General features: G+C 39.3%; 2 protein-coding genes, 2 long non-coding RNA genes and 2 other non-coding genes across 8 annotated transcripts in view; 2 read left to right on the forward strand and 4 right to left on the reverse strand.

Moving 5' to 3' along the window:
- Positions 1–15,451: 15,451 nt before the first annotated feature.
- LOC131349854 (polyadenylate-binding protein 1A-like) lies at positions 15,452–16,840 on the reverse strand. The gene is made up of 3 exons (XM_058385344.1): positions 16,071–16,840; positions 15,657–15,850; positions 15,452–15,547 (listed from the first exon to the last, which is right to left on the reverse strand). The coding sequence occupies exons 1-3, from the start codon at positions 16,234–16,236 to the stop codon at positions 15,452–15,454; spliced, it is 456 nt and encodes a 151-aa protein (XP_058241327.1). The 5' UTR covers positions 16,237–16,840.
- Positions 16,841–23,061: 6,221 nt separating this feature from the next.
- On the reverse strand, positions 23,062–27,698 carry LOC131349855 (uncharacterized). The gene is made up of 3 exons (XR_009204117.1): positions 27,619–27,698; positions 25,427–25,630; positions 23,062–23,145 (listed from the first exon to the last, which is right to left on the reverse strand). It is a non-coding gene; the product is annotated as an uncharacterized LOC131349855 (long non-coding RNA).
- Positions 25,060–25,132, reverse strand: trnaf-gaa (transfer RNA phenylalanine (anticodon GAA)). Its single transcript has one exon. It is a non-coding gene; the product is annotated as a tRNA-Phe (tRNA).
- Positions 27,699–53,795: 26,097 nt separating the features above from the next.
- trnaf-gaa (transfer RNA phenylalanine (anticodon GAA)) lies at positions 53,796–53,868 on the forward strand. Its single transcript has one exon. It is a non-coding gene; the product is annotated as a tRNA-Phe (tRNA).
- Positions 53,869–62,220: 8,352 nt separating this feature from the next.
- Positions 62,221–72,089, forward strand: part of LOC131349851 (NACHT, LRR and PYD domains-containing protein 3-like) — an 18,624-nt gene continuing 8,755 nt past the window's right edge. The window contains exons 1-6 of one of the 3 annotated variants that reach the window (XM_058385341.1): positions 62,221–62,576; positions 63,037–63,153; positions 63,572–63,626; positions 63,857–64,061; positions 64,348–66,124; positions 67,723–67,896. In XM_058385341.1, coding sequence (XP_058241324.1) covers positions 62,524–62,576; positions 63,037–63,153; positions 63,572–63,626; positions 63,857–64,061; positions 64,348–66,124; positions 67,723–67,896 — 2,381 coding nt within the window. In that variant the 5' untranslated portion in view covers positions 62,221–62,523. The remainder of the gene's footprint in view (positions 62,577–63,036; positions 63,154–63,571; positions 63,627–63,856; positions 64,062–64,347; positions 66,125–67,722; positions 67,897–72,089) is intronic. The other 2 variants (XM_058385339.1, XM_058385340.1) reach the window with 2 other exon arrangements.
- On the reverse strand, positions 63,161–63,889 carry LOC131349853 (uncharacterized). Its single transcript, XR_009204116.1, has 3 exons — positions 63,854–63,889; positions 63,672–63,742; positions 63,161–63,357 (listed from the first exon to the last, which is right to left on the reverse strand). It is a non-coding gene; the product is annotated as an uncharacterized LOC131349853 (long non-coding RNA).

Here is a 72,089-nt window from a genome sequence, read left to right on the forward strand (position 1 = left end):
AACAGTGCAGTGTGTGTTACAGTGTGATCATGTATAACAGTGCAGTGTGTGTTACAGTGTGATCATGTATAACAGTGCAGTGTGTGTTACAGTGTGATCATGTATAACAGTGCAGTGTGTGTTACAGTGTGATCATGTATAACAGTGCAGTGTGTGTTACAGTGTGATCATGTATAACAGTGCAGTGTGTGTTAGTGTGATCATGTATAACAGTGCAGTGTGTGTCACAGTGTGATCATGTATAACAGTGCAGTGTGTGTTACAGTGTGATCATGTATAACAGTGCAGTGTGTGTTAGTGTGATCATGTATAACAGAGCAGTGTGTGTTACAGTGTGATCATGTATAACAGTGCAGTGTGTGTTACAGTGTGATCATGTATAACAGTGCAGTGTGTGTTAGTGTGATCATGTATAACAGTGCAGTGTGTGTCACAGTGTGATCATGTATAACAGTACAGTGTGTGTTACAGTGTGATCATGTATAACAGTGCAGTGTGTTACAGTGTGATCATGTATAACAGTGCAGTGTGTGTTACAGTGTGATCATGTATAACAGTGCAGTGTGTGTTACAGTGTGATCATGTATAACAGTGCAGTGTGTGTTACAGTGTGATCATGTATAACAGTGCAGTGTGTGTTACAGTGTGATCATGTATAACAGTGCAGTGTGTGTTACAGTGTGATCATGTATAACAGTGCAGTGTGTTACAGTGTGATCATGTATAACAGTGCAGTGTGTTACAGTGTGATCATGTATAACAGTGCAGTGTGTGTTAGTTTGATCATGTATAACAGTGCAGTGTGTGTTAGTGTGATCATGTATAACAGTGCAGTGTGTGTTAGTGTGATCATGTATAACAGTGCAGTGTGTGTTAGTGTGATCATGTATAACAGTGCAGTGTGTGTTACAGTGTGATCATGTATAACAGTGCAGTGTGTGTTACAGTGTGATCATGTATAACAGTGCACAGGTATAAATGTGATTCACAGGATGAATGTCATGTCATATGCACAGACAGTGTACAATGCACAGTGTGTTCACAGCCTGTGCATATGATTGCAACAGAGCATAGAAATAGAAATCACATTCATTTAACTAACATTGTGTGTGTAATAATCGGGAGACTTCGCTGGAAGCAGGGACCAAACCCAGATCTCTGTGGTCGTCTCCAAAGTAGAAACATGCCCTAACACGCCCTCAGTCACATGACGTCAGTCACACGCCCTCAGTCACATGTCCTAACACGCCCTCAGTCACATGACGTCAGTCACACGCCCTCAGTCACATGTCCTAACACGCCCTCAGTCACATGTCCTAACACGCCCTCAGTCACATGACGTCAGTCACACGCCGTCAGTCACATGACCTCAGTCACAGCTGGTAAATAACACCTGAATAGCAGTGAATAAACCCCTAACTAGACACTAATAATCAATTAACTAATTATTAACTAATAATCGCTGCTATTAAAACTGATCAGAACTAAAGGTTGTGAAGTCTAAATGTACAAACTACAACAACATGACAGAAGTACACCCAATCAATACAGGAGCTTTCTGAACTAATAGATTTGATCAGATCATTAATCTCCAGCTTTTTTGGACAAACTCTTGCTAAATGTCATGCATGTGCACACCGGACACGGCACGTGCTTTTGCAGCTCACGGTCTCGTGCTCGTGCCGCTGTCCGGTCAGTAACCCCTCTGTCAGAAATACACCGTCTTTCTCATGGCATATGCAGGACTAAAACCCTACATGGGGAGCAGAAGCACGGTCTTGGTGCCGGACGAGAATCAGGGATCGATCCACTAACATTAGTGTCTGTCACAGTATCTTTAGGAAGCAGAAATCTGTACATTTCTAGTGCACAAGGCGCAGTCTCTGCTACTAGCTCGTGTGTAGCTAGCCTGAACTAGCTAATGTTAGCTAAATTAGTATTAGGGAGAAACTACGTGTTAAAAGGACGATAATAAAAAAGGAGAACTAGAACAAAAACCTTAACGTGTTTTCTCATCACCTTTGTTGCCATCATCTTCACTGAACTGCTACAAATCTACACAACAACAGCAGAACTTTATAGAACAGGACTCTCCAACCTGTTTTCCTTTAAGAGCTACTTTGACTAAATGGATAATGTTTTCGTTTAGATCATTAAATTAGAGTTTTAAACACTTGTCAGTTTGAAGACACAAAAAATCTCTCTTACCTCAGTCTGAAAGTGTGAACCGTCTCCAAAGTAGAAATGATCAACCCTTCAGCAGTCCCACGTCACTGTTCTGATTCTGTAATGTCAGAATATTTTCCATGGTAACCAGGGGCGTGGCTAGGGCTAATCCTTATCAATAGGTCTCGAGACCGGAAAGAGTTTAATCCAGCCCTGAATGTTTTATATAGCGTCAAATCCGCACCATAAATATCGTACTCGTAAAAATAAATAAAACACGTGAATCACAAGGATGCTAGTTTGTTCTTTCCAGCATGCTAGTGTTTGTTATTCCAAAAATCACGCGTAGAATTTTATGCAGATTAGGGGGCGGGATAAAAGTCCCCATTGGTCCACTGCTCAACCTACTGCCCTATCACAGCCTATCAGTAAAGTGACGTCACTGACGCGCTACTCTGCCGGTTAGTGTTTGAACCTGTCTTAATCAAGTGAGAAGATTTAATTAATCCGTTTCTTAAATGTGTGTCTATTGTAGTATCGTGTCAAACTTCCTGTTATTATGCTAAAGAGTATTTTAATGAACTGGACAAGTGTATCATTGTACAATCATTAGCATCATAGCATAACATTATTGTTGCTCAAACAGTAGAGTAGTGCGCTAACAGCACTAAGCTCATGTGTTCAGTTTCATCATGATGAAATGTAGAGCTTTAAAGTAATGTCATTCACTTTGTGTTTACTCTGATCTCTGTATTAACCCAGACTCTTAATCAGAGTCCTGTATCACCATGTCCACAGGTTCAGGTCAGCCAGATACAGGGTCAAATACAGGCTCAGGTCAGTCGGATACAGGGTCAGATACAGGCTCAGGTCAGTCAGATACAGGGTCAGATACAGGCTCAGGTCAGTCAGATACAGGGTCAGATACAGGCTCAGGTCAGTCAGATACAGGGTCAGATACAGGCTCAGGTCAATCAGATACAGGCTCAGGTCAATCAGATACAGGCTCAGGTCAATCAGATACAGGCTCAGATACAGGTTCAGGTCAGTCAGATACAGCGTCAGATACACGCTCAGGTCAGTCAGATACAGCGTCAGATACACGCTCAGGTCAGTTAGATACAGGGTCAGATACAGGCTCAGATCAGTCAGATACAGGATCAGGTCAGTCAGATACAGGGTCAGGGGCTGCAGGATCAGAGACGGACACATGCACTAATCAGGACATGGCCATTCCAGAAACCAGGAAAGATAAAAGCTTTAGTCTGAATGTTCAGGGCTGCCATTACAGCAGTGTTCTTGCTTATACAAGATCTACATGTTTGATATATAAAATACAGTTGTTGGTTTGTTTTTTTTGCATAATGTTTTTAAAGTATTTGACTCTGCACTTCTGTTTCTGCCCATTGCAGTAGTTTTATCATTTATAATAAGTTTTTTTAAGTTTTTGTAATTCTGTGTCAAGGGCTGTTACTGCTAGTTCTGTCCTATGTTGAAAAAAAGAAAGAAATAAAATAAAGTTTTATTAAAGAGGTGAGTGTTACTGTTTCATATTAAGGCCAGAGAGAGAGAGAGAGAGAGAGAGAGAGAGAGAGCTGTTTATTCATATTAACAATGGCTTCTTGTCAGAGTCAAGCTCAAAACAACTCTTTAAATTAGAAATGATTTCTAGACTCTTTATTTATGTCTGTGTGTTAGAGACAGATCAACATCATTATGGAGTTGCATGCCACCATAAAAGCTGCAGAAGGATTTAGGGTTAAATGCATTGCAAAATGATGCTATAAACGTAATTAAAACACATTTTTTCCACAATTTGCTGCACATAGTTTAAAACTAATAAATACAGATCTCTTCCAAAGTCTCAGGATGGGGAGTTTGGGTCAGTGTGTGTCCTAAACTGTGCCTGTGGTCACAGCATCCACTCAGTCTCTGTAAGCACAACCCCAGCACTCTGCTCCTCTAGAAAGCACCATGTCCTCCACACCTACACAAAACAACTGGGGTCATTTAACAACCATTTTAGACATATTATACCTGATTCCTTGGACAATAAGGGCATCTATCTAACGTATACATTGATATGGATTACATGTAGCTGTGTGGAATCGCCCATCTTCTCACTTGCTTAAGACTAGCGATGTGTCGTTCATTTTGAACGAATCTTTCCCATGACTCGAGAACATCGAGTCGTCTCGGGGAGTGATTTGTTCATTTTGTGTTCACCGCGCATGCGCAACATCGCATAAGATCAGTAAACAGAAAAGATTAGTTCACCTTTCGAGTCTTCGGGTTCGAGTCTTTCGTTTTTGTACCGTGACATGACCGCTTTATTGGATACAGAAATGAGTTCATTCTCAACCGTCCTTACAGTTTTTTTACTTTTACTTTCATGTGATGCATTATAGCTTTTTATTTCCTACAGACTATAAATGTGTGAATATCTGTCATTATGGTTCTTTTCCATAACACTAAATGTTTTAATAAAGAGTTGGTTAATGCTTTAAACTTCATTAGGGAAAATCATTCATTCTTTTCTTTCTTTCTTTCTTTCTTTCTTTCTTTCTTTCTTTCTTTCTTTCTTTCTTTCTCTTATTTATCTACTTACTTTTTATTTTATTTTATTCATCAACTTACTGTTTATTTATTCTTTGTATTATTTATCTGAATAAACATCAGCTAACCCTGCAGTGTAGAAAATAGAAATGTATAAATTCATGCATAAATCTGAGTGTTGTTTTTAATCCATATGCAGTTATTTAATAATATAGATTGCCTGTGTAACCTACACCTTTGTAACATAGCATATTATAACAATGTACAGACTCTTGAATTGTTGTTTATTGTTTATTTTTATTCATAAAGATTTATAGCAAAGGAAATAACTATCCCAAAATGAATTTAAATAAAATCAGTGAAAACTCAAGCAAACTATAACGCCACAGAGCCTAATAGTCATTACCATTTAACTTTTCGCAATATAAAGCCTAAAACAATATTGAACAACAAATTGGGCTTTTAAATTATTTAGAGATTGTCTGTGTAACATACACACTCTTGAATTATTACAAAACTGGAAGCTTGGAAAACTGGAAATTGAAGCTTTTCTGCTGCTGTCCCAGGTGGTAAATTCATGTCACAGCCAATTTAAATTTATTAAAACGTTTGTCAGGAACGGGGTTCGAATCCCACTCAGTGCAAATGAATGAAATTTTTTAACTGAGTGAAAATTGCTGCAATGCTACAAAAAAATGCTGCATACGGCTTTGTGAACTATAAGCACAAAGACAGCATGCAGTTCATGAAAGAGTTTATGTAAACACACATTTATGAATAATATATAATGAATTCTGTAAATAGAGACACAACAACAAAGAAATCAGTGTTTATCAATCAATTTATTTATTTGACATTTTTAACACTAAAGAGCAATCGAAACAAAAGACACAAAAAATGTGAAAAAACACACACCAGAGACTGCACACACACATATATACATATTATTGCAAACTTTAAACACTAATTAATTTAATACACATTAAAATAAAGACAAAATATATACAAAATATATCTAAAAATAAATACAAATTCTATCTGAAAATATATAGAAAAGTCTGTGTACACTACCAGTCAAAAGTTTGGACACACCTTTTAATTCAATGTTTTTTGTTTAGGGATTTATTTTCTACATCCTAGAACAATACTGGAGATTTCAAAACTATGAAATAACACACATGGACTTAAGTAATCCATATGTAACGACAACAAAAAACAGTTGTTATTTTAAGACACGAAGGTCAGGTGTTCTGGAATAGTTCTTGCAAGAACAGTATTGTCAAGTGCATTTGCAAAACCCGTCAAGCACCATGATGAAACTGGCTCACATGAAGACCATCCCAGTAAAGCAAGACCAAAACTTACCTCTGCTGCAGAGGAGAAGTTCATTTAGAGTGACCAGCCTCAGAAATCACCAATTAACAGCACCTCAGATTAGAGCCGTTATGAAGGCTTTACAGAGCATCAGTAGCAGACATGTCTCAATAGCAACTGTTCAAAGGACATTATTGTGGATTTCGGCCACCTTCAGCATTGTTTTACAATGTAGAAAGAAATAAACATCAGGAAAGACCATGGAATTAGAAGGAGTGTCCAAACTTTTGACTGGTAGTGTATATGTGGACTGTTCGGACCCTGCTTTAGTTCCATCTTACAAAACCTACACGGGCGTCCGACATGGTCAAAAGTCAAAGAAGCTTTATTACCATATATAGCTGATGCAGTACACGGTGAAATGAAACAACGTTCCTCCTGAACCAGAGGTCCTATACTACAAGTATACAACTATACTACAAGGTGCATTCTTTAGAAACTAAACATACAACATAAGTGCACAGGATGACAAGACAAGACAGTGCAGACAAACGAGACACATAACGCTGACACAAAAGAATAGTGTTTGACCGTGAGTGCAAAGAGATACAAATATTAAAGTGACGTGTACATGTGAACAAGAAATATGTGTGTGTGTGTGTTGTTCAACAGTCTGGTTGTGTGGGTCTGAATGCTTCAGTACCTCTTTCCGGATGGCAGAAGGGTGAAGAGTGTGTGTGAGGGGTGTGTGGGGTCGTCCACAATGCTGTTTGCTTCATGGATGCAGCATGTGGAGTACATGTCCATAATAGAGGGAAGAGAGACGCTGATGATCAGCTGATGGTGAGCTTCAGGGCTCTTACGTTTCTGCAGTCTTTTCTCCTCCACCTGTTGCTTGGTAGATGCAAGTTCTCTCTGAAAGAACTCAGGTGGTATGGAGAGGGCAGCAGAAGGCACTGCAAGATACGAAATCTTGTCAGGCATTTGTGTATAAGAATATAAAAGGTTTTAAATACTCCATTCTTACATTACCTTTTACTTTTAACTTTAGTGATTAATGCACAACAGATGAGATGAGATGAGATGAGATTATTTGTGTGTATTATGATGACAGGCTTTTCCCTTCAGGGGTCGCCACAGCCAATCATCTCTCTCCACCTACTGAAGGAGATTCCAATAACACTATGTAACTTTCATTCCTTTATTTCAGTCATTTTCTGTTTTTTTTTCTTTTGCGGAACCTGTTTATTGAACTTTTATAATAATAAAAGAATAATGATACAAGAGACTAGAAACACGATAGATAGATAGATAGATAGACTTTATTGATCCCATGAGTGATATACTGTATATATATATATATAAACAGTAACAATAATTTTTGGAAAGTTCTAGCAACCACAGCTACCAGTGTTTTTCACCACAGATGGACCAGTTTGTTTTTAATAATGCATAATCTAAAATGAAAATAACGCATAATGTAAAACAAAATCTGTGTGAAAGAAAAAAAGAAGTGTTGTGGATAATTATTAAGAGTGGTAAGGAAATGCAAACTTTCAAAAAAACAAAACAAAAAAAAATGGTGACCTGGTCAATTTGGCATGCGGAGAGAATAAGTTTATAATAAATGGGAGGTAAATACAAGGGTTAAGCCTTACCTTAAACATTTTAAATGTAGAAATAGAGGAGATCAGCCTGTATAGAGTAGACAATACTTCGATTTTATCTAAAGGTACTTCAAGAATTTGATCTAGATGGGATTTTTGTGGAAGATTCGAAAAGTTGGGAAATGACTTTTTTACAAAGTTTTGGAACTGAAAATATCTAAAAACATGAATGGAAGGGGGAATTTTTGTGTTAGAAAAGCTAGGAAAAATATTTTCAATGTAGATATCATTGACAACTGTAGAAATAATTGCTGGACAATGGAATTACTGTTAGGAAAACGTGAGATGGCAGTAAGAGGACCACACAGTAGTGCAGCTGGTCAGGATGGTGAGACTGGGGAGCAAGAACCCTCTTCAGTACTGACTCAATCTGGGACCCAATCACAGAGTCCAAAATGACTCTGAAACCAGAACAGTGTAGATTGTATATTTGTCACCCAGTTGTAAAATAAGAAATTTTGAAGGGCAATTTGGTTTTTAAAGTATTTCCCCGGGGATTCTGGCTGGTCATTTGTTCCAAATAAAAGATGAGATGTGTTGTTTTAAAGTCTTAAAGAAAGTTTTAGATATAAAAATTGGAACACACTGAAATAAATACAGAAATCTAGGCATAATGTTCATCTTTACTGAGTTTAAACAACCAGCCAGAGAAATGGGGAGAGCTGACCAGTGAGCAAAATCATTCTGAGATTTTGTGAACTGTACCAGCTCTCCCAATTGTTCAGTATGAATGGCAATTGCTAAGGGTTCAATTACCAATGCAAAAAGCAAAGGTGAAAGTGGGCAGCCCTGTCTTGTGCCGCGTTTCAAGGGGAAATAAGAGGAAGATACTCCATTTGTCCAAACTGAGGAGACTGGGAAGGAATATAAAATTTTAATCCATGAAATGAATGTGTTGCCAAAACCAAATTTCTGTAGCACATAAAAAAATGTAATCCCATTCTACATGATCTACATGATCATGTTTGTGTCAGTTTCTTCCTCCTCCCTGCTCCCCAAAACATGCAATCAGGTGAACTGGCTACATGCAATCATGTTCACTTCAAGAGAGAAAAGAGAGGTTTAAAATCATTTCTATAATCTACTATTTAAAACAGTCCAGGCTGGTGGAGGTGGTGCAACGGTGTGGGAAATGTTTTTATGGCACATTGGGCCTGCTGGGCTGCTTAAATGCCACAGCCTCCGAAAGTTAAAGTTGTCTCAAACTGGTTTCATGAGCATGGCAATGAGTTCAGGGTTCTTTATTGGTTTTTAGTCACCAGATCTGAATCCAGTAGAATGTGGACTTGGATGTAGTAGAACAGGAGATTCACAGCATGCACCTGAAGGACCTGCAGGAATTACATGATGCAGTCACATCAACATGGAACAGAATCTACCATGGAAGGCTGTTTTGAGAGCAAAGAGAAACCCTACCCATTTGTAGTATAGGGTACTACACACAACGAGTGTATTTTGACAGTTGATGTTCTTTGTGTATTTACAGTAGCACTGGGAGATCTACAGGCTGCACCTGCATAATGGCACCATGTCTCAACAGCAGACACATGTGCCAAACGTGACCCTGGGTGATGATGTCACTTTGGGCGGGTCTCAGCCTGGGAGCCTTGCAGTGTCCAATCAGCATCAGCAGATACAGTGGTAAAGTCTGAGGAATATGTAGGATGTGGTCAGAACGTATTTTTTAAAAAAAGTATAGTTAAAAAAAAAAGTTTAAAAAACTATAATTTAAAGTAGACTTTAAAAATTATAGTCAATGTGAAAATCTTTACTAAAAGAGGAATCCATCCAAAATGTACTCAAGTCTCAAATTAAAGTAAAAAAAACACTAAAAAAAGGTTTTAAAATTACACTGGGGGCAGTACGGTGGCCTAGTGGTTAGCACTGTTTTCTCACAACAAGAAGATCCAGGGGTCATTCTGTGTGGAGTTTGTATGTTCTCCCTGTGCTTGTGTGGGTTTACTCTGGTTTCCTCCCAATAATGTCCTGTTTGGTATTACTTCTGTGTTTTCTTTTGTTTGGGAAGTTGTTTGTGTCTTCTGTCTAGGAAGAAGCCTAATTGGTTCCCCCAGTGTCCATGCAACCTATAAGAAGTCTCCTTCATCACTTCCTGTCTTTAGCCTTGTGCTCACTTGCTGTGCTTGCTCTGTCCTGTGCTGCCTTTCTGTATTTGCCCTGCCTTGTCTAATAGCTATCTAGGTATATGCTAAGACAGCGTGTGTTTGTTTGAATGTTTGAGGGTAAGGAACCGACTGTTTGCTAATGTGATTAGCTCAACTCTTTATAGTACGGCCTGCTGCCTGTTTTCAGGCCTTGACTCTGGATTTCCCTGTTGTAAAATTGTTCTTAATACTGTACATAGTTCTACAAGGGATATTGGGAATGTAGGAAGACTTATGCCATTTTCTTTATTGGATCCTTCATTGATTGTTTTGGATAGGGAGTTAGGGAAGGAACTTGTCTTTTATATTTATTTTTGTTTTGTGAAGCAGGGTATTTAGATCCTGGACGGTTGTGGGGTTTTTGTTTGTTATTTTGGCCTTGCCGGCTTCCGAAGCTACACTCCCCCGTAGTACTCTAAACCCCTAGGTTTTCATTAAAATGCCACTTTAATGCCTTTTTTCCACACTGTCCTGTGTCATCGACTCTTTCTTGTTGCGCCTTTACCCTAGACGGGGTGTAACATGAAATTGGGGGCTCATCCGGGATCTGAGCCTGGGACCTCTCGCAATGAAGCGAGAATCATACTCCTAGACCAATGACAGTCTAAACACATGTACAATAGGCTGACTGGTAATTCTAAATAGGAGTAATTAGGCAATTCTTAAATCCTCATACAGTAGGTGTGAGTGTGTGTGGTTGTCTGTCTATATGTGGCCCTGCGATGGACTGGTGACCTGTCCAGGGTCTACCCCTGCCTTTCAATGTGTGCTAAGATAGGCTCCAGCAGATCCCCGTGACCCCAATTAAGAATAAAGCAGGTTTAGAAAATGGATGGATGGATGTTTACGATAGGTCTTAGTGACACGAGTTTTGAATATTGTGACACGAGATTATTGTGAGGAGAGAAGAGGGAGGTTTCAGATATTTTCATTTACATTTCTGGCATTTGGCAGATGCCCTTATCCAGAGCAACATTTTATCTCATTTTAGACAACTGAGAAATTGAAGGTTAAGGGCCTTCCTCAGGGGTTCATGAGTAGCAGCTTCATGGACCTGGGATTTGAACTCACAACCTTCCGATCAGTAGTCCAACTTCTTTTCAGTGATTTTTATCTCACTAGATGGACACACGCATGGCACTGTGCTGGACGACACCCAGGATGAGTAGGTGGAGGCAGCGGAGATGGCCATCAAGCAGCTAAATGAAAAACTGTTAAACAACTGCAAAGTGAGACAAGTGTAGAGGGGCAGACAAGTGTAGAGAGGCAGACTGGGCTCAGTCAGAAGACTGAGCAGGTAAACACATGTGTACACACACACAAAAGGAATGCTAACTCTGCCTCTTCTGCTCCAGGGTCTGAATCTCTACATTAAGAACGTGGATGAGAACCTGGGTTATGAGGGTCCGCGCTTGTTCTTTGTGCAATTTGGAATAATCAAAAACATAAAGGTGATGATAGAGAACGGCCGCTCTGGGGGGTTCGGCTCCGTGAATGAGGTTATGGTTTCCTTGCTTGTCAGAGAATGCAGAGGATGCAGTTTTATATTCCTCAGAAACTCTGCCAGCCCATGTTGCCTCCCTGCCTAATGAAGAACTTCGTTCCTGAGGTAGGCATTACACTTCTGCCCCAAATTTCCACAAGAGGCTATTGCTAGATAGACAGCAACACCACCTGTGATCAGGGAGAACAGATGAAATAACGTCTGTGATACAGACACCAAGCCAGAAGTTGGAGCCCCATCCGGATCTGATGTGGAAGTGCAACATCCAGCTGTGGACAGACGTCATTTTCTCCTGCACTTCTCTTTCAGGAAACCCTGAAGATGATATTTTGCAATCATGCAAAAACATCAGCAAGATTAAGAAAAAAAACAATAAAAAAGATCAGGAAAAAGGAATGAATAAGCCCCACACCCTCCAATAATAATTTCATATTATGATTGGCATTTTAATTAAAATTTAAAAAGAACCTTTTGTGTACATTTATTTATTTATGACTTAAGAGTGTTTGAATCTTATAATCTAATAAATCTAACATTCTAAAAAGTTAGATTAGAAAAAAATCTAAATAAAAATATTTAAGGTATTAATTATACCTTAAATATAGAATAGTAATAATAGGAATTAATGGGGGTTTATATTCATGAAAGAAAGTCTGTGAGGAAAATTTTCAAAAAGACAACAACAAATTAACACCACAGAGTGAAAACTTCTTTCTATTAAGAGGATCAAGATGTAAATGTAAGTTACATAAAGAACAAAGCTCCTGCTGTTGCAGGGATTCTAGCATTAACTGCTCTGCTTCATCCAGACACAATCTCACTGGCAATGTTTTACTTACCTGCTGCTCAGGATTGCTAAGGCTTCAGGAAATATTCTTCAAATCATGTCTTTAAAAATCTGAGAATAATTTCTCTAACTGACCAGTAGCATGCTAGTTTTGTCAGAAATCTAAAACAATCTTAATAACAAAAACTCGATCATCTTCAGCTTTAAATCTTAGCATAAACTCATTTGCTGAATAAATGAAATAAACAATTTGAAATTAAATATTGGTCATTATTGTTACTTTATTAAATAACACGTCTACTGAGGTCAGGCTTGTCCAAAATCTGACCCTATGGTCAAATGCATCCTGTTTACAGATGTCAACTTACATGTCACTTAAATATTCAGTTCTTTCAGGCCTTCACAAAGTTTTTTTGTGATTGTTGTGGCCAAAAATGTCAAATGTCAAAATTTGTGATGTTTTTCTGCTTTTTTGCAGAAAAAAGTTGAATTGAATTTTAAACTCCTACCAATGAAGACACAAAAATATGTAATTTCTTTCTATGGAATCTGCACCCATGTTTCGACATGAAAGCTTTGTCTGAACGTGTGGAAAACTGTGTCTATCTATCTAATTGTGATGAACTATCTATCTATCTAATTGTGATGAAGGTGTAGAATCCATAAGTGGTAGTTTATTAAATCCACATCAGTAGGCAAAAATCTGAGTCAAAATAAACAGGCAGAGTAATCAAAAAATTTAGCAAAGACAGTCAGTGCAGAAACGGTACAAGGACACAAAACCACAGAGCAGAATCGAGAACAAACTCAGCAAGGGTCATACTTGTGAATTAATAGTAAATACAATGGAAAGACTCGGTATGTCATGACTCTAAATAATACTTTGCGTAGAGCTTCTGAAAATGCTGGCTTAAGAAGTGCTAATGGCAGGAGATATTAGTCAAATCTGTGGTGTGGGGACATTTCGGATTTGTTGTTGACTATGATGCCGATAAAACAAAAACTTAAAGTCTTTCAGTTAACAACAAATTCATTACTTAATTTTGGATTTCCTCCGTAGGTGCAGAGAGTGTCTTCCTGATGAGTGGTTCTGTGGATACTGTGATGTCCTGCATCACAAAAAACAGCCTCTCCACAATAGGAATAGTGAGATTGATGGGTTTTTCAAAGCCATTTCTCCATCCACTCACAGCATCAGAAGTGAGGATGGCTATAGTACCCATGAACAAGGTATGATCTTATGAAACCCTGAGTGTTGCAGTTCATTTATACCTGCAGTTACAATAAATTTAGGTGATTTGTTGTCTTTGTTCTTGACAGCTTGCCTTTTGCCAACCATGAAAGTGTCAGACTGCTCCTGTGGAGGCACTAACTTCATTATGTCACCATCTATACTCACTAGTATCTGTCTGTCTGTCCGCCTTTGTAATGATCCATTTAAATATGAATCAATATCAGAAATTTTAATTAAAGATCCTCACCAACTTGACACCAGCTTCTCTTGCCCGCAGTAAGGTGTCCATTTTATCCACCTACAAACGTACACACACACACACACACACATGAGGACTGAGGGAGTAGTGGGTGGGGCTTTGTTTTCCAAATGACCAAAGCTAACATGTCAAAGATATTTACGAATCTGATATGAAACACTTGCCATGTTGCTTGAATGTATATTTCTTGACTGTGTGTGTGTGTGTGTGTGTGTGTGTGTGTGTGTGTGGACACTTACCTTGGCTTGCAAGTGCTCGGGATCACTAATCATGTTCATGATCTTGAAATTGTTTTCTCCTTGCACAAGCATCAGAGTGATTTGTTTTGCATCATCTGCTACCAGTGGAAGCAAGTAATCATCTGCAAAGAGAGAGAGAAAGTGTGTGAGGTGTGTGAAAGAATGAGAGAGAACAGAAACAGAGGCATCTGATCAGGTAGCATGGGTGGTGGGGCTCAGACTCTCTATGAACTGATATCAAGTACTAAAAACAAATGCAGTTGAAAGCAGGAGTTTGTAGATGTTTTCAGTGGACATGTGATGATAAAAGTGGAATAAAATGCTAAGCTGGAGAGCAGGAGTGTATACGAGCCGGATGTGTGTGTGTGTGTGTGTGTGTGTGTGTGTGTGTGTGTGAAATTCACAGGCCATCGTGATCTGGTCATCTAAATCTGCTAACTCTAACATATAGATCGTCAGCCTCTTCTGGGGTGGTGGAAATTTAGGTACATCCTGGGAACACAGGATATTACTATTATTATTATTATTATTATTATTATTATTATTATTATTATTATTATAATAATTAATAATAATAATAATAATAATAATAATATTACTACACAATATAATAATCACACAATTAGATTAGTACCATAATCATTCATACACTATCTTTAGCATGTAATATTAAGCATGCAGAATATTGTTATTGTTGTGTGAGGGTGCTTTTTGTTGTGTTTTGGACCTGAAGTGGAGCCGGAACTCTGATTTCTGAGACAGCTTCCAGAGTTTCCTCTGGGGCAGCTGTCTCAGTAGCTTCCACTGGTGCAGTTGCTTCTACTGCTTCCACCCTGTCATCTGAGGCCACTGTCTTCACTGCTTCCACATATCCCTCTGAGGCAGCTGTCTCAACAGATTCCTCAGAGTTCTCTGGGCCAGCAGTTTCAACAGCTTCCACATTGTTTACTGGGGCAGGGGATCCAGCGGCTTGGATCATCTGTGAGGCAGCAGTGTAGACAATCTGGCTGATGTCCTCTGAGGCAGATGCCTTGGTGCTTTGGACAGTGTCCTTTGTGCAAGGTGTCTTAAGGGTGCTCCTTTTGAACCAGGGAGGCAGCACTGGTTGGCGCAGTTTTGGTGGTACGTTGTACAGTAATGGTGGGGCTCTACGCAGGCACTTTCTGTGGATGGTGTGGTCAATCTTCTTGATAAATTTGCGTGCCTCGACCTTGGGCTCCTCAGCCTTGTGTGCCTCCACCTTGGGCTCCTCGGCCCTGCGCGCCTCCACCTTGGGCTCCTCGGCCCTGCACACCTCCACCTTGGGCTCCTCCCAAGACCTGAAGTACTCGATGGTGCTGTAACACAACAGAGAAGCTGCACTTAGAATCTAAACCCTGCTGTTAAAAGTTATGTCCTCGACAGCAAAATTACCACCAGATGTTGACTGAAATACCCTCATAACACCAAACAAATCTCTGTTTCGACAATATAAAGAGTTCAATGCAATTAGTTTAAAAAAGAATGTAAAAAATCCTGACATTTGAACCCTGGCTGGTAAAAAGACACTAATTTACATGTGACTTACACTTGGCGGTCGTTCAGGAGTTTTCCGTTCAGCCGTTCCGCCGCCTCCGCTGACTCGTACTGAACGTACCCATAACCTTTTGATTCCACAACCTTCAGGAGAGACACAGTGTGTCAACACACAACAACACACTAATCATGAAACACAGATATTCAGCTATTCAGATATATATATTCATATATAACAGCTCAAAGCTCGAACCTTGCATGACACGATCCTCCCGAACACAGAGAAAGTGTCAAACAGGGAGGTGCAGTCAATGGACCAATCAAGGTTCCTGATGAATATGTTCCCTCCCTTGATGGGCTTGGCGGTGGGTTCCCAGTTTGACCACATGACACGCATGGGTCTCCCCAGGAGGAGTTCAAAATTGAACATATCGATGGCTCTCTCAGCTGAGGGAACAGAAATAAACCATTCATTTTTAATTAAAGTCTATTATAGTCTATATATAACTCATCCAAATATCTTTTCATATCTTTTTAGTACCATTTAAAACATGACCATATCCATATAGTAAAACTATAAAATACTACAGAAGTTACACATGTAGCCTTAAATCTGCTGCAAAAACAGGTAAGAAACAGTGTAGAAAAAAGAAAAGGTTTGTTTTACCGTCATCTCGATAGCGAAAGTTGACGTACGCGTATCCGAGAGGAGAGCCGGTCTTCCTGTCCCTGCAAATGTGGACAGATTGGACGTGTCCTGCAGGTCTAAATCTATTAGAAAGTATCACCTCTGATACTTCAGGGTGAAGATCTTTCACAAACAGTGCAGCCATTGTATAAAACAGTTAAAAGTGGTGAAATGCTGCTAAACGCTGTAAAATGCTGCTAAATGGTGTAAAATCGCTGCTACACAAGGGGCACTGTTTCTCTGTCGATAGCTAAAGGTGGTCTGAGGATGGTTGCTATGTACGTCGTCAGGTGATGTTCTGAACAGAATTCAGAATTCTACATGATGCCAATTGGTCACATGACCTCATGACATCATGTAAGCAGTTAACATTAAACAGTTAAGTTCCAAACCCCAATAATGAATCCAATTCAAAATGGCTTTTAATATTAATATAGAAACACTGTATAGGCCTGGACAGGAAAGAGGCTGAGCTGCAATTAATCCCCAAAAAACATTCACTGACTATATTTTCAATGCATAGATATTAACCTAACGTAAACACTACTCTTTCAAGCTGCATTTAAACTGCATTTTGGAAGGTCAAACTCCAGGACACTATTGAAGGTCACTATATGGAGAAAAATCTGAAATGTTTTCTTAAAAAAACATCATTTCTTTAATGAAGAAAGAAAGACATGAACATCTTGGATGACCAGGGGGTGAGGAAATTATCAGTAGATTTTTGTTCTGGAAGTGAACTTCTCCTTTAAAGGATCTGCTGCTAACATCTTGGTGCCAGATACCACAGAACACCTTCAGGGATCTAGTAGAGTCCATGCCTTGACAGGTCAGGGCTGTTTTGGCAGCAAAAGGATGACCAAAACAATATTAGGCAGGTGGTCATGATGTTATGGGTAATTGGTGTAGAATGTTTTACTAATTAATGAACATCTTTTGTTGTTGAGTTGCATCCAATATCGTGGAACATCACTGAAGCAAATTATCCACATTATTCCAGTTATAAAGGATCATGATCTCACCAAACTCTTGATTTTTTGCTCTTAAAGTTTTAGACCAAAATCTAAAACGTATCCTGTTACTGAAAATAACACAAACAAACCTTATTAGAAAAACACTAAAACTGGAGACTCCTTCCAAATATATTACACATTTCCTCATGAAAAGCTTCAACATATCACCAGCCACACCCTTTTTATTAACGAATGAATCTGACCAATCAGAATCAAGCATTTACAACATTACTATAGGATACTGTAGCTCTGGAACAAAGCTGCACTTTTTATCCGTCACACACAGTTTACACAGATAGACTGTATTATTTGTAATGATGCTATAATTATCACATCAGCCAAATCAGGGTTCTCATACCCACCACATAAAGATCTTTTTCTCTGTCTCTCTCTCAGTATGTTTTAAGTACGTCAGGAGGAACAGTTTCAAATGCCAGTTGATCAATTTTATATTTGGTCAGGCAAAAATGGCGATATACCTGTGTTTGCACAAAACACAGACTGATGCAAAGAGAATTTTCCTCAGACTTGTTAAATCAAGAATTTTAATTGATTTTAATTTCTACAGAAAGATGAATGATGTGAAGATGTTTGAGACAGTGTGGTGTCATGATAATGCTCTGTGCTCTGTAGCAGAAGAGAAACCCTGCTTTGCACCAGAGCTAAACTAAATCCACTATTCACTGATGTGTCTTAACTTAATTTATTGAAATATTTTAAAATGTATTTATTGAATTACTGAGTCACCCTGATTTTACCACATATTATGTGACTTATGTGTAAATAAAAGGATTGTAAAAGTCAAAGTCTCTCTCTTTCTCTCTCTCTGTCTCTCATGGATAAGGACACCAGAAGAAGAAGAAACAGCAGCAACAAATAAATGACATTGTCCCCTATTCAGGGCTGACCACAGTTTAAAAACCCGTACTATGACGTCCTTCAGTTTTCGTGACACGGCTCAGTTCGATTCTGTGTATAATGACCCACAGGCATCGGGCAGTGATTATATATTTATACAAAAGCTGTACTTTTGTAATAAAAAGCATTTTTATTATTATATGTATGTTATATTTCTATAATGTATATTTTTAGCCTTTATATATTTTTATTTTACTCCTGCTTGGTCAAATCGTGGTCGTCATGGTTATGTTCAGAGTTGTCCACTAGAGGGCAGCAGCGATTTTGTCCCCCCCACCATATATACACAGGTGTATTTGAATAAATTAGAATATCATCGAAAAGTTGATTTATTTCAGTAATTCAATTCAACAAGTGAAACTCTATAGTATATAGATTCATTACACACAGACTGATATATTTTTTATATATTTTAAGTGTTTAATTTTTTTTTATTTTGATGATTATGGCTTGCATCTAATGAAAACCCAAAATTCAGAATACTAGAATATTACACCAATAAAAAGCTAATTAAAAAAATGATTTTCAACACAGAAATGTTGGACTACTGAAAAGTATGAACATGTACAGCACTCAATACTTGGTCGGAGTTCCCTTTGCATGAATTACTGCAGCAATGCTTCGTGGCATGGAGACGGTCAGTCTGTGGCACTGCTGAGGTGTTATGGAAGCCCAGGTTGCTCTGATAGCGTCCTTCAGCTCTTCTGCGTTGTTGGGTCTGGTGTCTCGCATCTTCCTCTTCACAGTACCCCACTGATTCTCTATGGGATTTCTATGGGATTTCACAGGGTTTGCTGGCCAATCAAGCACATGGACACCATGCTCCTTAAACCAGATATTAGTACTTTTGGCAGTGTGGGCAGGTGCCAAGTCCTGCTGGAAAATGAAATCAGCATCTCCATAAAGCTGGTCAGCAGAATGAAGCATGAAGTGCTCTAAAACCTCCTGGTAGATGACTGTGGACCTGATAAAACACAGTGGACCAACACCAGCAGATGATACGGCTCCCCAAACCACTCCCCAAACTTTATACTGGACCTCAAGCAACTTTGGATTTTTTGCCTCTCCTCTCTTCCTTTAAACTCTGGGATCTTGATTTCCAAATGAAATGGAAAATTTATTTTCATCTGAAAAGAGGACTTTGGCCCACAGAGCAACAGTCCAGTCCTTTTTGTCCTCAGCCCAGGTAAGACACCTCTGATATCGTCTCTGGTTCAGGACTGGCTTGACACAAGGAATGCGACTGACTCCAGCTGCAGTCCACTCCTTGTGAATCTCCCCCAGATTCTTGAAGGGGCTTCGTTTCACAATCCTCTCAAGGCTGCGGTTATCCCTGTTGTTTCTGCACCTTTTTCTATCACACTTTTTTTCCATTCAAATTTCATTAACGTGCTTGGACACAGCACTCTGTGAACATCCAGCTTCTTCAGCAATGACCTTTTGTGTCTTACCCTCCATGTGCAGGGTCTCAATGACCGTCTTCTGGATGTCTGTCAAGTCAGCAGTCTTCCCCATGACTGTGTAGCCTACTGGACCAGACTGAGAGACATTTAAAGGCTCAGGAAACCTTTGCAGGTATTTTAAGTTAATTAGCTGATTAGAGTGCGACACCATGAGTCTCCAATATTGAACTTTTTCACAATATTTAAATTTTCTGAGATACTGAAGTTTGGGTTTTCATTAGCTGTAAGCCATAATCATCCAAATTAAAAGAAATAAACACTTGAGATATATCAGTCTGTGTGTAATGGCTCTATATAATACAGCAGTTTCACTTGTTGAATTGAATTACTGAAATAAATCAACTTTGCACCTGTATATATATATATATGTTTGAATGGTTAGAATTGGATCATTATAATTACTCCCTCATCATCATCATCATCAGTGGTGAGGAAGACGAGGAGAGAGAACACGTGCTATGTACAATCGAGGAAAACACGTGAGCTTCCTCCAGCAGTGTGTATGTTCACATGTGAGCAGTGTAACACTTCAGTTCAGGTTCGTGATGCGGTGTGTCGTACCGAGACGCAGAGGTTCCACTCTTGAGAGAACTTGCTGTCGGGGAAGTCATCCTGCAGCGTGAGCTCGGACCGAAAGGCGTCTCGATACTGACGGAAAGTCAGAGAACTCAACAGGTGAATCTGTCTGTGGGAAAAACGAGACTTCACACACTTTTCCAAGAGCTCAAGAACGTCCTGGAATAAACAAACAGGAAAAAAATACAGAGATTTTATAAACATGCGGCTTTTTTGGTGACAGGTATATTAAGTGTGTGTGTGTGTGTGTGTGTGTGTGTGTGTACATACTAGTCTGTAGGTGAGTCCCACCACAGCTACAGGAGCCTGAGCAGACTGAGAAACATCCAGCAGGTTGTACAGCAGCGTCTGGTTCTTATGATGAGCAAACAGATCAAACTCTTCCAGGATGAAGAACACTGGCTGACTGCTGCTTTTATCACCTGCAGACAGACAGACAGGGAGGAAGACAGACAGGTAGACAGACGGGCAGTCAGATAGGCAGGCATGTGGGCAGGCAGGTAGGCAGAGAGGTAGGCAGGCAGACAAACAGAGAAACAGACAGATAGGTAGGCAGACAGACAGCCAGGTAGTCAGACAGACAGACAGACAGGTAGGCCAACAGGCAGGCAGGAAGGAAGACAGACAGACAGGTAGGCAAACAGGAAGACAGGCAGGCAAGAAGGCAGACAGGCGGGAAGATAGACAGACAGGTGGGCAGACAGACAGGCAGACAGGAAGACAGACAGACAAACAGGTAGGCAGGCAGGAAGACAGACAGAAAGGAAGACAGCCAGACAGACAAACAGGTAGGCAGGCAGGCAGGCAGACAGACAGGTGCACAGACAGGCAGGCAGGCAAGAAGACAGACAAACAGGTAGGTAGGCAGGCAGGCAGACAGACAGACAGGTGCACAGACAGGCAGGCAGGGAAGAAGACAGACAGGCAGGTAGGCAGGCAGGAAGACAGGCAGGCAAGAAGGCAGACAGGCAGGAAGAAAGAAAGAAAGAAAGGAAGGAAGGAAGACAGGCAAACAGGTAATGGCAGACAGACAGACAGGCAGGAAGATAGACAGACAGGTGGGCAGACAGACAGAAAGACAGACAGGTAGGCAGACAGACAGGCAGGCAGACAGACAGGAAGGCAGGCAGGAAGACAGACAGGCAGGTGCACAGACAGGCAGACAGGAAGACAGACAGACAAACAGGTAGGCAGGCAGGAAGACAGACAGGAAGAAAGACAGGTAGGTAGGTAGACAGACAGACAGACAGGTGCACAGACAGACAGACTGGGTTATCAGTTACAGTAATATCACTCCCAAGTTTCTCTCACATTCACTTCTTTTGAATCATGTGATGTTGCCGCTCCTGTAACGTCCCAGCTGTATACACGACTCGAGAATTCCAGGAATACTGGAACACACTCACCAACACTTTGTCTCCTACGACGTTCTCCAGTTGAAGCTGGCGTGTGATCTCTCTCAGAGCGATCCGGTCGTCCATCTGCAGCAGACCTGCACGAGACACGCGGCCATGAACGGAGCCGTGACTTAAACCAGCAGCCTCTTTTAAACACACGCTCTTTTACACAACACTCACTGCTCAGGTGAACCTGCAGGACATTCATCTTCACCTCCTGCAAGTCCAGCAGCTCTCTCAGAGCACAACGTAGCAGCTACACACACACACACACACACACACACAACAGCTTAGTGTAAAGTACATGTGTGTATCCTAACCTAACAGAAGTAGCACACAGACAGCTTCGTACCATGGTTTTAACAGATCCACATAGACCGATGATATGCAAAGAGTTACTCTCACTCGTGAACCGCTGTCCTCCTTAACAGCTCCAACAGGTGCCTAAAACACACACACACAGAATACATCATACACACACACACACAGAATACATCATACACACACACACACACACACAGAATACATCAAGCACACACACACACACACACACACAGAGAATACATCATACACACACACACACACACACACACACACACACACAGATTCATCATACACCTTTACAAAATATAGGTCTTAGCAGACACCTCATATAAAGAGTGCATTCTGTTCTAAAAACCCACTTGTACTTCGATTCCAAGCCCATGGGTTTACCCTCAGCACTCTCTGGACCTTCAGACATCAGAAGAACAATTTTAAAACAAAGATTAGCATGCAGAGTGCAGACGACAGCGGATAGTACTTTAAAATCGATGTTTTTACAGCATACTCCAGCACTTCCTCTACAAACATTTACACACATATCTGGGTGATTCTCACGAAATCTTGGTTTTAAAAATTTCAAACATGAAAATTTTAAAAATGCTTAAATTAACTTTTTTTTTTTTAGACATTAGCAACAAAGTCTGGAGTGTTTGTGAACATTAATTTAAAAACTTTTACTTACCATTTAACACCTTTTTGAACATAATTTCCAAAATAAGTCCTAAAAAATCTCATTACTGCAACACTGTGAAAACATTAACACTGATAGAAAAGCAAATACATTTTCACAGTTTTAAAAATGGATTATTAATAGTCATGCACAGTTACTTCAAGTTCTGAAATAATATTTATTTTTAATTTAACAGTTTTTTAAATTTTGACTGATTTCTCTCATTACCGCAACACCGTCCACAATTTACAAACATTTTTTCTTTATATTTTGAAGAAACCTGACATTTTTTCAAAATGACGTGACAAACCTGAGAGAACATCATTTTAAGATTCTGCACATGCATTTAAAATCAAAGTACTATATCTCTATTAATTAAATTAACATCTAATAATCATGAGTTTCAGTAATGATATATAGGTTTCAGTAATGAGGTTAATTATTTGGGTAATGATAATAAGTATACTAGTCTGAGATTTATACTGAGCCTTGTATACTCTCTTATACCTTGTATAAGAAAAACATTAAAACAGGAATAAACAGGACAACATTTCAACGTTTACCTAAAAAACATGAAGCATTTTACCATGGCACTAAAAAATAACTGACCACTGTCTTTTTTTCTTTTCATGTTGCTTCTTAGTCAGCTCTTCAGTTTTCTTTATTTTTCCAGTTTGTTTTCGTTTTTGATTCCTGGAAGCGGAAAGAAAGCATTACATTAAATTAGTCTCATAACATGGGGGAAAAACATTTTATGTATACATCATCATATAGTATAGAATTGATGCTTACTCTGTGTGTGTGTGAGTGTGTGTGTGTGTGTGTGTGAGAGTGTGTGTGTGTGTGTGTGTTCTATACTGGGCCTGAAGTTGTGGGGTGGGGTAGAGCTTAATTTTAGTCTTTGAAATGAATTGAAAAGTAAAGTAAAAAAGAAAATAAAAAAAACAAACAAATTACTAACAGAAGAACAAATAACTGTTTATTTATTATGTAATTAAATTACTAAATTATAACAAAATTGTGCAGCAAATTTATTAGGCTGCTGTCACTTTAAGAATCACACGACCTCCATGCTTTAGTGTGGCGGGAATTTCCCCCAGTATGAACAGTCCACTCAGTCCAGCACCAAAGTCCTGTTATAGTAGTGGCTAAAGGGTTGTGTGTGTGTGTGTGTGTGTGTGTGTGTGTGTGTATACTCTCATGTACATTTCCTAACACTGTAGGGTGTTTATTGCTAATTACACCTGCTGTAACATCTCCAAACCTAACCTCTCTCTCTCTCTCCTAACCTCCCTCTTCTGTACTCCTCCAGCAGTTCTGGGTTTCTGTAGAATTTTTCCCTGAAATTTGTCACCCTAACCTTTGCTAAAGCTTTTTTTCACACTTGCTGATTGTCTACAATGAAACAAATCATAAAGCAAAATATCAACATTTAGGAAATTTGAAATTAATATTAAATTCATGAGATATTTAAAGTTCTCTTTACCACAACTGCCCTTAAATGGTTGCGGCATATGAGAATGGTGTGTTGCAGAGGATGAGGTGCCTCAAGATGTTTTGCTAACAATAGAGAAGCCATGATGGTTTTACTCATTATATATATATATATATATATATATATATATATATATATATATATATATATATATATATATATATATATATATATATATATAGAGAGAGAGAGAGAGAGAGAGAGAGAGAGAGAGAGAGAGAGAGAGAATTTATTTTTTTAAATTCATGATTGGCATGGATATGGAACAGAATAATATAATACATGAGACCATTCAGCAACGAATCTTTATAATCTTTATAATTGCGCTACCACCGTTTTGTCACAGCGGCGAGAGACTGCTAGTTTTGTTCCGGAAATTATTCATTTACTAATTAAGCACTGAGCGGGAACATGCACTAGGAGAATATTTAGAACAAAAGGCCACCCTGGCAGCGGTGGGATTTGAACCCACGCCTCCAAAGAGTTGAAATGTGGATTGGCTGTCCATATCCTCCACCTCCTGTTGAGGTGGCTTGTTCATATGAACTTACAGCATGTGTGTCCAACCAGCATGGGAATGCAGCCCAAGGTTGTGAAACACTTATGCCGAGTTCACACTGCACGATTTTCAAAGTAGTCGGATCACTGTTGTTTTCACGATGCACGACTGTCTGGGGGAGCATTCAGTTGCTGCTGTGTGGCGCATAGCGGTAAAGAGGAAGCACACGCACGACAAGGGTGGGACTGGAACCCACGCATGCAGAGCACAAAGGATTAGCAGTCCATCGCCTTAACCTCTCGGCCACCTCGTCAGGGGGCAACGCTTCCAAGGAGCCTTGTCAAAAGCAGGGGTTTTCTAATGGCGTGCAGGCTAGGAGGCTACCTTTCAATGATTTGTAGGCAGGTATTGAGGCATGCGGTCACGTAAACTGAAGGGTGCAGGCTAAGCATTCAAAGAGAACCTAAGAGTTCTGTAGCATCCTAGTTTTTTTGCTCTCGTCTCAGACCAGGGGGCTTTCAGACCTTTATCCTGCACCATTTCCACGTTTTGCTGTTTTCAAGTCTGAGGCATAAGTTGCAGAACTGCGCAGGTTGACTAGACTGCCTCCAGCTGCCGAAACCCGGGATTGAACCAGGGACCTTTAGATCTTCAGTCTAACGCTCTCCCAACTGAGCTATTTCGGCACCTCTACCAGGCCTCTCCTGTATGTGTGAGTGATCAGGTTTTTGTCGGCACGACTGCGCACCACGTCCAGACCGGCGAGGCAAACTTCTTCAGAAAGCGGTAGAGCTTTTTCCTTAAGGGCATAGACAGAAGGTCCTGTCCAGCAGAAAGCAAGATGTACTTCATTGTACTGATTGGAACTGCTACATAAGTATCGTGTTAACTAGGGCATCTACAGATTTATTTGACTGCAAACAAACAGTAGCATTTACATTTACAAGATTTATCAGATACTTTTATCCAGAGCAACTCACATTTACACAGCTGAGCAGTTAAGGGGTAAAGGGCTTTCAAGTGAGCAAAAGGGTGAAGCAAGTGAGCACAAGGCTGAAGGCAGGAAGTGATGAAGGAGTCTTCTTATAGGTTGCATGGAGTCAGCTGACCAGGCAGGGCATGGCACCAAGTAGACTGGGGGAACCGATTAGGCTTCTTCCTAGACAGAAGACACAAACATCTCCCTAAACAAAAGAAAACACAGATGTAATACCAAGAGTAGGGAGGAAACCAGAGTAAACCCACACAAGCACAGGGAGAACATGCAAACTCCACACAGAATGACCCCTGCCTGTTTAAACCCAGGATGTGAATCCAGGATCTTCTTGTTGTGAGGTAACAGTGCTAACCACTAGGCCACCATACTGCCCCCAGCTTTCACCTTTGCTTTTTGCATTGGTAATTGAACCCTTAGCAATTGCCATTCATACTGAACAATTGGGAGAGCTGGTACAGTTCACAAAATCTCAGAATGATTTTGCTCGCTGGTCAGCTCTCCCCATTTCTCTGGCTGGTTGTTTAAACTCAGTAAAGATGAACATTTTGCCTAGATTTCTGTATTTATTTCAGTGTGTTCCAATTTTTATATCTAAAACTTTCTATCTAAGACTTCAAACCAACACATCTCATCTTTTATTTGGAACAAATGACCAGCCAGAATCCCCAGGGAAATACTTTAAAAACCAAACTGCCCTTCAAAATTTCTTATTTTACAACTGGGCGACAAATATACAATCTACACTGTTCTGGTTTCAGAGTCATTTCAGACTCTGTGATTGGGTCCCAGATTGAGTCAGTGTTGAAGAGGGTTCTTGCTCCCCAGTCTCACCATCCTGACCAGCTGCACTACTGTGTGGTCCTCTTACTGCCATCTCACGTTTTCCTAACAGTAATTCCATTGTCCAGCAATTATTTCTACAGTTGTCAATGATATCTACATTGATATTATTTTTCCTAGCTTTTCTAACACAAAAATTCTCCCTTCCGTTCATGTTTTTAGATATTTTCAGTTCCAAAACTTTGTTAAAAACTCATTTCCCAACTTTTCGAATCTTCCACAAAAATCCCATCTAGATCAAATTCTTGAAGTACCTTTAGATAAAGGTTGTTTCCAACACATTAACATATTTTGCACTTTTTTTAAATATTTGGTATTATAAATCTCATTTATATAAAATTATACCTCATTTTTGAGTACTTTTTACAGCGGGTCAAATTGACCTGAAGATAACAGGAGGGTTAAATGATTGGAGTTTGCCAAATACTTTGATTTAACTGTTTTTAGAGAAACAATAATCAGAAAGAGGACATTCTTAAAAAAGAGAGATTTGATTTGAAACCTGAACTGTTATCAGGGCCATGCTGAACACCTTCTGACCAATCCAAATCAAGTATAAATTTTAATGTCAATACTGCACATAATTATCAAATAAAAGTCTATCCAGCTGTTATGCAAAAGTCTGTAATAATGTTTCTCTTGAGCGTTTTAATTAAAATCCATATTGTGGTGTAATTTATACACATTGATTTGTCCATCATGACTTTTGGACGCTTTATTATGTCCATTTTATGATGAAAAAGGAATATAAACTGATATCTACTGGTTTCCTGTCAGGGTTGTGGACTGTTTTCTGGCCACTAGAGACCCCCACTGCCTTTTTGTTGGTTTCCAGTCTCTGTCATTATGTCTAATAGGTGTCACTTGTGCTTTGTTTAGGTTTGTGTATTTAAGTCACAGGGCCCTTCAAAGATGATGAAAATACTCAGATCTGTATCTCAGCAGATCAGAGAAAATCAGTGAGATCAGTGGAAATCACATGTACCTAAGCTATATTTTTAACACCACATGTTTAGCTTGGTTTATCACCAGTCTTCTATCATGTCTTCTTTTACATTTAGTTCAATCTACAAGCAACAACAACAACACTTTATTCACCCTTAGAGTTTAAGATACTGGGAACTCTTTATATACAATTGTCCTGATGTGAAGGAAAAGTCACACGAACCAGTGAGTTAAATGCTTAGCTAGCCAGGCTGCAAATATAAACATGCAAAATAATAAGACACAGACCGCACAACATTTCAGTCACAACCTTACAAGGAGCATATTCTCAGCAGCTACTAATGAACTAATAGAGGTGTAGATGACATTTATAGGTACTGATATTCATACCTCTGGAGGAAACAAGGCACTGCTCATCATCTGGCCGGTTGTAACCCCTAATAACACAGTGGGATGTTTGTACATAGCAGGGACTGGGAGGAGAAATGAAGAGAAATGTGAAACAGTTACAAAACATATACTTATAAGTTACACTCATACAGTATGTGAAAAACTATACTTTTTGTTATGGTGTTTTTTGGAGAATTTATTTAATTTCAGAATAAGGGTGTAACCTATTAAAAAACAAGGAAACGAACGGTTTTGAATACTTTCTACAATATATCAATGTCCCATTTTATATACATATTACAGATGCAGCTCCACAATACATGTTTTTTCCCATTCAAGATCGGATGCTTCCCAGATGGGGAGAGTAAGCATGAGATTTGTGCGGAGTTCTTTTCACATTTCTCCTCTCTCTCTTCTGTCTTCACAGTAACCTTTGCACTCATTCACTCTAACACTAATTTAGGGACACAAATAGCAGAGACCATGGATATGACTAAGCAAGCCTATTATGTCAAACCATAATAAAACAACTCACCTTGAAGAAGCCTGTTTGAAGTTACATTACCCTCCATTAGAATTTAGCTTGCATTTAGAAGGATGTACTGTTATGGCTAGCTCAGCAGTGAGAGACCTGGGCGTAATATTAGACAGCAACTTGTCCTTTGAAATCATATTTCCACTATTACTAAAACAGACTTCCACCTTAGAAATATTGTCAAGCTTAGGAACATTTTATCTGTATCTGATGCAGAAAAGCTAGTTCATGCATTCATGACCTCCAGACTGGACTATTGTAATGCATTACTAGGTGGTTGTCCTGCATCTTCAATAAACAAGTTTGAAGAATGCAGCTGCCAGAGTTCTTACCAGATCAAGAAAATATGATCATAAAACCCCAATATTATTATCCCTGCACTGGCTACCTGTTAAGTCTAGAATTGATTACAAACTAGCACTACTTACATACAAGGCTCTAAATGGTTTAGCTCCCACGTATCTAACCAGTCTTCTGACATGCTACAATCCACCACGCTCTTCAAGATCACAAAACTCTGGACTTCTGGTAGTTCCCAGAATATTAAAATCTACAAAAGAAGGTAGAGCATTTTCGTATTCAGCTCCCAAATTTTGGAGTAGTCTTCCTGACAGTGTTTGGGGCTCAGACACATTCTCCCAATTTAAAAGTAGATTAAAGACATATCTCTTTAGCCTGGCATACACATAACACACCCAATAACCTTGTACTCCAGTACATCTGATCAAATGCACATTATCATCTAGTCCTGCTAATATTACAAATGCTAATTCCTTTCCACATGTTCCTTTTTTTACCCATCCCGAGGCGATTGTGCCAGCTCCAGTAGACAGAGGCCAACCCTGCGAGGATCCTGAACCTCAGCTGGATTCTGCTTCGTGAGGATTTGGGTATATCAAAGCAACGCTGCCAACCCTATGTGGACTTTGAGGACGACAACAACCTCCTAATTAATACACACTAACATTCTACATCACACTGTAGACTGTACATAACTGCAGAAAGGACATTGTTCATATCACACTCTTCGGTGCTTAGAATAATTTATAATCACACTCTCCGGTGTCACCCAAATGAAGATGGGTTCCCTTTAGAGTCTGGTTCCTCCCAAGGTTTCTTCCTCATACCATCTAAGGGAGTTTTTCCTTGCCACATGTCTCCACAGTCTTACTCACTAGGGATGATTTTGTCTAACATCTAGGACTTTTTACACTATGTTTTTTGTTTCTTATGTTCTGTAAATCTGCTTTGAGACAATGTTCATTGTTAAAAGTGCTATACAAAAAATTTAATTGAATTGAACTGAATAGAATATGAACGCAGCCAGTCCATGATTTGTACCACTCAAAGGACACATTCATGAAGATTATGAAGAAGGGAAGCATCTTCCCTTCTAACTGGTCACCAGATTTCCATGTAAGCCAGTCCTTTGCATGCAATGTTTTGACTTTGGCTCCCAGACAGTGTGGTGTAAATATATAATGGCCTTTTTTCTTGTCAAATAAGGATGTGGAGACACACTGGTGGATCAGAGAAATATAATATCTGCATTGTATTATTTATTTATTTATTTGATCTGTTTTGAAGTAGTATTATAACAAGCGATAAATTATAGAGCCATTATTTGAAATAATTATTCATCCCTTACTTGTGAATCAAGCACGTGACTTAAATACACAAACCTAAACAAAGCACAAGTGACACCTATTAGACATAATGACAGACTGGAAACCAACAAAAAGGCAGTGGGGGTCTCTAGTGGCCAGAAAACAGTCCACAACCCTGACAGGAAACCAGTAGATACACTATATTGCCAAAAGTATTTGCTCACCTGCCTTGACTCATATGAACTTAAGTGACATCCCATTCCTAATCCATAGGGTTCAATATGACGTCGGTCCACCCTTTGCAGCTATAACAGCTTCAGCTCTTCTGGGAAGGCTGTCCACAAGGTTTAGGAGTGTGTTCATGGGAATTTTTGACCATTCTTCCAGAAGCGCATTTGTGAGATCACACACTGATGTTGGACAAGAAGGCCTGGCTCTCAGTCTCTGCTCTAATTCATCCCAAAGGTGTTCTATCGGGTTGAGGTCAGGACTCTGTGCAGGCCAGTCAAGTTCATCCACACCAGACTCTGTCATCCATGTCTTTATGGACCTTGCTTTATGCACTGGTGCACAGTCATGTTGGAAGAGGAAGGGGCCAGCTCCAAACTGTTCCCACAAAGTTGGGAGCATGGAATTGTCCAAAATGTCTTGGTATGCTGAAGCATTCAGAGTTCCTTTCACTGGAACTAAGGGGCCAAGCCCAGCTCCTGAAAAACAACCCCACACCATAATCCCCCCTCCACCAAACTTTACACTTGGCACAATGCAGACAGACAAGTACCGTTCTCCTGGCAACCGCCAAACCCAGACTCGTCCATCAGATTGCCAGATGGAGAAGCGCGATTCGTCACTCCAGAGAACGTGTCTCCACTGCTCTAGAGTCCAGTGGCGGCGTGCTTTACACCACTGCATCCGACGCTTTGCATTGCACTAGGTGATGCATGGCTTGGATGCAGCTGCTCGGCCATGGAAACCCATTCCATGAAGCTCTCTGCGCACTGTTCTTGAGCTAATCTGAAGGCCACATGACGTTTGAAGGTCTGTAGCGATTGACTGCAGAAAGTTGGCAACCTCTTTGCACTATGTGCCTCAGCATCCGCTGACCCCGCTCCGTCAGTTTACGTAGCCTACCACTTCGTGGCTGAGTTGCTGTCGTTCCCAAACACTTCCACGTTCTTATAATACAGCTGACAGTTGACTGTGGAATATTTAGGAGCGAGGAAATTTCACGACTGGATTTGTTGCACAGGTGGCATCCTATCACAGTTCCACGCTGGAATTCACTTAGCTCCTGAGAGCGACCCACTCTTTCACAAATGTTTGTAAAAACAGTCTGCATGCCTAGGTGCTTGACTTTATACACCTGTGGCCATGGAAGTGACTGGAACACCTGATTCTGATTATTTGGATGGGTGAGCGAATACTTTTGGCAATATAGTGTATATATACATACAGTATCTCACAGTACACCCCTCACATTGTTGTAAATATTTTATTATATCTTTTCATGTGACAACACTGAAGTAATGCCACTCTGCTACAGTGTAAAGTAGTGAGTGTACAGCCTGTATAACAGTGTAAATTTGCTGTCCCCTCAAAATAACTCAACACACAGCCATTAATGTCTAAACTGCTGGCAACAAAAGTGAGTACACCCCTAAGTGGTGTAAGAAAAATAAAACGATGAGGGCATTGAAGATCTTAACGTAGAATTTTATTGCAGCGTCGCAGTGACAAAATACATAAGGTACTTTGGGTTCATCGGAGTCAAAAAGAACGCAGGACAAATCCTGCTATAACCTTTTATACAGTGTTTCCCGTGTGTAATTTAAATGAGTTTCACTTTAAATGTAAATTAGTGTAAGAACTGAGTATTCCCCAAATGGCTGGATGATACTGTCGTCTAGCCGGATGTCCTTATATGGTCATCAAGGTCACGTATACCTTGGCTAGGTATTGTTCTAAGTGTCCCAAATGTCCCAAATGGTCGGGTGATACTAAATGGTAATCACAGTCACGTATACCCTTTGTTCAGGGACTGTTCTTGATATCTTGCTGCCGCTCCCAGACTAATAATTGATTGGATTAAGTGTTCTAAATGTTTGGTAACGCTGCTTTAAGATAATGTAAAGATACCAAACAGATAAACTGATTTGAATCAAAGATATTTCTATATGATATGTAAGCCTTTTTGGGAATGAGCTCTTTCAGATGTGTACTGTGGAGTGGAATCTGGGTTGAGGCAGTCTGTAGTTTCTTACAGTCCCCCCTTTGATGCTTTTGGCCCTGAAGCATCACAACACTTCCTTTACACAGATTACACCTCCCATTTCGGGCAGGTGCCCAGTGGCGGTGAAGCCCTGCAGTGGGTTATCCTCCTTCGGCCCTCAGAGAATCTTACCCGTCATCGAAACTTCACCTCATGCACACTGGTTATGGCTCCATTCCACTAGGCAAACTTATCATAATGTTTCTTTTTAAGAACCAAACATTTAGAACACTTAATCCAATCAATTATTAGTCTGGGAGCGGCAGCAAGACATCAAGAACCGTCCCTGAACAAAGGGTATACGTGACCGTGATTACCATTTAGTATCGCCCGACCATTTGGGACATTTGGGACACTTAGAACAATACCTAGCCAAGGTATACGTGACCGTGATTTAATATAACATTTACATCTTAGAATAAAAAAAAACACAAAAAGAACAGGAGCAAGGCTCCATAGTCCTTATGGATGGCCATACAGCAGATATTATGTTTAAAAAACAAATGATTATAAAATAATAATAATAATAATACAGTGGAACCTCGACATAAAAATCCCGTCTTCAAATTTTCTCCTTAAGAATTGAAATTTTGGAAGAAATTAGCATCGGCATATGAAGCATTTTCAACATACGAACGAACCGAACGCCGGCTAAGTTGTAGATTTTTGGGAGGCTGGAACGGATTATCTACATTTACATTATTTCTGAATTAAATTTGTATGCCGAGGTTCCACTGTTGTAGTAATAATAATAAAAATGAATGAAAAAACATTAACTTAAACAAAACTGGCAAGTCCCTTAAAGGTTAAAGGTTGTCCCACTTTAGACCTGGGTGTCTGACCCATGGTGGGATTGACCACTCGTCACAGAATGGACTGTGCAAAAGAATCTGTTTCTTTTTAAACAATTTGGTGCCTTTCGTGGTTGAAAGGAGGTTCATCAAAACTACCTACCTTCCTTCTTACCCACCTAACTGCATACTGACCACCACATTCTGCCACACCCACCTGCACCACCAGGCCTCATACACCCACCTGCCCCAGTCAGCCCAGCCCACGCAGCTACCCCAATAGGCTTCCCCTCCCGCCCACCCCGTCAGCCTGTAACACGCAGCCCTGCCCTACCCCACCCGCTCCGAAACACAGCCCACTCCATCGCCCGCCTCCTGGCCACTGTACGACACCACCGCCCACCCTCTCCAGACCGATCAAGCGTGCCCGCCCTCCGGTGGGCCCCGCCTGTCACGCACACTACGTTCCCTGCCCCTCCACCTACCTAAACATGACCACCCCCTCCCGGCCTACCCAGTCCCGCCCAGTCTACTGCACCCTCTCACCCCGCTGAATCCACCGACCTGAACACACACCTAACTAGGAACTAGAGCTGCACGATTACTCCTTAACAAACGGCCATCACGATTCCACACCATCTTAATCCTACTTTACTACAGTTCAGCTAAATCTATTTTCATGGAAATGAGAGAAGTGTAACGAGGAGAGAGGAGCGTTCCCAAGTATTTTTTCGGTTTTAAACTAGATTACGCTGCATTACAAGCAATGTTTAGTCACGGTTTCTACACTAAAGGGTAACACCACCAACCTGTTTAATCACCTGAAACATTACAGACCACACTAACGTTAATAAAAGCGACGTTATTCAGCGCAGGGGAGCGTCAATAAATGACTAACTGAATGACACTAAACCGATGCTGTTACAAACACCTTCACACTGTCTTTCACATGTGAGTAAAAATTATGATTTAAAATCTATTTTGATTAAAATAATGTCTAATTTAATTTACTAAAAGGCTTAAAAATAAGATAAAATAATACAATAAACATAAAATGATTAAAACTAATAAGATAAAAATAAGATTATTATTTTATTATTCTTATTACAGATTATTAAGATGATTTTACTTTTTATAAGTAATAAATTCTATTTAAATAATTAAAATAAATTCATTAATATTAATTATTTGTGTTTTTTTAATAAATTCTATTCATTACTACAAAAGTGAAATAAGAAGCGCCTCTTCATATTACATTTTGAGGGCTTCTTCTATTTTATATGAATATCTTTATGACAAAATTGAGATTTTTATTTATTTCTCATGAAAAACCTGGTAGTCATTTGTTTATATTTGTTTAAATTTAATTAAAGCCAAGAGCATTTTTTCTGTTTTGTTTACGTTTGGTAATTTAAGGTGCAGGGTTTCTAAACCACTAAAAGTTCAAAGAAATAGAAAAGCGTGATTTATATTCTAAAAAAACGTTTTATTTATTCATAAAAATATTTTTAAAATTACGATGTATTTCTCATTTGGTCCAGAATCGTGCAGCTCTACTTCACACCTAAACACCTGAAACTCAACCTACTGACCTGAACAACTGTCCACCAACCTGCTCACTGACAGACCACCTACACACACCTACTGACCTGAACAACTGTCCACCAACCTGCTCACTGACAGACCACCTACACACACCTACTGACCTGAACAACTGTCCACCAACCTGCTCACTGACAGACCACCTACACACACATACTGACCTGAACAACTGTCCACCTACCTGCTCACTGACAGACCACCTACACACACATACTGACCTGCACAACTGTCCACCTACCTGCTCACTGACAGACCACCTACACACACCTACTAACCTGAACAACTGTCCACCTACCTGCTCACTGACAGACCACCTACACACACCTACTGACCTACACAACTGTCCACCTACCTACTCACTGACAGACCACCTACACACACCTACTAACCTGAACAACTGTCCACCTACCTGCTCACTGACAGACCACCTACACACACATACTGACCTGCACAACTGTCCACCTACCTGCTCACTAACAGACCACTTACACACACATACTGACCTGAACAACTGTCCACCTACCTGCTCACTGACAGACCACCTACACACACCTACTGACCTACACAACTGTCCACCTACCTACTCACTGACAGACCACCTACACACACCTACTAACCTGAACAACTGTCCACCTACCTGCTCACTGACAGACCACCTACACACATATACTGACCTACACAACTGTCCACCTACCTGCTCACTAACAGACCACTTACACACACATACTAACCTACACACCTGCTCATCTACACACAAATACCCCACCTACACAAATATCTACCAATCTACACCCCACCTACACAAATATCTACCAATCTACACCCCACCTAATCATGCCTACACAGTTGTGTATGCACGCACCCACCTACACACCCCACCTACACAAATATCTACCTATCTACACCCCACTTACACAAATATCTACCTATCTACACCCCAACTACACAAATATCTACCAATCTACACCCCACCTACACAAATATCTACCAATCTACACCCCACCTAATCATGCCTACACAGTTGTGTATGCACGCACCCACCTACACACCCCACCTACACAAATATCTACCTATCTACACCCCACTTACACAAATATCTACCTATCTACACCCCAACTACACAAATATCTACCTATCTACACCCCAACTACACAAATATCTACCAATCTACACCCCACCTACACAAATATCTACCTATCTACACGCCACCTAATCATGCCTACACAGTTGTGTATGCACGCACCCACCTACACACCCCACCTACAGAAATATCTACCTATCTACACCCCAACTACACAAATATCTACCTATCTACACACCACATATACATGAACATCTATCTACCTACACCCAAACTACACAAATATCTACCTATCTACACCCCACCTACACAAATATCTACCTATCTACACGCCACCTAATCATGCCTACACAGTTGTGTATGCACGCACCCACCTACACACCCCACCTACAGAAATATCTACCTATCTACACCCCAACTACACAAATATCTACCTATCTACACACCACATATACATGAACATCTATCTACCTACACCCAAACTACACAAATATCTACCTATCTACACCCCACCTACACAAATATCTACCTATCTACACGCCACCTAATCATGCCTACACAGTTGTGTATGCACGCACCCACCTACACACCCCACCTACAGAAATATCTACCTATCTACACCCCACCTTCACAAATATCTACCCATCTACACCCCACCTACACAAATCTCTACCCATCTACACCCCACCTACACAAATCTCTACCCATCTACACCCCACCTACACAAATCTCTACCCATCTACACCCCACCTACACAAATCTCTACCCATCTACACCCCACCTACACAAATCTCTACCCATCTACACCCCACCTACACAAATCTCTACCCATCTACACCCCACCTACACAAATCTCTACCCATCTACACCCCACCTACACAAATCTCTACCCATCTACACCCCACCTACACAAATCTCTACCCATCTACACCCCACCTACACAAATCTCTACCCATCTACACCCCACCTACACAAATCTCTACCCATCTACACCCCACCTACACAAATCTCTACCCATCTACACCCCACCTACACAAATCTCTACCCATCTACACCCCACCTACACAAATCTCTACCCATCTACACCCCACCTACACAAATCTCTACCCATCTACACCCCACCTACACAAATCTCTACCCATCTACACCCCACCTACACAAATCTCTACCCATCTACACCCCACCTACACAAATCTCTACCCATCTACACCCCACCTACACAAATCTCTACCCATCTACACCCCACCTACACAAATCTCTACCCATCTACACCCCACCTACACAAATCTCTACCCATCTACACCCCACCTACACAAATCTCTACCCATCTACACCCCACCTACACAAATCTCTACCCATCTACACCCCACCTACACAAATCTCTACCCATCTACACCCAACCTACACAAATCTCTACCCATCTACACCCAACCTACACAAATCTCTACCTATCTACACCCAACCTACACAAATCTCTACCTATCTACACCCCACCTGTACAAATATCTCCCTAGCAGGGATAACTAGCATGCACAGGTCTGGTGAGCGGTGAGCAGAGGCCGCCGGGCTAGGTAGGCAGGCGGGGCGGGCCGGACGGGCCAGGCAGGGCCAGGGCAGACTACGTGGACAGGCAGAGCAGGGCAGGTCGGGGGGGGGTTAGCCATATGGGGCAAGCTGTGTGAGCTGGGCTGAGTGGGGCAGGCTGGGTGATGCAGGCCGGGTGATGCAGGTAAGGTGAGGCAGAATAAGTGATGTGAAGTACGCTAGCTGAGGCGTGATAGGATAGGAACGGTAGGAATAAACTTACATATTAGAATTGTTTTGATTATTCTCAACAATTTTGATCTGAACTTCAGTTCTCAGTTCAAAGAACTCAATATCCAATGTCAGGTGATGTACACGTGATGTCAGGTGTAATAATAATAATGTAAATATTATAGACATCACTTTTCATAATACATAATGTTTAGTCTGTGTACTTGCCAGTGATGTTTTATAGTAAAAAAAAAAAACCTTAACATTTATGACTGCATTAATAACTATAGCACTGATAACAAAATCTTATCAAATAAAATCTAAATGTAAAGGTGATGAGGAGAGTTTACAAATTATACTGAAACTCTAATATCACAAAATCTCCTCAGATAAAATCTAAATGAACAGTCTGTACAGGTGATGAGGAGAGTAATGGGCTTTGGTTTTGCCTGAGTGATGAACTTCATCCATCTACATCTGGAGAGCAGACCATCACGCTCACCAGGACAGAACCACAGGCCAATGGTGATTCAACATCTGGAGGACAGACCATCAGGTTCCCCAGGACAGAACCACAGGCCAATGGTGATTCAACATCTGGAGGACAGACCATCAGGTTCCCCAGGACAGAACCACAGGCCACTGGACATTGATGAATCATCATCTGGAGGGCTGACCATCAGGTTCCCCAGAACAGAACCACTGGCCACTGGTGAATCATCATTCATTCGTTTATCTGCCTTACGGACTCCAGTGTAGACCGACACACACACATACAGTAATTCAGTTAGTAATCCATCCTGTCTCAATGTTGCTCTGAATATGAACATCTGGAGTAAATATAAGAGTCTGAAGAGAAAATGATACGAATCCTTCACTAGCTACTCGGCAGTGTAGATACCTTGCTAAGTGATTTAGAAATGTTAACAATAGTCTGTGAGGATTGTAACGTACTGTGAACTGAAGGGTCGAACTCCAGATGTTGCTCAGATTTAAAGCTGGACTCTTTCTGTTCATCAGAAGGGCTACAATGTTCTGTATTGTCTGGCAGCAGCTGGCGAAGTTTCATCAACCACTTGGGTTCTTCTGCTTTCTGCCTTCGCAGCACCTTCTCAGAGAGCTAACAAGACACAAGATTTCCCCTGGAGTCAAAGTGAGCGAGAAGAAGAGGAAGATATGTTGTGATCATGGCTGGAAGGAGCTAAAAGGACAGTGAGGTTGTGGAGCTCAGGATGTTCAGTGTGTTTTAGCTTCACTGCATGAATAACGTTCATCTTCTTCTTCTACAGTATGAGGCACAAAAAACTCAACGTGTTTTCTCATCACCTTCGTTGCAATAATCTTCACTGAACTTCTACAAATCTGCACAACAGCAGAATTTTATAGAACAGGACTCTCCAACCTGTTTTCCTTTAAGACCTACTTTGACTAAATGGATAATGTTTTCATTTAGATCATTAAATTAGAGTTTTAAACACTTGTCAGTTTGAAGACACAAAAAAAATCTCTCTTAACTCAGTCTGAAAGTGTGAACCGTCTCCAAAGTAGAAACATGTCCTAACACGCCCTCAGTCACATGCCCTAACACGCCCTCAGTCACATGTCCTAACACGCCCTCAGTCACATGTCCTAACACGCCCTCAGTCACATGACGTCAGTCACACGCAGTCAGTCACATGACCTCAGTCACAGCTGGTAAATAACACCTGAATAGCAGTGAATAAACCCCTAACTAGACACTAATAATCAATTAAGTAATTATTAACTAATAATCGCTGCTATTAAAACTGATCAGAACTAAAGGTTGTGAAGTCTAAATGTACAAACTACAACAACATGACAGAAGTACACCCAATCAATACAGGAGCTTTCTGAACTAATAGATTTGATCAGATCATTAATCTCCAGCTTTTTTGGACAAACTCTTGCTAAAGGTCATGCATGTGCACACCGGACACGGCACGTGCTTTTGCAGCTCACGGTCTCGTGCTCGTGCCGCTGTCCGGTCAGTAACCCCTCTGTCAGAAATACACCGTCTTTCTCATGGCATATGCAGGACTAAAACCCTACATGGGGAGCAGAAGCACGGTCTTGGTGCCGGACGAGAATCAGGGATCGATCCACTAACATTAGTGTCTGTCACAGTATCTTTAGGAAGCAGAAATCTGTACATTTCTAGTGCACAAGGCGCAGTCTCTGCTACTAGCTCGTGTGTAGCTAGCCTGAACTAGCTAATGTTAGCTAAATTAGTATTAGGGAGAAACTACGTGTTAAAAGGACGATAATAAAAAAGGAGAACTAGAACAAAAACCTTAACGTGTTTTCTCATCACCTTTGTTGCCATCATCTTCACTGAACTGCTACAAATCTACACAACAACAGCAGAACTTTATAGAACAGGACTCTCCAACCTGTTTTCCTCTAAGAGCTACTTTGACTAAATGGATAATGTTTTCGTTTAGATCATTAAATTAGAGTTTTAAACACTTGTCAGTTTGAAGACACAAAAAATCTCTCTTACCTCAGTCTGAAAGTGTGAACCGTCTCCAAAGTAGAAATGATCAACCCTTCAGCAGTCCCACGTCACTGTTCTGATTCTGTAACGTCAGAACATTTCCATGGTAACCAGGGGCGTGGCTAGGGCTAATCCTTATCAATAGCTCTCGAGACCGGAAAGAGTTTAATCCAGCCCTGAATGTTTTATATAGCGTCAAATCCGCGCCATAAATATCGTACTCGTAAAAATAAATAAAACACGTGAATCACAAGGATGCTAGTTTGTTCTTTCCAGCATGCTAGTGTTTGTTATTCCAAAAATCACGCGTAGAGTTTTATGCAGATTAGGGGGCGGGATAAAAGTCCCCATTGGTCCACTGCTCAACCTACTGCCCTATCACAGCCTATCAGTAAAGTGACGTCGCTGACGCGCTACTCTGCCGGTTAGTGTTTGAACCTGTCTTAATCAAGTGAGAAGATTTAATTAATCCGTTTCTTAAATGTGTGTCTATTGTAGTATCGTGTCAAACTTCCTGTTATTATGCTAAAGAGTATTTTAATGAACTGGACAAGTGTATCATTGTACAATCATTAGCATCATAGCATAACATTATTGTTGCTCAAACAGTAGAGTAGTGCGCTAACAGCACTAAGCTCATGTGTTCAGTTTCATCATGATGAAATGTAGAGCTTTAAAGTAATGTCATTCACTTTGTGTTTACTCTGATCTCTGTATTAACCCAGACTCTTAATCAGAGTCCTGTATCACCATGTCCACAGGTTCAGGTCAGCCAGATACAGGGTCAGATACAGGCTCAGGTCAGTCAGATACAGGGTCAAATACAGGCTCAGGTCAGTCGGATACAGGGTCAGATACAGGCTCAGGTCAGTCAGATACAGGGTCAGATACAGGCTCAGGTCAGTCAGATACAGGGTCAGATACAGGCTCAGGTCAGTCCGATACAGGGTCAGATACAGGCTCAGGTCAGTCAGATACAGGGTCAGATACAGGCTCAGATCAGTCAGATACAGGGTCAGATACAGGTTCAGGTCAGTCAGATACAGGCTCAGGTCAGTCAGATACAGGGTCAGATACAGGGTCAGGTCAGTCAGATACAGGGTCAGATACAGGCTCAGGTCAATCAGATACAGGCTCAGGTCAATCAGATACAGGCTCAGGTCAATCAGATACAGGCTCAGATCAGTCAGATACAGGCTCAGGTCAGTCATATACAGGGTCAGATACAGGCTCAGGTCAGTCAGATACAGGGTCAGATACAGGCTCAGGTCAATCAGATACAGGCTCAGATACAGGCTCAGGTCAATCAGATACAGGCTCAGGTCAATCAGATACAGGCTCAGATACAGGTTCAGGTCAGTCAGATACAGGCTCAGATCAGTCAGATACAGCGTCAGATACAGGCTCAGGTCAGTCAGATACAGGGTCAGGTCAGTCAGATACAGGCTCAGGTCAGTCAGATACAGCGTCAGATACAGGCTCAGGTCAGTCAGATACAGGGTCAGATACAGGCTCAGGTCAGTCAGATACAGCGTCAGATACACGCTCACGTCAGTCAGATACAGGATCAGATACAGGCTGAGGTCAGTCAGATACAGGGTCTGGTCAGTCAGATTCAGGCTCAGATACAGGGTCAGGTCAGTCAGATACAGGGTCAGGTCAGTCAGATTCAGGGTCAGGGGCTGCAGGATCAGAGACGGACACATGCACTAATCAGGACATGGCCATTCCAGAAACCAGGAAAGATAAAAGCTTTAGTCTGAATGTTCAGGGCTGCCATTACAGCAGTGTTCTTGCTTATACAAGATCTACATGTTTGATATATAAAATACAGTTGTTGGTTTGTTTTTTTTGCATAATGTTTTTAAAGTATTTGACTCTGCACTTCTGTTTCTGCCCATTGCAGTAGTTTTATCATTTATAATAAGTTTTTTTAAGTTTTTGTAATTCTGTGTCAAGGGCTGTTACTGCTAGTTCTGTCCTATGTTGAAAAAAAGAAAGAAATAAAATAAAGTTTTATTAAAGCGGTGAGTGTTACTGTTTCATATTAAGGCCAGAGAGAGAGAGAGAGAGAGAGAGAGAGAGAACTGTTTATTCATATTAACAATGGCTTCTTGTCAGAGTCAAGCTCAAAACAACTCTTTAAATTAGAAATGATTTCTAGACTCTTTATTTATGTCTGTGTGTTAGAGACAGATCAACATCATTATGGAGTTGCATGCCACCATAAAAGCTGCAGAAGGATTTAGGGTTAAATGCATTGCAAAATGATGCTATAAATGTAATTAAAACACATTTTTTCCACAATTTGCTGCACATAGTTTAAAACTAATAAATACAGATCTCTTCCAAAGTCTCAGGATGGGGAGTTTGGGTCAGTGTGTGTCCTAAACTGTGCCTGTGGTCACAGCATCCACTCAGTCTCTGTAAGCACAACCCCAGCACTCTGCTCCTCTAGAAAGCACCATGTCCTCCACACCTACACAAAACAACTGGGGTCATTTAACAACCATTTTAGACATATTATACCTGATTCCTTGGACAATAAGGGCATCTAACTAACGTATACATTGATATGGATTACATGTAGCTGTGTGGAATCGCCCATCTTCTCACTTGCTTAAGACTAGCGATGTGTCGTTCATTTTGAACGAATCTTTCCCATGACTCGAGAACATCGAGTCGTCTCGGGGAGTGATTTGTTCATTTTGTGTTCACCGCGCATGCGCAACATCGCATAAGATCAGTAAACAGAAAAGATTAGTTCACCTTTCGAGTCTTCGGGTTTGAGTCTTTCGTTTTTGTACCGTGACATGACCGCTTTATTGGATACAGAAATGAGTTCATTCTCAACCCTCCTTACAGTTTTTTTACTTTTACTTTCATGTGATGCATTATAGCTTTTTATTTCCTACAGACTATAAATGTGTGAATATCTGTCATTATGGTTCTTTTCCATAACACTAAATGTTTTAATAAAGAGTTGGTTAATGCTTTAAACTTCATTAGGGAAAATCATTCTTTCTTTCTTTCTTTCTTTCTTTCTTTCTTTCTTTCTTTCTCTTGTTTATCTACTTACTTTTTATTTTATTTTATTCATCAACTTACTGTTTATTTATTCTTTGTATTATTTATCTGAATAAACATCAGCTAACCCTGCAGTGTAGAAAATAGAAATGTATAAATTCATGCATAAATCTGAGTGTTGTTTTTAATCCATATGCAGTTATTTAATAATATAGATTGCCTGTGTAACCTACACCTTTGTAACATAGCATATTATAACAATGTACAGACTCTTGAATTGTTGTTTATTGTTTATTTTTATTCATAAAGATTTATAGCAAAGGAAATAACTATCCCAAAATGAATTTAAATAAAATCAGTGAAAACTCAAGCAAACTATAACGCCACAGAGCCTAATAGTCATTACCATTTAACTTTTGCAATATAAAGCCTAAAACAATATTGAACAACAAATTGGGCTTTTAAATTATTTAGAGATTGTCTGTGTAACATACACACTCTTGAATTATTACAAAACTGGAAGCTTGGAAAACTGGAAATTGAAGCTTTTCTGCTGCTGTCCCAGGTGGTAAATTCATGTCACAGCCAATTTAAATTTATTAAAACGTTTGTCAGGAACGGGGTTCGAATCCCACTCAGTGCAAATGAATGAAATTTTTTAACTGAGTGAAAATTGCTGCAATGCTACAAAAAAATGCTGCATACGGCTTTGTGAACTATAAGCACAAAGACAGCATGCAGTTCATGAAAGAGTTTATGTAAACACACATTTATGAATAATATATAATGAATTCTGTAAATAGAGACACAACAACAAAGAAATCAGTGTTTATCAATCAATTTATTTATTTGACATTTTTAACACTAAAGAGCAATCGAAACAAAAGACTATTACTGTATTATGTATATAAAATGGGACATTGATATATTGTAGAAAGTATTCAAAACCGTTCGTTTCCTTGTTTTTTAATAGGTTACACCCTTATTCTGAAATTAAATAAATTCTCCAAAAAACACCATAACAAAAAGTATAGTTTTTCACATACTGTATGAGTGTAACTTATAAGTATATGTTTTATAACTGTTTCACATTTCTCTTCATTCCTCCTCCCAGTCCCTGCTATGTACAAACATCCCACTGTGTTATTAGGGGTCACAACCGGCCAGATGATGAGCAGTGCCTTGTTTCCTCCAGAGGTATGAATATCAGTACCTATAAATGTCATCTACACCTCTATTAGTTCATTAGTAGCTGCTGAGAATATGCTCCTTGTAAGGTTGTGACTGAAATGTTGTGCAGTCTGTGTCTTATTATTTTGCATGTTTATATTTGCAGCCTGGCTAGCTAAGCATTTAACTCACTGGTTCGTGTGAGTTTTCCTTCACATCAGGACAATTGTATATAAAGACAAATAGGGTTATGACCAACTGATCCATTTTAATTTTTATAGAACTAAATGCAAAATGTTTACTATTTTTTTAAACTGGTTGCCTACAAGCTATCTTCATTATATATATCATATATCAACAACATCATATATTCAAATCATCTTTGAAGGTCCCTGTGACTTAAATACACAAACCTAAACAAAGCACAGGGGACACCTATTAGACATAATGACAGAGACTGGAAACCAACAAAAAGGCAGTGGGGGCCTCTAGTGGCCAGAAAACAGTCCACAACCCTGACAGGAAACCAGTAGATAGCAGTTTATATTCATTTTTCATTATAAAATGGACATAATAAAGCGTCCAAAAGTCATGATGGACAAATCAATGTGTATAAATTACACCACAATATGGATTTTAATTAAAACGCTTAAGAGAAACATTATTACAGATTTTTGCATAACAGCTGGATAGACTTTTATTTGATAATTATGTGCAGTATTGACATTTAAATTTATACTTGATTTGGATTGGTCAGAAGGTGTTCAGCATGGTCCTGATAGCAGTTCAGGTTTCAAATCAAATCTCTCTTTTTTAAGAATGTCTTCTTTCTGATTATTGTTTCTCTAAAAACAGTTAAATCAAAGTATTTGGCAAACTCCAATCATTTAACCCTCCTGTTATCTTTGGGTCAATTTGACCCGCTGTAAAAAGTACTCAAAAATGAGGTATAATTTTATATAAATGAGATTTATAATACCAAATATTAAAAAAAAGTGCAAAATATATGTTAATGTGTTGGAAACAACCTTTATCTGAAAGTACTTCAAGAATTTGATCTAGATGGGATTTTTGTGGAAGATCCGAAAAGTTGGGAAATGAGTTTTGGAACTGAAAATATCTAAAAACATGAATGGAAGGGGGAATTTTTGTGTTAGAAAAGCTAGGAAAAATATTATCAATGTAGATATCATTGACAACTGTAGAAATAATTGCTGGACAATGGAATTACTGTTAGGAAAACGTGAGATGGCAGTAAGAGGACCACACAGTAGTGCAGCTGGTCAGGATGGTGAGACTGGGGAGCAAGAACCCTCTTCAACACTGACTCAATCTGGGACCCAATCACAGAGTCCGAAATGACTCTGAAACCAGAACAGTGTAGATTGTATATTTGTCACCCAGTTGTAAAATAAGAAATTTTGAAGGGCAGTTTGGTTTTTAAAGTATTTCCCTGGGGATTCTGGCTGGTCATTTGTTCCAAATAAAAGATGAGATGTGTTGGTTTGAAGTCTTAAAGAAAGTTTTAGATATAAAAATTGGAACACACTGAAATAAATACAGAAATCTAGGCAAAATGTTCATCTTTACTGAGTTTAAACAACCAGCCAGAGAAATGGGGAGAGCTGACCAGCGAGCAAAATCATTCTGAGATTTTGTGAACTGTACCAGCTCTCCCAATTGTTCAGTATGAATGGCAATTGCTAAGGGTTCAATTACCAATGCAAAATGTAAAGGTGAAAGCTGGGGGCAGTATGGTGGCCTAGTGGTTAGCACTGTTACCTCACAACAAGAAGATCCTGGATTCACATCCTGGGTTTAAACAGGCAGGGGTCATTCTGTGTGGAGTTTGCATGTTCTCCCTGTGCTAGTGTGGGTTTACTCTGGTTTCCTCCCTACTCTTGGTATTACTTCTGTGTTTTCTTTTGTTTGTGGAGATGTTTGTGTCTTCTGTCTAGGAAGAAGCCTAATTGGTTCCCCCAGTCTACTTGGTGCCACGCCCTGCCTGGTCAGCTGACTCCATGCAACCTATAAGAAGACTCCTTCATCACTTCCTGCCTTCACCCTTTTGCTCACTTGAAAGCCCTTTACCCCTTAACTGCTCAGCTGTGTAAATGTGAGTTGCTCTGGATAAAAGTATCTGATAAATCTTGTAAATGTAAATGCTACTGTTTGTTTGCAGTCAAATAAATCTGTAGATGCCCTAGTTAACACGATACATATGTAGCAGTTCCAATCAGTACAATGAAGTACATCTTGCTTTCTGCTGGACAGGACCACACTCTAACCTCTGTCATGTGTGGCCTTAAAGGGTAATTAGTGTGAGGTTGGGGCTGTGGGATGGCCCAGTTGGCAGTAAGACTGTTTTGATGCTCCCTAGGAACGTGCACAGGTCCTGTTTGGACCTAAGAGGGCATTGATATATTCTGTATCTCGGCACGCTCTGTCTTGGGCTGACTGTGGCCCTTGGCTGAGGGTGTGTTACCATTTGTTCATGACCTCATCTTATTACCGTGATATTCTTTGTTTTGTCCTAGAAGTTCTTTCTGTTCTGTTTGGACAACATGTGCTGAACACACACTCAGTGACAGTCTTCTGTATCTTAGATAGGCCTTGTCGTAGTAAACTCGCAAAATTGCCAGTGAACAGGTCAACCACCACGTCTGATTCTGCTGACGTCTTTTGTTTACCTATAGATAATAATGAAGATTATACCTTTCTTCTGTATAAATACTCCCTGTTCATCTCATTAAATTTCGAAGAGTTCTGCTATTTAATCACTGTCTCTGCGTAGTTCTTTAGCATCTCTTCCCTGAATTTAGCGCAACTCAGGAATTTTCTCAGAGTGAACACAAAAATTCTAAAACTAGGTTTCCATGTTCTCCTTGTATTTTGTTAATCATGTTCTATTTGTCCCGTGTCTTGTGTTGGTTTCGTTTGATTCATGTTAATAAAGCAACGCTTTAATTGTTCAGCATGTGGGTCTGTTACACTGTGTGCAGGAGTTCGCGACTACCACAGAGATCTGGGTTTGGTCCCCGCTTCCAGTGAAGTCTCCCGATTATTACACACAAACTTAGTTAAATGAATGTGATTTCTATTTCTATGCTCTGTTGCAATCATATGCACAGGCTGTGAACACACTGTGCATTGTACACTGTCTGTGCATATGACATGACATTCATCCTGTGAATCACATTTATACCTGTGCACTGTTATACATGATCACACTAACACACACTGCACTGTTATACATGATCACACTGTAACACACACTGCACTGTTATACATGATCACACTGTAACACACACTGCACTGTTATACATGATCACACTGTAACACACACTGCACTGTTATACATGATCACACTGTAACACACACTGCACTGTTATACATGATCACACTGTAACACACACTGCACTGTTATACATGATCACACTGTAACACACACTGCACTGTTATACATGATCACACTGTAACACACACTGCACACATGCATACATGATCACATTGTGACACACACTGCACTGTTATACATGATCACACTGTAACACACACTGCACTGTTATACATGATCACACTGTAACACACACTGCACTGTTATACATGATCACTCTGTGACACACACTGCACTGTTATACATGATCACACTGTGACACGCACTGCACTGTTATACATGATCACACTGTAACACACACTGCACTGTTATACATGATCACACTGTAACACACTGCACTGTTATACATGATCACACTGTGACACACACTGCACTGTTATACATGATCACACTGTAACACACACTGCACTGTTATACATGATCACACTGTAACACACACTGCACTGTTATACATGATCACACTAACACACACTGCACTGTTATACATGATCACACTGTAACACACACTGCACTGTTATACATGATCACACTGTAACACACTGCACTGTTATACATGATCACACTGTAACACACACTGCACTGTTATACATGATCACATTAACACACACTGCACTGTTATACATGATCACACTGTAACACACACTGCACTGTTATACATGATCACACTGTAACACACACTGCACTGTTATACATGATCACACTAACACACACTGCACTGTTATACATGATCACACTGTAACACACACTGCACTGTTATACATGATCACACTAACACACACTGCACTTATACATGATCACACTGTAACACACACTGCACTGTTATACATGATCACACTGTAACACACACTGCACTGTTATACATGATCACACTGTAACACACTGCACTGTTATACATGATCACACTAACACACACTGCACTGTTATACATGATCACACTGTAACACACTGCACTGTTATACATGATCACACTGTAACACACACTGCACTGTTATACATGATCACACTAACACACACTGCACTGTTATACATGATCACACTGTAACACACACTGCACTGTTATACATGATCACACTAACACACACTGCACTTATACATGATCACACTGTAACACACACTGCACTGTTATACATGATCACACTGTAACACACTGCACTGTTATACATGATCACACTGTAACACACTGCACTGTTATACATGATCACACTGTAACACACACTGCACTGTTATACATGATCACACTAACACACACTGCACTGTTATACATGATCACACTGTAACACACACTGCACTGTTATACATGATCACACTGTAACACACACTGCACTGTTATACATGATCACACTAACACACACTGCACTGTTATACATGATCACACTGTAACACACACTGCACTGTTATACATGATCACACTAACACACACTGCACTTATACATGATCACACTGTAACACACACTGCACTGTTATACATGATCACACTAACACACACTGCACTTATACATGATCACACTGTAACACACACTGCACTGTTATACATGATCACACTGTAACACACTGCACTGTTATACATGATCACACTGTAACACACTGCACTGTTATACATGATCACACTGTAACACACACTGCACTGTTATACATGATCACACTGTAACACACACTGCACTGTTATACATGATCACACTAACACACACTGCACTGTTATACATGATCACACTAACACACACTGCACTTATACATGATCACACTGTAACACACACTGCACTGTTATACATGATCACACTGTAACACACACTGCACTGTTATACATGATCACACTGTAACACACTGCACTGTTATACATGATCACACTAACACACACTGCACTGTTATACATGATCACACTGTAACACACTGCACTGTTATACATGATCACACTGTAACACACACTGCACTGTTATACATGATCACACTAACACACTGCACTGTTATACATGATCACACTGTAACACACACTGCACTGTTATACATGATCACACTGTAACACACACTGCACTGTTATACATGATCACACTGTAACACACACTGCACTGTTATACATGATCACACTGTAACACACTGCTCTGTTATACATGATCACACTGTAACACACACTGCACTGTTATACATGATCACACTAACACACTGCACTGTTATACATGATCACACTGTAACACACACTGCACTGTTATACATGATCACACTAACACACTGCACTGTTATACATGATCACACTGTAACACACACTGCACTGTTATACATGATCACACTGTAACACACACTGCACTGTTATACATGATCACACTGTAACACACACTGCACTGTTATACATGATCACACTGTAATATACTGTGCCATGTCTACTGTGTATACTCTATAATAATGTATCATATGTCATTACCATACTGTTTATCCAAGTATATGTTTAGATTGCAATTTAGACTGTACAGGCTGATTACAGACTATATATAGAAGTATTTAAATTTGTACATTACATATTCTACTGCAATGTCTGGAGCTGTACTCAAGAATTTCACTCACTTCTACATGTGTGGATGGTGATGTGACAATAAAGTGATTTGATCTGATCTGAGTTAAAACTACAGACAGCTGTTTACAGACACCAAACTCCTGAAATATCACCTGTGTGCTGTTTATTTTGTGGGCATGTACTCCAATAATACAGCATAAATATTTTAGTTTGTAGTGTTTCAATTAGAACTCCATCACCATATCATACAAAAATAATAATGAACATAATTTATTTAGAGTAAGCGCTCTGTGTGCTGCCATTGTCCAGTATAAAGTCCACTATGATTAACTCATGTTAATAATAAGAATATGAACAATAAAATAATTACAACACAGGACAGCTGTTCTAACTGTTAGATAAGCTTTATTTCAACTCCACTGATCAAAATGTTTGCTTACAGTTGCCTTTTAGTCCTACTGCCAACACGATTTTTCCATTTTCAGACAGTTCACATTTATCTATGACAAGAAGCAAGATATGCCACAAATGATCTAAAAGCACACCATCAGACTGAGCTTTGTCCAGCAACTTCCATGTACATTAGTGTCTTAAAAATCAATTTTAGCCACAGCAGTATGTCAGAGCTTGAGATGCATTTCCTCAAAACACCTGGAATCAGTTATAAATGTTGCCTGCACAGACAAAACAAGGACATTTTAAGACGCATTGAGGCCATTTCTGTCAAAAATGAACACACTTAAATTAATACACTAGCCTTCAAAATAAGGGATGTACAAAACAGAAAAGAAATATATAAAAGGTGGACACTTTATAGCCTTGCTAAGGCCATAATAATATATATAGTGGGGTCCAAATGCCATTTTTTTTATTTAATACATTAATTTGTTTTACAGATTATATTATTTGACAACAACTTGAAGTCAAATCTTTGAAATTTATGCTTTCTGAGTTTCTAGCATTTAGCATGTTGCCTTTTTTGCTTTAAATGAGTGTGTGCATGTGAGCTGCATGGACACCACAAGTTTATGCAAAACCTTACAAGTCATTTTAGATCAAATGCATCAGTGTGTCACTTGAACACATGCTTCAGTAAAAAAGATCAGACATGAGGAAAATCTGACCTTTAAATAGACACCTAGAAAGAGTACAGAATCTTAAATTAACTACTGTTTACTTTCTATATTTTAAATAGGAAAAAATGCAGTTGAAGAAAAATCCCAGATTATTAATGTGGTCACAGAATTTGTTGTTTTACCCGAGTTGGTTTCTTCAAGTCTATTGTTTTGCGGTGATTGAATGAATCTGACATTTGACAAATTCAGACTTTCAGCATGTGAAATGTTAAAAAAAAACCTGTGAGGGTGGACTAATGTAAATTTTGAGAAATTTGCAAAATTAAGAGATGACTAGAGCACAAGCCTCCATTCAAGAATATTGAGGATTAATATTATTATAATTATTATATATATTATAAAATTGTCGTCTAGATACTTGTCATGAAAACCAGTCGGGAGTTTGTGAGAATGTGAGAATGTCACGCGCTTTGGTGCCTTTTTGTAACATTGCTAATGAATAAATGGCATATTTTATGCGCCAATCGCGTTAGCAGCTAATCGCTAATGCTAATCGCTAGCTTGGTCTGTGCCATTACTAAGCCTGTGATTGGTACAAATAATTGATAAGTGGTATTGGAAAAATAATTGGTTGTGAATTAAAATGAATTAACCACAACTTATTGGAAGCCGTACGAGATATTGGGCTACTTTTCTTGCCGAAAGCCCGGTGAGTGTATAGCATGTTCACCTTTAGCTCGTAGCTGTGGCTAATATGCTAACAAGAAATGACACCACACTTGATATTGTTGTCTAGATACTTGTCATGAAAACCAGTCGGGAGTTTGTGAGAATGATGTCTAATGTCACGCGCTTTGATGCCTTTTTGTAACATTGCTAATGAATAAATGACATATTCTACGCGCCAATCGCGTTAGCTCTAGCAGCAAATGCTAATCGCTAATGCCAATCACTAGCTTGGTCCTGCTGACTGAAACTTTCTGTTGGTGTTGACTTGTTAGTTCAATTATTATCTTGATGTGTGGTTTGCGGGCATTCCAGTTTCGGGGTGCAGCTAAATATATATATTTTTCTTTTTTTACTTTTGGGTACTGATGGACAGACAAGCAGAGAGTCGAGCTGCTTCTTCTTCTTCTTCTTGTTTAATGGCGAATAACTCCTTAGGATCATTATCGCCACCTACTGTACTGGATGTGAAGTAAGTTGACATAGGTGATGAGTCTGAAATTTGAGAAGGGGATATTTTGGTGGATGTTCCGTTTTCCTTCCAATCTATGGCGCACTCAGTTCACATGCTCATGCTAGCGCTGCGTGTTTAGCTCCTCTAACACTCACAATTAGCTCTTCATGCCCCAGATTAGGTAGAATACTCCCATCCACACATATTATCATCTAGATCCTAAACCTGGGTCATAAATATATACTGTATTTAATCAGTGCTCTGTATACCTGTTCACGTTGTCTTTCCCCACTTCACTCTCATGGTGGAAGTGAGACTCAGATGGTGTCTTCATGCTTCTGATTCACTGAAGACTCCTGGTTTATGTCATCTGTAGTGGACAGGGCAGGGGTCCTTGATCTCCACGATTGAGAACCCTGTGCTAAAATCAGGATGTGAACAAAACATTTCCTCTAAGGTACATAGTCTCAAGGTCAGCTTGCAAACCTAAAAGCCATACAGATGTCAGTGAAGGTAGTCACAGTAAGCTCCCTGTTTTACAGTTGTTCATGTTAAACAGCATTTTCTCAGGTTCTCCCAATGCATGTCGCACTACTCTGTGGTTGTTGTTGTTTTGTTAAATCTGGTATTTACTTTATTTCATGTTGTGTAAATTCAGGACCAAGTGCATTTTGGAAGAACTGACTGTTCATGAGTGTGTGCATATAATAAAAAATCTCCTTCCTTTTATTCTTGTGCTGGGTGAAGTTGCATTTCAAAATGCATAATTACACAATTCATATTTTACCTGTAATGCATAGGAAATGCCTAGTTCCTGACCAGAAAATGGGAGTAAATGTAACTTTCAAATGTGACTAGTACATTTAGAAAAACAAAGTAGGGTCCACTCAAAGTTAAGTAATATGGAAGCTTTAAAAAAAATTAGGTTTAAGTTTCAATAAAAATACACTTTTAAAACTCTCAAGTTAAGTAGAGCAAACCCAAAACAATGACTAAGGAAATGCAGAAATTTAGAGCAAGAAGTATTTCTTACATATAGAAAATTAAGTAATAAATACAAAGACTAGTCTTACTTGAACTACATAATTATTTTTATTAGGTAGATCAGGCTGAATATTTTTATCAGAGCAGACTGGTTAAAAAATAATTTAAAAAATAATAGTAATAATAATATAGCCACCTTTAGAAAATGTGGATTCAAACACATTTCTTATTCTTCTTTAAGCAGAAGCGTTCCTTCCGCCCATGGCTACAGGGGTGGCGGTTGACCACGGGGCCTTAAGCCGAGACCATTCAAGGTCAGTGACCGGCCGCGAGCCAAGGCCGAGCTCCCTCCTTCCTTGGGAATGGTTAGATGTCTCCTGTAGAGCTGGTGAAGCGGAAGGCGTGTTAGTCGCACGGCAGATCATTTGTAGCGCCCGTGCCAGGCTTCCTCCTTGTCTGGCCGAATGACTCGGTCATCTTCTTACCACGCATGCGTAACCCCACCGGCGCCCTCGGGTAGCGTGGGATTTGAGTGGTGTAAGGCAACCATGCCTTCTGTCTATGCCCTTAAGGAAAAAGCTCTACCGCTTTCTAAAGAAGTTTGCCTCTCCGGTCTGGACGTGGTGTGCAGTCGTGCCGACAAAAACCTGCTCACTCACACATACAGGAGAGGCCTGGCAGACGTGCCGAAATAGCTCAGTTGGGAGAGCGTTAGACTGAAGATCTAAAGGTCCCTGGTTCAATCCCGGGTTTCGGCAGCTGGAGGTAGTGTAGTCCACCAGCACAGTTCTGCAAGTTATGCCTCAGACTTGAAAACAGCAAAACGTGGAAATAGTGCAGGATAAAGATCTGAAAGCCCCCTGGTCTGAGGCGAGAGCAAAAAACTAGTATGCTACAGAACTCTTAGGTTCTTGTTGAATGCTTAGCCTGCACCCTTCAGTTTACATGACCGCATGCCTCAATACCTTCCTACAAATCATTGGCAAGGTAGCCGCCTAGCCTGCACGCCATTAGAAAACCCCTGCTTTTGACAAGGCTCCTTGGAAGCGCTGCCACCCAATGAGGTGGCTGAGAGGTTAAGGCGATGGACTGCTAATCTGTTGTGCTCTGCACGCGTGGGGTCGAGTCCCACCCTTGTTGTGCGTGTGCTTCCCATTTACCGCTGTGTGCCACACAGCAGCAACTGAATGCTCCCCCAGACAGTCGTGCAGCGTGAAAACAACAGTGATCCGACTACTTTGAAAATCGTGCAGTGTGAACTCGGCATAAGTGTTTCACAACCTTGGGCTGCATTCCCATGCTGGTTGGACACACATGCTGTAAGTTCATATGAACAAGCCACTTCAACAGGAGGTGGAGGATATGGACAGCCAATCCACATTTCAACTCTTTGGAGGTGTGGGTTCAAATCCCACCGCTGCCAGGGTGGCCTTTTGTTCTAAATATTCTCCTAGTGCATGTTCCCGCTCAGTGCTTAATTAGTAAATGAATAATTTCCGGAACAAAACCAGCAGTCTCTCGCCGCTGTGACAAAACTGTGGTAGCGCGATTATAAAGATTATAAAGATTCGTTGCTGAATGGTCTCATGTATTATCCTGTTCCATATCCATGCCAATCATGAATTTAAAAAAATAAAATAAATCTCTCTCTCTCTCTCTATATGTATATATATATATATATATATATATATATATATATATATATATATATATATATGTGTGTGTGTATATATATATATATATATATATGTGTATGTATATATATATATATATATATATATATATGTATATATATATATATATATATATATATATATATATATACATATACATATATATCTATATATATATATACAGTGTTTCTATATTAATATTAAAAGCCATTTTGAATTGGATTCATTATTGGGGTTTGGAACTTAACTGTTTAATGTTAACTGCTTACATGATGTCATGAGGTCATGTGACCAACTGGCATCATGTAGAATTCCGAATTCTGTTATGAACATCACCTGATGACGTACATAGCAACCATCCTCAGACCACCTTTAGCTATCGACAGAGAAACAGTGCCCCTTGTGTAGCAGCGATTTTACACCATTTAGCAGTATTTTACAGCGTTTAGCAGCATTTCACCACTTTTAACGGCCATTTTTATACAATGGCTGCACTGTTTGTGAAAGATCTTCACCCTGAAGTATCAGAGGTGATACTTTCTAATAGATTTAGACCTGCAGGACACGTCCAATCTGTCCACATTTGCAGGGACAGGAAGACCGGCTCTCCTCTCGGATACGCGTACGTCAACTTTCGCTATCGAGATGACGGTAAAACAAACCTTTTCTTTTTTCTACACTGTTTCTTACCTGTTTTTGCAGCAGATTTAAGGCTACATGTGTAACTTCTGTAGTATTTTATAGTTTTACTATATGGATATGGTCATGTTTTAAATGGTACTAAAAAGATATGAAAAGATATTTGGATGAGTTATATATAGACTATAATAGACTTTAATTAAAAATGAATGGCTTATTTCTGTTCCCTCAGCTGAGAGAGCCATCGATATGTTCAATTTTGAACTCCTCCTGGAGAGACCCATGCGTGTCATGTGGTCAAACTGGGAACCCACCGCCAAGCCCATCAAGGGAGGGAACATATTCATCAGGAACCTTGATTGGTCCATTGACTGCACCTCCCTGTTTGACACTTTCTCTGTGTTCGGGAGGATCGTGTCATGCAAGGTTCGAGCTTTGAGCTGTTATATATGAATATATATATATGAATAGCTGAATATCTGAGTTTCATGATTAGTGTGTTGTTGTGTGTTGACACGCTGTGTTTCTCCTGAAGGTTGTGGAATCAAAAGGTTTGGGTACGTTCAGTACGAGTCAGCGGAGGCGGCAGCGCTGGCCATCGAACGGCTGAACGGAAAACTCCTGAACAACCGGCAAGTGTAAGTCACGTGTAAATTAGTGTCTTTTTACCAGCCAGGGTTCAAATATCAGGATTTTTTACATTCCTTTTTAAACTAATTGCATTGAACTCTTTATATTGTCGAAACAGAGATATGTTTGGTCTTATGAGGGTATTTCAGTCAACATCAGGTGGTAATTCCGCTGCTGAGGACATAACTTTTAACAGCAGGGTTTAGATTCTAAGTGCAGCTTCTCTGTTGTGTTACAGCACCATCGAGTACTTCAGGTCTTGGGAGGAGCGCAAGGTGGAGGTGCGCAGGGCCGAGGAACCCAAGGTGGAGGTACACAGGGCCGAGGAGCCCAAGGTGGAGGCACGCAAGGCAGAGGAGCCCAAAGTGGAGGCACGCCCCAGTTCCCGACACCAGGGCAATAGAAAATTTATCAAGAAGATTGGCCACACCATCCACAGAAAGTGCCTGCAGAGAGCACAGAGCATTGTGCAACACTGCACAATGTACCACCAAAACTGCTCCAACCAGTGCTGCCTCCCTGGTTTGAAAGGAACACCCCGGCTGTTGAGACACCTTGTGCAAAGGACACTGTCCAAACCGCCGAGGCATCTGCTTCAGAGGACATTGTCAACACTGCTGCCTCACAGAATGTCCGTCCCGCCGAGTCCCCTGCCCCAGTAGACAATGTGGAAGCTGTTCAAACAGCTGGCCCAGAGGACTCTGAGGAAGCTGTGAAGACAGCTGCCTCAGAGGGAACTGTGGAAGCTGTGGAGACAGCTTCCTCGGTGGAAACTGTGGAAGTAGTGGAGACACCGGTCTCAGAGGGACATGTGGAAGCAGTGGAGACAACGGCCTCAGATGACAGGGTGGAAGCTACTGAGACAGCTGCCCCAGAGGAAACTCTGGAAGCCGTGGAGACAGCTGTCCGTAAGGACACAGCTGTTGACACAAGTGTCTCAGAAATCAGAGTTCCGGCTCCACTTCAGGTCCGAAACACAACAAAAAGCAAACACACACACAACAATAACAATATTCTGCATGCTAAATATTACATGTTAAAGATAGTGTATGATTATGTTTCTGATATTGATTCATATTTAAATGGATCATTACATCACATCACAGTGAACACAGGAAATAAAATGAATTTCTGACTTCTGTCCTCAAGAGGACTTTTAGAGATGGAAACAAGAAGAGAAAGAAGAAGAATAAGAGGAAGAATTTATAAACCCCATCATTCTTCTTCTTCTTCTTTTTATTATTACTATTATTGTTATTTTTTTATTCCTCTTCTTATTGTTATATTGTTATATTATTGTTATTATTATATTTTTAATTCTTATTCGTATTATTCTTATTCTTAATATTAAACCTTTATTGTAATTCACTTCATTATTCACTGACATTATTGTAAATAATAATCACTTACACTGACATTATTGTAAATAATATTAGACCTGATTTTATTTTACCTCATTTGTATTTTCATTAAATTTTCAAAATCAACTTTGTGTATGTTTATTTATTTCCAAGAACATTTAAATCTACTACTATAATCATCTAATAAATCTTATAATCTAATAAAAATAAAATAAAAATATACTAGTGAGGATAGACGGATAGACGGACAGATACTAGTGAGGATAGATGGATAGACAGACAGATACTCGTGTGAGTATAGATGGATGGATGGATAGACGGACGGACGGACTTTATTGATCCCATAAGGGAATTTTTGTGTTACAGCAGGCGGTTTCTTTATCAGCATTACTGTAGTCCCCCAATCAAACATATACACAAAGCCGAAATAAAATGAATTAAGATCAATTTAGCAATAAAAGAAATATACAATGACTTTTAACTCATAATAAATATTTCAGAAATATACTAGAACACTATGTCAAAATACCATACTACACTATTCCATACTACACCCACTATTATACTGTATTAAAGTATACTATACTTCACTGCTACACTACAATACAATATAACACTAAACTATACTTAAATAATAATGATGAAAACTTTTTTAATCGTTTTTTTTAAGCATTTTAATCTATCATTGCTGAACACTTTTGTCTCAGCAACATTTACTTCTACCAAAACCAGAGGGTTCATAGCAGATCTTGTTTATAAATATAAAATATGAATAAAATAAAATAGAATAGATACTGCACTATATTACGAAATAATATTCTATGCTATACTTTACCACACTATACTACACTATACTATATAACACTATAGTACACTTCTATACCACATAGCACCATATCATATGCTACATTACATTTTACTATACTATACTGTACTATACTACCATGGTATACTGCACTACACACTACACCACACTATACTATACTATACTCTATTACACTATACTACACTATACTACACTATACTATACTATACTATACTATACTATACTCTATTACACTATACTCTATTACACTATACTATACTACACTATACTATACTATACTATACTATACTATACTATACTATACTCTATTACACTATACTATACTACACTATACTATACTATACTATACTATACTATACTATACTATACTATACTATACTATACTCTATTACACTATACTATACTATACTCTATTACACTATACTATACTACACTATACTATACTATACTATACTATACTATACTATACTACACTATACTATACTATACTCTATTACACTATACTATACTACACTATACTTTACTATACTATACTATACTATACTATACTACACTATACTATACGACACTATACAATACTACACTATACTATACTACACTATTCTACACTATACTATACAATACTATACTATACTATACTATACTATACTATACTATACTATACTATACTACACTATACTTTACTACACTATACTATACTATACTATACTATACTATACTATACTATACTATACTATACTACACTATACTTTACTACACTATACTTTACTATACTATACAATACTATACTATACTATACTATACTATACTACACTATACTATACGACACTATACAATACTACACTATACTATACTACACTATTCTACACTATACTATACTAGACCACACTATACTATATTTTTTATACTATGTATATTGTTTTTTCGGTTTTCATTTAGAAACAATAATATAGTAAAAAATGCTCTTTTAGCACTTCTTTGTTTTGAAACAAATAAATTTAAAACAAATATACATTTCAAATACATTTTAAATAAACAAAGTGCACAAAATTATTACTGGAGAAGAAATATTTGTAAAACTTTTATCCCTTTCATTAGACACATCTGCCTCATTTTATAAAAAAAAGTGCACACAATTGCTTGTAAAAATGAAGTAAATAAAGTGCAAATAATGAAAGAAAAGCACATACATCTGATTCTGTCTTTGGCTTTATACCCCCAAAGCCCTCCTATGTCCAAGGAAATATTCCCTGTAGCCCCTTTTATACACCCTGTTAAGACTTAGAGGTTTTTGTTCAGAAACAATAGCATGTTCCCATTTTATTGCACTTCTTCTCTGGCATACTAACTGTCCTGCCTTCAAGAAAATCCTTTCTGTGGGTACAGATGATGCAGTGACTCCCAGGTGTTTCTTGGCAAGCTTGCTAATAGATGGGAACACTGGTTCATTCTTTTTTCAACAAAGTAGTCAGTCTTGGAATCGGCTTCTCTTCTGAGTACCGCTTCATTTCAGTTAAGGCGTCAGTGCCAGTTGTGTGATGCAGCTGGGATGCAAGGACTTGAGAGTCAAACTCTGTCCATATCCCAATTTTTGCAGCTGCCCCTGCAGGGGAGCTTGAGGTAGTTGCAATAGCCATTGCTGAGGCAGAGCTTGTGGCCGAGATTGAGCACAGGAACAGACACTGAATTGAGATCTGAGGTCTGGTTCATTGACTGAATTTCAGTGATAAGTCGCCCTTTCACAGGTTCAATTCAGTTCAATTCAATTCAATTTATTTGTATAGCGCTTTTAACAATGGACATTGTCTCCAAGCAGCTTTACAGAAGTATATAAAGTATAGTTTATCCATCTGTACTCACTAGTATCTGTCCGTGTAGTTTCTTTGTAGTTCATTATAGACACTAATTCCTTGCTGGCCCAAGCTGACAGATGTAACGGCAGATCTGTGACGGTGTGATAGTCTCCAAGTGGTTCTGTCCACTGCTGTCTCCTGGTCACAGGCTGTCCACACAGATCCATCCACAGCATACAGCAACAGAAGTAAAATGACTTCGTTACAGTACTTAAGTATTTTTTGAGAGTTTTTGTACTTTACTTGAGTTTTTATATTTCTGTCAACTTTCACTTTTACTTCACTACTTTTTTGAAACAAATTCTATACTTTTACGCCGATACATTTTCTGTTTCACTTCTTAAAAATCCCCGGGTACGTGTGGACATGGCCTTAGTTACAAGTGCACATGTATGGAAACACTGATACTGTACACTTCATTACAATACAGTTCACTAAGTTCTAAAGACCTCTTCTTTCTTTCATGCAAGTCTTATTTTTTTGGTGGTGCACTTGTTGAGAAGTTTAAGAAAGAAAGCAATACAGAATAAAATTCATAATTCTCCAAATTTTTACAGTCTTGCTTTTTTATTAATTTACTTCTACTTTTACTTTCCATACTTGAATACATTCATGAAAATACTACTTTTGATACTTAAGTACAGTTTATTTCAGATACTTTAAGACTTTTACTCAAGTAGAATTGTAATGGTTGACTTTAACTTTTACTTGAGTCATTTTCTAACCAAATACCTGTACTTTTACTCAAGTATGGCTTTTGGGTATTTTATACAACACTGTGTATAGGGTTAATGATTTTGGGTTAATAAATTTGCATTTTTTTTTTCATAATTGAAAGTTGTACTGTAAAACTGCAGGTACCATAAATGTTTTTAAGAGGTCAGAAACACAGTGGTTGTCACACACACACACACACACACACGAATTGTGCTTGCTTGCAGGTATGGGATTCTACACACCTACAGGAAATACTGATTTTTAAAAGAAGCTCTGTATATAAAACTGAATAGCTGCTTACTCAGGGGTCCAGGCCCTGTGTATCTGTAAAGTCAGAACCTGATTTTGACAGAAATTTTAAAATTCAAGTGAATAAGTTACTTGCTAAAGAAGGTAATCAAAGTGAGTACCAAGGAAGGTGCTACCTAATGTCACTTTTAAAACAATAAATATAATAAATAATTCACATTTCTCTTTATACATAACCTTTTATTAAGTGGGAAAGTCTTTTGTAATTATAAAATATAAAAAAACAATTAGTCAACATTCGAAGGAGTTTATTTGTTGCATTTCAAAATAAATAACAGTGCATATTTGCTAAAAAAGCATTTAATGCTAAAATTATATAATAAATATACAAATATGTCATGTGAAAGTAAAACTCCATGACAATGTATAGTTCGCTACTAAGGACAATAATAACAGCGGCAGATACGTTTTAACCCATTTACACATTTTCATGAAATACTTCCTGTTAACAACACTTGTCCAGGAAACTCAGTATCAATGGTGATTTAGTACTTTACCACTAAAAATGTCTTCCACCTGCCAAAAATACCATGATTGGCTACACTTTGTTTATTTATATCCTGTTAAATAAACTAAGCAAAGTTTTATTAAAAGTCTTATTTTTTTCTGAGCTTAACTCCTTGCTCCTTCAAGTATCACATATATCTATAATCCAATGTATCTGAACTATCGAGCTATTCTTACAATATCTTCAATTATGCAAATAGATCAGTGAAGAACACCGGTCATTTAAAGCAAGATAAACAAAAATGAATAATTCATGGTGCTAGAAATCATGAGGTCACTCAAGTTAACAAGATTCAACCTTTAAGGGCCATGATTGTCTGCATATTATATGCATATGAAAGTTGCTCCCCATTTCAACAAGCAGGGAATTATCAGCCCTAGGAGAAGTAGTGTTACTAATAGAACAATGTAGAGAGTGTCTAAAATCTTTTCCCACTACACACTTACAGACTGACATAAATACACCTATTTTTAATTATTTATTTTGAGCAGTCAATACATCATTGATAAACAAACCAGCACCACATCCTGTGACAGAGCGCGCGAGAGAGTGTGTGCGCGTGCGTGCTTATGTGCGCGTGCGCGGCCGCGTCACTGCTCCCCCCCCACACACACCCACACCTGCGGAATAAAACGTTAAGAAAATGAAACTCAGCTGCTCCATTTTGTCACGAGAGGAAAATAAAATATTTCAGGAGTAAAAACTAAATCTCTGATGTATAAACGCTCTAAATTAACACGTTTAGAGTTAATATAACGAGTTTTGTTGGTTTGTACTGAAGTTTTTAATGTACACAGGTTGTTTTATGACTTGATATCGTGTGTATAGTGTTTGATTTAACACACCGATGCTGGAGTGAAGAAAACGTGTTTCCTGCTGTAATCTGGAGAAGGAGACATGACCTCCAACATGAGTGTGTCTGGAAAACAGGACTTAAAGAAAGACGAGAGGTGAGTAACTTTTACATTCACCAACAATAAATACACACCGTCTCATGGGAACAGATCTGTATCTCTAAACATTCACTAGTTAACACAGGAACTAAACTTTGGTTTAAGGTGTTTAATAGCAGTGAATATATCACTGATCTGATCTAAGAACAGTTTAGAGAAATCATTCAGTGACAGAAGAGTAAAAAGGACTGTGTAATGTGGAGCATAAGAGCATCGTAGCTTTGAGTCAGTGAACTCGACAGGCTTTAAGACCCAGCTGAGTCAGTTATCTGTGATTGGGACTCCTGACCTGAGTGTAATTCCTGAGGTATGAGGCCGGTCTCCTGTTTGAAGAAGTGTGCAGACTGGAGCTGAATTAAAAAGATGGAATTATTGGTGTTTATTGATCAACACAGTGTTTAACAGTGCTGAGACAGCAGAGTTTTAATTATTGCTGATATTTCTGTTGTAATTCTAGAATGATGGAGGGAAAGAGGTCAGACTCACCAGAACCCAGCTGTGTGTCCATGAAGAGTGACCAGTCAATGGGAATTCCAATTTCCTTCAGAGACAGAGACAGTTCTACTGATGTGAGGTCAGTATAGTGAGGTGTTTTACAGCAGTGTTCCACCTGATCAAACTCACTGGTCTCATTATGAAGCCCTTCATGAGCTTTATCAGGTGTTGAAGCAGTAAAACACTTAACTGTGCCATGCTGCAGCTCTCGGTCCGGCAGTGAGGACAACTGCTTTAAGAGGTCAGTTCAGCCTGCAGTCCCTGAGCTGGAGGGTCTGTGGTGCTACAGAAGAACATTTAAATATAAATCATTTTATTCATTAATTCAATCATTTGTTTCTAAACATGTTAGTGTCAGTGATGAAATCCTGAAATCAGTGTATTGTGTTAAGAGGATAGTGTTAAATATCTGTCTCTGTATTTATTACTGTAATTTCTGCAGCTACAGTATGAATACATATAGTCCATATTACATGATGTGTTTTATTTGTTCACAGACTACAAAAGAAGAAATCAAACATCAGCAGAAATCTGCTGGACTCCATATTCAAGGTGTGTGTGTGTGTTTTATAGTGTGTAATGTGTGTGTTGTCATACCTTGTCATTTCTTGAAGTCCAGTAGAATTATGGGTAATCATTTGTATGAATAAGCAGAATTTCAGTTGCAACTAAAGGCAAGAGGAAGAGACTTTAATTATTTTCATAATTAAAATCATTAACAAAGCACCATTCACTGTGTAAGATTATAATATTTAGATCTGTTCCTGTGTGTTTCTGACCAGGAGCTGGAACACAAAGTCATCACTCTGATAAAGAATGAGCTGAAGAGCTTTAGGAAGCTCCTGAGTCCAGATTACCCAGCATGCACTGAGAGGGAGGTGGAGGATGAGGAGGATCTGCACAGTGTCAGAGAGGGAGTGCTGAAGATCACACTGCACTTCCTGAAGAACATGAACCACACAGATCTCGCTAACACACTGCAGAACAGTAAGAGCTCTGAGTCATGGCTTTATTCCATCAGGTTCACTTTAGAGAGAGGAAATAGTTTTAGATATGAAGACTTTTAGTTTTAACTTTGATTTTAGTATCATGTACATCTGCTGCTTTTCTGTTCTGTTCATGGTCCAGCTTGTGGTCACTCTGTACAATGGTCCTGTTCCTTCAATAATATTTAGTACATGAATCAGGAATGAACAGCAGCATTTGAAAGAATTTTACATTTTATATATTGCTCAGTGATTCTGCATTAAAACATGTTATTACTGTTTATTAGAACTCACCTCTGTGTATAAGCCAAAGCTGAAATCCAACCTGAGAAAGAAGTTTATGAGAATTAATGAAGGAATCTCACAGCATGGAAGATCAGCACTTCTGAATGAGATCTACACAGAGCTCTACATCACAGAGGGTTGGAGTGAAGACATCAATAATGAACATGAGGTGAGACAGATTGAGACAGTGTCCAGGAGACCAGTAACACAGGAGACACCCATCAACTGTAATGACCTCTTTAAAGACAAGTCCATCAGAAGTGTGCTGACTAAAGGAGTTGCTGGAATTGGAAAAACAGTCTCTGTGCAGAAGTTCATTCTGGACTGGACTGAAGGAAAAGCAAATCAGGACATCACCTTCATGTTTCCACTTCCCTTTAGAGAGCTGAATCTGATGAAGGAGAAAAATCTCAGTCTGATTAATCTTCTTCATCACTTTTTCCCAGAAATAAGAAAACTAGAATCAGTAGACTGTGACTCTTACAAAGTGTTGTTGATCTTTGATGGTCTGGATGAGTGTCGACTTCCTCTAAATTTCCAGAATAATGAGAGATTGTGTGATGTGACAGAGTCAGCCTCAGTGGATGTTCTGGTGACGAACCTCATCAAGAGGAATCTGCTTCCCTCTGCTCTCCTCTGGATAACCTCTCGACCAGGAGCAGCCAATCAGATACCTCCTGAATGTGTAGACCAGGTAACAGAGGTACGAGGATTCAATGATCCTCAGAAAGAGGAGTACTTCAGGAAGAGGATCAGTGATCATAGCCTGGCCAATAAAATCATCAGACACATGAAGTCTTCAAGAAGCCTCTACATCATGTGCCACATTCCAGTCTTCTGCTGGATCTCAGCCACTGTTCTAGAGAGAATGTTGGGTGAAGCAGAGAGTGGAGAGATCCCCAAGACTCTGACTCAAATGTTCGTACACTTCCTGATCGTTCAGATCAAACACAAGGATGAAAAGTACCATCAGAAACGTGACCCTGATCCTCAGCAGACCAGAGAGACTATCCTGGCACTGGGAAAACTGGCTTTCCAGCAGCTGGAGAAAGGAAACCTGATCTTCTATGAGGAAGACCTGAGAGAGTGTGTCATTGATGTCAGAGAAGTGTCAGTGTACTCAGGAGTGTGTACCCAGATCTTCAGAGAGGAGTTTGGGCTTCACCTGGGGAAGGTCTTCAGCTTTGTACATCTGAGTGTTCAGGAGTTTCTGGCTGCTTTATACGTGTTTTTCTGCTTTAATGTTAGAAAAACAAATGTGCTTGTGGAGCAAAGCACTGGACATTGTAATTTCTTCATAAATCCAAAGATGTCTGTTCTCCTCAGGAGTGCAGTGGACAAGGCCCTACAGAGTAAGAATGGACACCTGGACCTGTTCCTCCGCTTCCTTCTGGGTCTCTCACTGGAGTCCAATCAGACTCTCTTACGAGACTTAATGCCACAGACAGGAAGTAGCTCTCACAGCAAACAGGAAACAGTCGAGTACATCAAGGAGAAGATCTGGAAGAATCCATCTCCAGAGAATTCCATCAATCTGTTCCACTGTCTGAATGAACTGAATGATCATTCTCTAGTGCAGGAAGTACAAACTTACATGAACAGAAAAAAATTCTATTGTCTCAGAGGAACCAGACTCTCTCCTGCTCAGTGGTCAGCTCTGGTGTTTGTGTTACTGACCTCAGAACAGGAGCTGGATGAGTTTATTTTGAGTAAATATGATCAATCAGAGGAATGTCTTCTGAAACTGCTGCCAGTGGTCAAAGCCTCCAGAAAAGCTGTGTGAGTATTTTTATTTATAAATGTATTACTGCATGGTTTGTTATTTTAATGTAACACTGAACTGCAGTGTTTGGATTAATTAATTGGTTACTCTAATCCTCTTTAATCAAACCTCTGGTACTTTTACAGAAGATTATTTCACTTTTTACACTAACACGTCACGTCTGCACTGAGGGCTGGGCCATATGGACAAAATCTTATGGATCATGATATGAATCATTTTATATTGTTTTCTCTAAAATTTATATATAAAATCCATACAAAATAACTGCATGCATTTAAGAACTAAACACATTTCTGAACTAAACAGCAGTGAAAGACACTTTTTCTTTTCTCTGTTTATTCTGAAAGTGACATTGAACAGAACTCTCACAAATGAGAACAAGAAAAACACCAAGCTGTGAAAATGGGATCAATATGAATAGAAAATATAAAAAGTAAATATTAAACACTCTGTTCACCTTCAAGTACCTGTTTAGGTTCAAGTTCCTCATCTTTTGTTCTGTGACAGTGTTGTGGAGAGATTCACTCTGTCATGCTTTAATTTCTTCCAATTTTTCACATTTTCTTCCTAATTTAATCACGGCTGATTCCCACCATCTAACTGGGAACAAACTACTGAACTGTTCCATACTGGAAAGAGTCAAGTTGGATTTTCTTTAAATAGTATAAACTAGTAACAGGGCCATTTGTAACAAATAGTGCAGTTTTTATTACATTTCCTTTCTTATACTCTTTATTTAAAAGAATCATTGTTTATTTGAGAAAGAGGTTCTTACTTTTTTGCACATCTGTATTTTCCAAAGTCCATTCTAATAAATAAAAAACTATAAATCCATATTGCTGTTAAAATTATTTTCTTAAGTATAATTTTAAAAGAATAAAATTGCCTAGCCCTTACCACCTTCTGAGACAGGACTGTAACTGACCAGTTCCATATGCATGACCACACACAGGCTCCCATGACTGGCTTTACCTTGTTTAATTACCTGGTTTAGTTTGAACAAATCAACCTTTTTCTTTAGTTTGGATCTGTTTGGACATATGTGAAGACTCCACCTGTACTCGGGTCCACACCAAACACCTGAACCAGTGTGTGTGTAAAATCAGAGGTCTCCAGGTGACAGATTTGTACCTGTACGAGCACAGAGAACAACACACACCAAGTGTTTTACTGTCTCTGTGAAATTCAGCATATAACTCAGTGTAAAGTACGACTAGTATTGGCATGTTATTAACTGCTAGTGTACAGCTCTATAATTCTTTATTTTCTGTAATAAAATGCACTGGATCTGCAGTGTTGGGTATAGAAACCTGAACACAGATCAGAGTGTAGTGTTTGTAGGCTGCTCACTCTCACCTGTGTGTGTTATGTACATGACCTAATGGTCTTATAATAAATTGTAGCTGAGAGATTGTGGAGTTCAGAAAGACGTCCCTGCTCCTGTAAATGTCCTGATGTGGTGTCCTGTCCTCTGATTTCTGTGTGTGAGAGAAACACACTGACATTTCTGTTACAGCTTCAACTTTAGCTTGATTATTATGGCTGTGTGTGTGTTTGAGATCAGTGTTCTGATATTTCATCATTTCTCTTCCAGTCTGGGTGGGTGTAATCTGACAGAGGAAAGCTGTAGAGCTCTGTCCTCAGTTCTCAGCTCAAACTCCTCTAGTCTGAGAGAACTGAACCTGAGTGAGAATAAACTGCAGGATTCAGGAGTGAAGCTCCTCTGTGCAGGACTGAAGAATCCACACTGTACACTGGAGATACTGAGGTACACACACACATACATACATACACACACACACACACACACACACAGGTCATATAATATTTACACACACACACTTAAAGTAGATGGTCAGCTTCATTAGTGGTGTATAAAGTGCTGGACTGGGTTCATGCTGCGTTTCCTCTGAATAACAAACACAGTAAACAGAAAAGCTGTAACTCTTGTTTAAACTAAAAAAACACTAAACTTACAGTTCTGTCATCTGTCCTTTTCTATCATTTGTACTTTCATTATACAATGTGTGCTCAATCTATACACTATTAGTTTCTCCTCCAAACACATTTTAGGAAAAAATGATGGTAGAGTAAATAATCCACCTCGGTCACGTTCATTACACTCGCGACTGTGTCTGGAACACGACTGCTGATGACGTTTACCGGACACATCACTGAAACGGGATAAAAGATTATAGCCCTAATTAAGCTCTAATGTAGGGGGCGTGTCACTCTGTGTAATCACTTTGCATCACCTTGAATCTACAGCACTGGACTCGTTACTCTTCACACCATTCTGTGTGTTTTTCTTACCACCGCTGGTTGTGCTGTTGGACTCGGTTACTAAAGTGTCCAAAACGGGGGGAGTCACGTGACAGACTGAACATGATGACTGCTTAGACCATTTGCTTGTTAGACACGCTAACAACAAGCATCACCTCAGTAAACTCAAAAATCAACAAGCTAGAGTCGGGGTGAAGAGCAGTTCCAGTGTTCTTAGCAGACATAAAAAACCCTACAGTCAGTGGAGCTTCAGCTAGAAGATTAAGGTGATGTAAGGAGGATTTCCTGAACTTGACAGCCACTTGTCACGTGCCATAATCTGCCTAGCCTATTCTTTTGTAGCTAGCCTTGCTAATGCTGCTACAAAAACAATTCACTTTCATACTTCATAATGCAGTGAATTAACTTGTCTTTTTTTTTCTTTTCCACTGGACTACACAAAACGAGAGCCACAAGTTTCATATGTAATATTAGCCACATAATGACCATGTTTATATACTGTGTATATATATATATATATAAATTCGAAGACAGACGGCTGAAAGGAGCGTGCTCAGCTTAAAATTGGAATTCTGTAGTGCATTATTAACTGAACCAGATGCTCTTTCTAAAAGTAAGGTTAATCTAGCTGCACATATATTGCTGTGACACAGCTTTTAGATACATAGCAGTAATAGCACTGAAAGAGTGTGTGTGTGTGTGTGTGTGTAGATATTTAGATATAGATATATTAACAGCAGGTAAAATAAGTATTGAACATGTCGCCATTTTAGTAAATATATTTCTAATGGTGCTATTGACAAGAAATTTTCACCAGATGTTGGTAACAACCCATGCAATCCACACATGCAAAGAAATCAAACCGTATATGTCCACACATTAAGTTATGTGTAATAATGTGAAATGACACAGGGAACAGGTGTTGAACACATGAAGAAAGGGAGGTGCAAAAAGGCATGGAAAGCCAAGACACCAGCTGAAATCAATCAGTAATTAGAAAGCAGTCCTGCCCACTGGTCAGTGCAAATTAATACCAGCTGCTTCAGTCCCAACGGATGGTCTATAAAACGGAGTCTCATTAACAAGGGGTCACACAAGAAACATCTCATGATGGGTAAAAGCAAAGCGCTCTCTGAAGACCTTCACAACCTTATTGTTGCAAAACAATCTGAAAAGGATTTTGAAAAATTCCAGTAAAATGAATTTAGCTTAGTACATTTTTACTCTTTAAACCTTTATGTTCCCCATTTTAAAATGTAAATTATTATTAAAACATTCAGCATTTATTTTCTTAAATGCTAGAAATTGTTGTATATGCATTTTGTTATGTATTTATTAAAAATGATTGTTTTATATTATGGTTCTGTGATGTAGGAGCTCACAGACCCTCGCTTTCCTGTTTCAGCGATATTACTGCTACATATCTAAAACCGCGTCCCTACTTTATACGTTCAGCTAGTTTAACCTTGCTTTCAGAAAGAGCGGCTGGTTTAACCGCAATGATTATTGCTACTTCTCCTCAAGGATTTCTCCACTAAAGGAAGACCTTTTTTCAGCCGTATATTGTGGATTACCGCTTGGGAGGATTCTCTGGGGAGCTTCCTCAATTAGTCTGAGTAATGGATCCACTCACCTTATATACTGTTTACAAAGACCGTCTCATTTCAGGAAAGACTGTCGCTGTGGTTTATTGTCTCTATTTGGTGATTTGCTTTTATAGAATTACTGCTTTGATAACTGACAGACTTTATTTCTCCCGATATTATCTATGATTAGATTAGATTAGATTCAACTTTGTCACTGCACATGTAGATACAAGGCAACGAAATACAGTTAGCATCTAACCAGAAGTGCATTTTCGCAGTGCAAATAATTAGCATATATAAGTATATAAACAATAAATAATTTGCATATATAAACAATATATAAAAATATATAAATAATTTGCATATATAACAGTATATAAACAGTATACAGAGGGAGGTAAATGCAATGAGTGCAAATGAGCAAATGATTATAGGTGGTGCAATAAAGAAGGTATTGTATACCATTAAATAATGAGTCAGCGTAATAATTTTGGTTTGAACTGTGGTGGACTGAACGCTCCTCACAATCCAATCAGTATTTTAAATCTACTGAATCAGAAAAAGATATTGTGCTGTTACAGGAGACACATCTGTTGTGTTCTGACTTCAGATCACATTTTCATCATTTGAGACAAAAGCAAAGGTGTAGCTGTTGTAGCTTCACAATCTTAAATAAATGTGGAAATGTGGGCAGACCTTGCAGGTAGGAGAACTATTTGCTATATAGATAGAAGATAGAACTCAACAGCAGGAAAATTGCTCTTATCTCTCTGTGTGTGTGTGTGTATTCCAAACACATCTGGCAAAACATACTATCATACAGTTACCCAGAAAATGCAAGAATTTCCTCATTATTCATTAGTCAAAGTCAAGTCAAAAGTCAAAGAAGCTTTATTGTCACTTCAACCATACATAGCTAATGCAGTACACTGTGAAATGAAACAACGTTCCTCCTGGACCAAATGTGCTACACATAACAAAAACAAAGTACAGGTGACGCGGACAAACATAGAGCTAAACATACTGTAGAGATAAAGTTAAACTATACTTAAGGTGCAATCTTTAGTAAAACTAGATATACAACAGAAGTGCACAGGATGACAAGACAAGACAAACAACATATAGCCGACTCTGTGCAAAAGAACAGTGTTGACAGTGAGTGCAAATATTAAAGTTAACATGTAAACAGGACCAATATAAAGTGTAATGTAAAGTGACATATGCGTGCAAACAGGACAGTTTTGTGTGTGTGTCTGTGTCCAGCACAGTATAGATAGTTCTCTGTTGAAATACCTGTTTGCTTGAGGGAAGAAACTGTTACACAGTCTGGTGAGGGTCTGAATGCTCCGGTACCTCTTTCCAGATGGCAGGAGGGTGAAGAGTGTGTGTGAGGGGTGTGTGGAATCATCCACAATGCTGTTAGCTTTGCGGATGCAGCGTGTGGAGTAAATGTCTGTAATAGAGGGAAGAGAGACTCCGATGATCTTCTCAGCTGTCCTTACTAATAATAGTAGTCAGTGACTTTAAAACAATGTGGGACTCTGTGCTTGATAGTTCCAGCTTATTGAGGTTCAGAGAACAGGAGCTTATGTACATCTACCCATGTATTCATTTATTATTTATACTCTTGCTCCTGTATGAATATAGCACTTGATGCTGAACATGAGGTTAAAAACACCTAACTTAACTGAAAGTCTCTTATCTGCCACTTCCTCTAGAGTGTATATGGTGATGAGATGATCTAGATTCAGAGCCTGATTTAGAACATTTCTAAACTCAAAAAATGTCTAGATGTTGCTAGACTCACTGCTGCTATGAAAATGACTCTGCTGGAACCCTCCTCACTCTCTCTCTATATAAGAGCATGGACTCTGTCTTTTATAGCTGTAATCTCCATGGAACTCTAAACAGCCTGAATTAATGGCGCTAATGAGGTTCACATTAATCACTGGTCCTTACGTGTTGTCCAGTGTGAATGACCTTATTGTTGTTCATAATAATGGGAATTATTTAAATAATATTTATGGAAGATAACACAAGGCTGTTTATTGATATGTGATTGATTTTATGGCTAAATTACGATGAATTTGCT

The sequence above is a fragment of the Hemibagrus wyckioides genome, unplaced genomic scaffold (genome assembly GCF_019097595.1).
Source record: "Hemibagrus wyckioides isolate EC202008001 unplaced genomic scaffold, SWU_Hwy_1.0 Contig14, whole genome shotgun sequence".
NCBI classification, from domain to species: domain Eukaryota; kingdom Metazoa; phylum Chordata; class Actinopteri; order Siluriformes; family Bagridae; genus Hemibagrus; species Hemibagrus wyckioides.

Bases quoted from the DNA above. Each gene is read 5' to 3' on its own strand.
- LOC131349854 (XM_058385344.1), bottom strand. From the start codon at position 16,236: ATGGCTGCACTGTTTGTGAAAGATCTTCACCCTGAAGTATCAGAGGTG. The intron at 15,851-16,070 runs GTAAAACAAACC...CTGTTCCCTCAG, and splicing joins CTTTCGCTATCGAGATGACG to CTGAGAGAGCCATCGATATG. The intron at 15,548-15,656 runs GTTCGAGCTTTG...TCTCTCCTGAAG, and splicing joins GGAGGATCGTGTCATGCAAG to GTTGTGGAATCAAAAGGTTA.